This window comes from Ambystoma mexicanum, chromosome 6q (genome assembly GCF_040938575.1).
Source record: "Ambystoma mexicanum isolate Mex_15411 chromosome 6q, UKY_AmexF1_1, whole genome shotgun sequence".
Classification (NCBI taxonomy): Eukaryota; Metazoa; Chordata; class Amphibia; order Caudata; family Ambystomatidae; genus Ambystoma; species Ambystoma mexicanum.
The window spans coordinates 1,556,785,411-1,556,857,238 of record NC_090937.1 but is presented as its reverse complement, the minus strand read 5'-3'; the positions used below and the strand labels follow the sequence as shown (position 1 = coordinate 1,556,857,238).

Sequence of the window (71,828 nt, the reverse complement as noted above, 5' to 3'; positions counted from 1 at the left end):
TGCATCGACAGAGCTGGATTGAATGAATGAATTAATGTTTATATTTGTATAGCCAAAACCAACATGGAACCAAGCAAAGAATTGCATCTGGGCGCAGATGACATTGCAAGGAGAACCAGAAAGTCAGCAGTGTCAAACACATTTATTCAAAGAGATATGTTTACAGCTTTTTCTAAATTTAAGAAGGGAGACAATTTTCCGAAGGTCGTGGACCAGGGCATTCCATGCTTGGGGCCCTGCACAGGAAAAACGTCTATCAACCCAGGTCACTGATCTTCAAGGAGGAACCACCAATAAGCGCTGTCCTGACAATCGAAGCGAGCGATCGGGGTGACACAAGGAGATTTTTGAGAGAAGATATCTCGGGGCAGTCCCATGGAGGCATTTAAAAGTCAAACAAAGGGTCTTAAACAACACACTTTTCTCTATTGGCAACCAATGAAGGTTCCTCCAGAACTGGGAAATTTGTGAACGGCGAGGTAATGAGAAAACCAGCCTAACGGCTGCATTTTGCGCAACCTGCAGACGCCGGATTTGACCTTTTGGAATTTCCATTAAGAGGGCATTGCAATAGTCTAACCTAGAATTTACCAGTGCAACGACAACCAATGGATGGTCTTTGTGTGAATCCAGCAGTAGCAAAGGTTTTAGCAGAGTAAGGTGGTAATATACAGATTTTACCATATTGTTTACCTGCGAATTACAGCATATATTTTCCTGTCAAGTGCATCCAAGATTCTTTACCTTAGTTGCAAATGATGTGGGGACCTCAAAGAGTTCTGGGCAGGGCAGATGTTGTAGGGTTTTAACCAATTTTGTCTTGGATCCAAATAAACTTATATCTGTTTTATTTGGATTGAGTTGGAGTTTATTAGCCATCAGTCAGCTTTTTATTTTGCTCGCACATCCTAACACTCTTTCAATGTCTTCCGTGGGTTCTTTTAACCAAACATAAATCTGTGTATCATCGGCATAGGAATGATAGTACAAGCCACATTTCTGAGACGATACCCAGCAAAGGGTGAATATAAATGTTAAATAACAATGGTGACAGGGAAGAGCCCTGGGACACTCCACATTTAACTGGTAGGAAATTGGATATAAATGCCCCCAATTTGACTTGCTGGTTCCGATTATTGAGAAAAGATGTAAACCATTACAGTGACTCATTGGATACCTGAGTTACTGCAGAATCTCAAAATTATCTGTATCAACGGCTGCCGAGAGGGGGTCCAGTGTTCCGTATCATCCGTCTTGATTTGATTTTGATTTGATATTCAAATGTATAGTGCGCATATCCATAAGGATCCAAGCAGAGACCGCATCTAAGCACATATGTTAAAAGCAGGCACAATAAGAAAGAAAAGAGGAGCAATCAATCGAAAGAAAGTAATTGGAAAAGATAGGTTTTCAACTTCTTCCTGAACAAAGACAAAGAATTTAATTTCCAAAGATCCGTAGGCAACAAATTCCAAGCTCGCGGACCGCCGAGGGAGAAACTTCTATCTCTGCGATCAACAAAGCGAGAGGAGGGAAAAGTCAGAAAGTGTTGGCCAGTGGACTGGGGTGACAGCCATGGGCAATGAAGGGAGATTTTTTTTTTGGAAGTCATAGCTAAATATACATACTCTCATGCATGACAAGCAGATTTCGTGTGGGGAGGAACAAAATGGCAAATAATTGTAATGTATGTAAATATGTCCTATGTAAAGTGCTTTGGATTAGCCATTGTGCTGTAGAGTGTTCCAGAGGAAGGTAGAATGAGCAGCCAAGTGTAAGAGGATTCAATTCAGCACTACAGCCAAGTTAACGCCTAGTCTAGAATACTGAATGAAAACCCTTATTGATATATCTTTAGGTCCAGTTCATGCGTCCTGGATGACTACCCTTGTATAACACCCCTCTCTTGGAATCCCCCTGACCCCACTGAGCCAAGAAGTAGTTCTGTTTTGCAAGTTTAAAAGGTTTATTTGATAAATTAAAATATATATATCACACTTTATAATAAATTAATAATTGAATATCACCCTTAATCTGATATGATAAAGATTAACAATGGAGAATCTGGCACTAGCACACTTCTTTATAATCACTAATGAGTTGACATGAAATGGATAAGATAGCACACTGGTAAATAGGAACAAAAGTATAATGTGGTAGAGGATGCTTTATGTAGCTCAGGTGGATGCAATATTCAATGAATGCAGTACAGAAAATACTCAATATGATTTCAACCAAACAATGTAATCACTCTTCTCTGGCTATTCACTCCCCCCCTCCTTATGCAATGCAAGGAAATGGGAGGAAGCACACAGTCCTCAGAAATGCAATCAACTGTAATTCAGTTCAATCCCAGCAAGCTTAGACAACAGAAAACAGATAGGAGTTTTGAAAACACAGGCAATGCTTGGATATGTGCTGGCAATGAATGAGAAATATGCTAAATTTGCTTTTAATTCCCTTATAGAGGTTCAGGGTGAGTGGTATCTAGTTAATATTAGTCCAGGCTCACACTAGCAATGATGCAGGGATAGTTAGCAGGTTAGACGAATTTCTGGCCAATGGAAAGCAAACAGCAGCAGTTTTTACATGTGAAGAAATTGCAAATCGCGGTAAAATTTGCGGATGCGCCGAGCGCTATTACAAAGGAACCGCAAGGACTATCTCTACCGTTTTGGGGTCCTAGAAAAGCCTGGGATCTCAGCTTCCAAATGAAAGTTATTGCAAGTCTCTAGCCCAAACGGTTGCGGAGATATGAGTAATTTAGTAAAGGTCGTTTTTGGTTTTGTAAATTTTAAACGCACACTTTTTCAAAATGACAAGTGACAAATTTTTGCAGCTAGAATGACAGGTGACAGCTAGGAGGCAGTTCTACTTAGGTTAAATAGATTGAATTAGATGAATTTAAACTAAGAGATGTGTTCTGAGTTTTGCTAAGTACTCACAAGAGATTTTGAACAGGAAAGCGACTTGGTCACGGACTTCAGTCTGGTCAGGTCTTTCCGGGTTCTGCTCACAGCGCCTGGCCTCTGGAACTGCTCACAGGGGTCTGGTCTCTGCTAGGCACCGGTTCTTTGGGTCTCTCTGCTCTGGATAGATTGAAGTCTCTAGTTTGGCTTTCTGGAGTTTGATGGAGGTAAGTATGGATTTTTCCGGCAGGGCTTCCAGCGGCAGATGAAATTCAATGTCCTATCTGTCCTGTCTGTCTGCTTTTATGTGTTTAGAATGTGGGTGTGTTCTAGCATCACTGACCCTACCTCTCTCTCAGCTTCTAATTGGTCAAGCTTCCATTCCTCCGCTTGATTGGCAAACTGAACTGTGAGTCAGATTGATGTCATTTTACAGCCTGCAGAAAGTCCACTCCTCCTGTCAACTTACACACAAATCTAGATTTGAAACCAATACATATTTGCAGAGGTACATATTGTTTTAAAATCATATGCACCCATCATGCATTACAGGAGGTATCCCCTGTTCAAACTCTGCTCTTCCTGGGAGCTTGCATTCAGAACTGGCACATATTTCACTTTTTAACTGATTTTGCAATTTCTGACATGGACCCAACTTTACATACATGTGTGCAGGGGGTAGGGACATTAACTGATGAAGTTTCAGATTTTTAACATGCACACATTTAGAGTAATATCCACTTTTCCGCCACAACCCCCCTGAACATACCACCGGTTCCTACCACGTCTTAAACTGTGGGCAGAAAAATCACAAGAATTATGGTATCATTTATAAAATTTTCACATGTCCGCACTATGAATTATTCATCTTTTTAAAGTTATGTTCTGGCTCCAAAGGGGTGTGGTTTACCCTCAGCACAAGGTTGAATTTCTGGTTCTTTCCAGTTCTGCCAAGCCAGCTTGCTCTCACAGGCAGTGCTCCTCCCAGCTCCTGCCAAGAGGAAGCTACAATTTACGACTGCGGTAATAAAAACCTTTGCCTGAGTGAAGAGGGCTTTGTTCACTCTCTTGCAGAGCACAGATAATTCAATTATCAGATAGATGGCATATCCTTAGCCTGGGCAGCAAAAGGAAGGTTGGCCTGGGAACACAGTGGTGACTCAAGTTTCACTGCTGATGGGTAGTTGCTAGGCAAAATCAAGTTCCTTAAGCCAGACCTTCAGCTAACTTTTTGTTGCTTTTAAAATAACTTGTAATTTTACACATGCAGCTAGAATGCTGATTCTAAGCGCAAAACTATGACATTTCAACAGTTACAAAGGCATGTGACACCAAACATAGGTCACTCATTTAATTTAACATTTTCGATTTTGGTGGTTTTAAATCCAGTTGTAGTTAGGCTTAAGCTGCTGACTCCATAGCATTTTTGTTATAAGCATTGTTTTTGGGCTCTTCATTTCCCAGATTTTGTAGGCACACAAAACTCCATTCTGCCAAATGTCTGCTGGTGTTCAGTGAATATTTTGCACATGTTGCAAGGTTTGAAATAGGCATTTTGCTTGCCTTCAGAAAAACACACAGAGTGGTTTTAAAACGCCGGCTTTTGGATAGTGGTGAGTACTGGTACTGCACCCATTTTTGGGATTTAAGAAATGAATTCCCCACAATTCTAGGTTGCATTTGGCAATCAGCATTGCCATTCCCAATGGTTTCAGACTACTGTGCGGGTAGTCCAATGGTGGTTTTAAAGCGCTTTGAAGCTAACCGGCGCTACTGTTTTTCCTTTGGCAACCCATTTCCCTCATGGCAACCCGGCCTTTCATTCTCGCACTGGTGGGTGGCAAGTGAGGCAACCATTTTGGTGGGCGCACAAACTGCGCAGCTTTCCTGGATTTCAGCGCACATGTGGGTTTTCCGCCATCTTGAATTTTCTAAGCCCACAGCACCAAATGTTGTAGCAGGGTAGCTTAAACGTGGGTCAGGACACCCAACAAGTCCCCCCCACGCGACTGCACTTTGAATTTGAGTCGATGGGGAGTCGCGTGCACAAGGGTTTTGACCCATGCACCGGTCTGTCCGCATAATCTTCTTCCTCTTCTGTAGATGACACAGTTCAGCGTTTTCTTCTCCATCCGGTACTGATCGATCGGTTCTCCTCGCCGGTCCTGATGGGAAGATTGGGCGGTACCCCGGGCCCGTTGCGTCTCTGCTCCCGGTCTCCGGATCGTCCTTCTTGGTCATCCTTCATGGTTTCATCTCTCCTAGGATGATAAAGGAAGAGCGGCAATATCTACTCATAGACGATTTTTTTTCCACCACTGCTGAGATAGTGGGGCAGCATATGCATTTCATCGTAACGAAATATTACATTCTTATTTTGAAAAAAAAAAAAACAGCATCACTAGAGACAGTTTCATGTAAATCACAATATTTTAGAGACTAGATGTGGTAGGTTTTATGATTGGAACTGAATTAGTCTGATACAGTACCCGCTAGGATTCCAGAGGATTCCTCCAGTTGTTGCAGAGTGTGCCTGGGATGGCAACATTTCAACTGGTTTATGTGGACCCACTTGTCTTCCCCCTCTGCCGAAGGACCTTTGGGGATGTGGATTTTGTAGGCCACAGGGGAGATCTTATCGACGATCTCAAAGGGTCCCTTCCATGTAGGCAAAAATTTGCGCTGCTTGGCCTGGTTCCTTTGGAAGTTGTATAGATAGACCCGGTCTCCCACCTGATATTCCTTCCTGGAAGTTTTCAGGTCATAGTGGGTCTTCATGCTATCAGTCGATCTTTCTAGATTCCGCTGAGCATAAGCAAAAGCATGTTGGAGGTGTTTCCTTAAATTCTCTACATACTCATGAGTAGTGGAGGCATTTATCAGTGTCTGCTCTTGGGTCCTATAGAGCAAATGCTGAGGAAGCACCATCTTGCGCCCAGTCATCAACTCAAATGGTGACATTTTGGTTGCAGATGAAGGGGTAGATCTGATAGCCATTAGGACCAGAGGTAATCGGATATCCCAACTTGGCCCAGAATCTGCCACAAACTTCTTTAATATGCTCACAATTGTCCGGTTATATCTCTCTACTGCCCCAGAAGAAGCTGGTCTATAAGCAATATGCAGCTTTCTCTTGACCCCCAGTATCTCCCACATCTTTGTCATTACTTCACTGGTGAAGTGGCTACCTCTGTCTGACTCAATCCTTTGAGGTAGACCAAAACGGGAAAAGATGTGGTTAATCATCAAGGCCGCTGCAGTTTCTGCCTTGCAATTTGGGGCTGGGAGACATTCCACCCACTTGGTAAACAAGCATGTCACGGTCAACAGGTACTTATTCCCCCTAGCCGAGCGAATCACAGGGCCTACAAAGTCGATTTGTAAATCTGACCATGGCAGTGTCATTCCCCTCTTTTGTAAAGGCGCCCGGTGCGTGAGGGATGATGGCTGAAATTGTGCACACACAAGACACCCCTTCAAGTATTGGTCGAGGTCCTGCCCCATGTGTGGCCAGTAGGCAACCTCTCTTAAGATTTCCAATGTTGTGTGAAACCCCCTGTGACCGGCCGTGGCCGCATCATGGGCGTGACTTAACATCAGGCTTCGGAATGAGGTAGGAACCACCCACTGATCGTGGCCAGCTTTGGATTTCCTTACCAGCAAACCGTCTTGGATTCGGAACATTTTTGGACATTTCATCAACACTCTTAGGTCCTCTTTCCCAGTGTAATCGGTATCCGTCAGGGGAAAGTTCTCAGGGTCCTCAAGGTGCTGGTAAAATTTACCAATTATTGGATCCCCCTTCTGAGCGGTAATCAAATCAGCATCAGGGGTCTCCTTACTCCATTGTGCAATTGAAAGGTCGTTGTGAGCATTTGTCTGGGACCTAGTGATAGCAGTGACCTGGATTTCCCCCAACAGGGACTCAATCTCAATTAGATCCCCTTGGATGGCCCCGGTTTTGGCCAGCTGATCAGCTAAGTCATTTCCAGTTTTGTCTGGTCCCTCTACTTTGGAATGACCCTTGATCTTTTTCCAATAGATGGTCATCCCATTCGAGGTGACCCGATCATCAATGTTTTGGATCAACTTCCCATGTTTCAAGGGTTTGTTGTTAGCACATAACATGCCTCTGGTTTTCCAATTAACCAGGTGCTCCACGAACCCGTTCCGTACATAATCCGAATCTGTGATTATGACCAGTTTGTGGAGTTGATGCTGGACAGCAGTGAGGATGGCCTGATGCACAGCCATCAATTCTGCCACCTGACTACTTCGGGGACCAATTTTGTATCCAGCGGAGGGTTCTGGGGACTCATTCACCCATGCATTCCCTACGCCGGCCACCAGTTCTTTCTCCCCGTTGTTGTCGACATGGTAAGAGCATCCATCCACATACACAGTGGGCATTCCCTCACACTTGTCTTCTTCAAAGACTTTGTGGGGGGAATTAAGGTATGCCTCCATGTTGTCCTTTATTTTTAGACTTTCGTCCTCGAGACAGTTTTCTCTGGCACAATCATGCAAGTCAGCCAGACCTTGCGCGAGGGGACTCTTCTTGTTTTGGCCATATCTGACCTCCACAGGAAAGCCTTGCATTGACAGAATCCAGGAAGTAATTCGGGAATTACTCACATTTCCGGCCCGGACTCTGTCACTTTGGAGATATTGCAGAGGCGGGTGTGGAGTCTCCACTATGATGTGTTCCCCCTGGATAAACGGGCGGTAATTCTTCAATGCCCACACCGTTGCCAGGAGTGCCTTCTCACAATCGTTGAATTTTTTTCCTCCACAGAGGATAAAGTTTTGCTCGCATAGGAGATTACTTTATTGACCTTGTCATGCTTTTGGTATAATACTGCCGTCAAGCACGTATTAGAGAACCCCGTCTCCAGGAAGAACTCCTTGTTTCTGACAGGGTAAGCTAGGCAAGGCGCTTGTGAGAGGCTTCTTTTGAGTTGTTTTACTGCCTCGGCTTGTTCTGGACCCCATTCCCACTTGACCCCCCCCTTCAGGAGATGAATCAGGGGTCTGGTGATCTCTGCGTAGCCCTCAATGAACTTTCTGCTGTAATTAGTCAGTCCAAGGAGGCTCCTTAGTTCCCGCAGAGTTGTGGGGTCTTTCAGTTTCTGAAGTGCTTCCACTTTCTTTTCCTGGGGACAGAGACCCTGAGGAGTAATCTCATGCCCCAAGAAATTAACACGGGTTCTACACCACTGTGCTTTCTGAAAGGAAAGTTTTGCTCCGGCAGCCCTCAACTGTGTCAGAACATAACGGATCTCCGCTATGTGTTCCTCCACAGATGAACTTTTGATGAGGACATCATCTACATAAGCCAGGTTACCCCTTGCACCCAAGTCAGGCATGGCCTTGTGTAGAAAAATGTTGAATTCATTGCCGGAGTTGAGGTATCCGAAGGGAGTCCGGGTCCAGGTGTACTGCTGGCCCCCAAAGGTAAAAGCCAGCTTGTATTGGTCCTCCCTACTGACAGGCACAGTCCAGTATCCATTGGTCAGGTCTATTGCTGTGAATACCTGTGACCCCTGGATCTGGGCCAGCCCTTGGTCAATGTAGGGCAGAGGCCATCGGGAAGTATGGACCCGTTTGTTGAGCTCCCTGAGGTCGGCGCAGAGTCTCCACTGGCCGTTTGGCTTCAATATCCCCAGCACCGGATTATTGAAGGTGCTGTGGATGGGACGGATTATTCCCCGGGACTCAAGGTTCTTAATTATTTCGGTAAGGGACTCCATTGATGCGAGAGGCAAGCGATATTGCTTCACAAACACAGGAGTCATGCCAGGGTCCGTGGGGATTGTTGTGGTGTGGATGTCGGTGCGACCACAGTCATATGAGTCTACCGCAAAGAGATCTTGGAAATCCAAGAAAACTTGTTTCAACTTTTGCTTTTGTTCCAGAGTCACACAGGCATCAGCTAGGTTGACTCTCTCTTCCACCATCTGCCTGAAGCCTGGAAAGACTTCTGGTTTGGCTATCTCTGCGGCCTCCTCCAGCTGGGTGGAGAAGTCCCTGGTCAGAGTGCTGATTTGGACCGGAGGCTTCAGGTGGGAAAGGCAGCCCTCATGGACCTGGAAAATCACCTCATCCCTCCTGAAGTCACACGTCACATCTTCCTTACCATACGGGCAGGAAGTGTACACCAGGAAGTTCCCCCCATGCCGGGTAAAAATCCTGTCTGGTGTTGTATTGTCATCACTGTCACTGTCAAAACAGTCCTTGGGGATGGGTCCTAACAGTTCATTTACAAGATCAATGGAGAAATGTCGGTCATCAACCGCCATTCCAATAATGGTGCCTGCGGCTAGAGTAATACTCTTTAAGTCGCTGTTATCCACCTCTATTAGAATGGGGTCATGTTCTATGTTGACTAATGGAGTCGGGTTTACCCCCAACCCTTGCTGTTGGAGAGAAGCATTTAGATGTATGTAAGCATCAGGGTTTTTCAACTCTTGTCCCCTTTTAACTTTCACTTCCAGGGAGAATTGTCGGGTCCTTTCTGGGATGGTGACTTCCTCTTTAACCTGAATTTCAACTGCATAAGGTAGCAATTGAGCTGACCTAAATGCTTTTTCTGGATCATCAAAGCCCATGGGATTATCCGCTAATCGGGACCAAGCTTTGAAGTTTATTAGGTCCAAACTAATGGCAAAGCGATTGAGAATGTCACTGCCTAAGTAAAAGGCGGCAGGGACGTCTCGCACGACCCAACAATTATGGACTATGCTCTTGTTGCCAATGGAGATTTTGAGCATACACCTGCTTGGCAGGAGATGTTTGGAATTAGGTACTTCCAGGTCCATTTCCCATTTGTCTATCAGTTTGAAGGTGGGAATGGCTGGTTCTTTTGGGAGTTGGCGAAACATGGCTTCGCTGATGAAGCTCTTACCGTTGTTCACACACACTCGAGCGAGAACAGAGTCCTTCCCATCATTTAACTGAACAGGGATGAACAACTGCTCTCCAATTTGCTGAATATCAGCCAGACTCTGAGCTGATTTCACATCTTTCTGGACTATAGGAGTGGGAGTTTCAGACTGTGGATTGGTATAGAATTTCAGCGTGTTTCCTTCCAGCGTGGAATACCACTTTAGACTGGAAGGAAGGTTGATTTTCAGAAATAGAGAGGACCCCCCATCACCAGTCTGTTGTCCTACTGCTATTACTGTCACGTCTGGAATTTGGTTGTTCTGGAAGTGAAATTCTACTTGGTCAGATTTTTGTTCAACCATGTGGCATGTGCCGTTTAAACTAACATGGTTGACACTCTGTTTTAATTTTATGGGTCGGCTAGTCTGAGTCCAGAGGACCTTGTTTACGCAATCTATTAGGGGTGACAACCTTCTCAGGAGGTCATTCCCTAGTAAACAAGAGGTGCCCTCTGGGGTCACAACTATGACCGGGTGTTTCAACTTGTGTCGCCCGATCTTAATGTCCAAGTCTGCAGTCCCCTCAACGGGAATTTCCTTCCCGTCAAAGTTCTGCAGTTGTCCAGGAAGAGAGGTGAGAGGAATTTGGTAATTCTCTCCCCTTCCTGCATTCAGTTCGTCAAAGGCCCTTCTGGACAGAAGGGTAGCTTGAGATCCAGTGTCCACCAGTGCCGAGATTGTACCCTGCCCCTGTACTTGTACCGGGGCATAATATCTTCCCTCCTTCTCCTCAAGGGGGCACAGATAATGTACATTTTTGGACAACTGGTGGGCTAATTTTCTGGTTTTGGACATCGCTAGCGAAGAGATTTGGGCAGAATTCTGTGGAGAGTCTTGGGAATCTGAAAGAAAAATTTTGCAACTGGAGATCAGAGCCATTGTGGGTTCCCCTGGTTCCGGTTCTGGGCCGCCCCCCCCTTTTTGGAGGCAGTCCCCAGGATGGGTTTGAACCAGGGGATTTTCTTGCGGTTGGTTCTGGGATGAGATGGTGGGCGGCGGTAGCTCAGTCTCCACATCTCCCCAGTCTGGATTTGCATCCCTAGGGACCCATTTTTCTTTGGGAGGAGTTCCCCCCTCTCTGAAGGAGAAGATCCTTTTCCCAGGATCCTCTGAGGATCCCTCTCCCTCAAATTGGAAGATCTGTACCTCCTCCTCAAACTGAGTCTGTTTGGGTCTTTTGTTTCTCCTACCCCCCCTCTGCTCCTTAGGAGGCAGACTTTCAGGGGCAAGAGATTTTGTTTCCGGTTCCTGGGTTTCTAGGGGCTGTTTACAAGTGAGGAAGGAAGCTTCCTCCAAGGCTTTACACCCCCCTTCCCCTTGTGCCTCCTCCCTGGGAACCGGTGAGTTATCGGGGTGCTGCCCCCGTCATTGTTCTGGAGCACCAGGTCCAGAGTTGGGTGCGTTCTGCGCCGGCATGCTGATCTGAGGGTTCTGCTGTGCCCTCAGTATATGACCCATATCCCGCGCCATGTTTTGAACCTGGCGCTCTAACTGGGAAACCCGCTCAGGCTGATACGGGGCCCTGTTTTCTCCCCTGGGCTGATCCCGGGAAGGGTAGCTGTCCCTCCTCTGGTAGTACCCCTGGTTGGGAAGATTTTGGTACCCCTCCACCCTTGGCCTCCCCTCTCCCGGATTCAGTGGTCTGGGCTCAGGGAATTGAGGAAAGAAGGATGGATGATTTTGGGGTTGGAAGTCGGGTGGATATCTGGGGAAAAAGTTCTGCCCAGGGTTTGGTAAATTTCTGCCCTCCTGTGGGAAGTTTGGAGGGAATTTCCCTGGGTTAGGTGCTTGTCTGGATCCCCCCCCTTGGGCTGGAGGAGTCCACACATAACCCAGGATGGGTCGATTACCTTTGTAGCGAGGACTTACATAGTCAGGAGAGCGAGGGACCCCATTTGTGGGGCTGCCTCCCTGGCTCCCTGTCTGCGACTGGCCCGAGGACCTTCTGGGCCTAGCATTATTAGGTGCAGGTAAGTTTTTAGGCCCCCCCATCTCCAAATCCAAAACGGGGGTGACCTTTACCTCTGCCACCTTGGCAGCAGCAGGGGTGCTGTTGGCTTTGGGGTTTTTCTGGGCATTGCTTTTATTTTCTATGGGCTTCTGCACCTCATAGATCCGGGTAGCCTGTTCAATGACCCAGTCTAAAGATCTTTTCTCATGAAAATCTCTCACGAGCTGGGTCATTATATATTTGGGCAAGGCATGGAAAAATGTATTGACAAACTCTCTACTATCTGTGCGCACCCTTCTGGTGGTTTGCGCAAAAGCACGCTTTAACTCCTGCACAAATTCTCGTGGGGCCTGATCCTCCCCACATTGCAAATTGTAGGCCGCCTTGCGAGCCTCTTGAGGATTTCTGTGAACAGAAAAATGTTTCAGGATGGCCGCCTTATATGTGGACCATCTTAAATGATTTTGGTCCTCCAGCCCCGCAAAGAAACTGGAGTATTCCGGGGAGAATGTCCACTTTACATATTGAATACAGCTTTGGCTGTCCTTCAAATGGAAAGTCTCCATCATTTGTTCAAACAACTCTAAGTGCTCCCAAACAGAATACTTAGCGTTCTTATGGTAAGGCGTGATGACGCTCCTGATCGCCTTAATCTGCTTTAAGGGGTCCTTAAGCAAGGCCCTTTTTGCCTTATTGGCCTTTTTGGTTCGGGTAACCCTTGTCCATTCTTCCTCGGACTCAGAGGCACTGCTCCCAGAGGTTCCCGTCTGTTCTTCCAGGTTTTCCCGGATTCTGCGAGCCTGGGAATGGCTGGCAGAATGTGGGGACCTGGTCTCCTGTGTCCTGCGCAGTTCAGAGGAGTCTTCAGATTCCTCCTTGCTGTCAGGATTTGATGGGTACCCCCTCCACTGACCTAACTGGGCAGAGGTTTTCAGGATGCCCTTAATGGGCCTACTCTCCTGGGGTTCCCCATTGAACTGTACTGTACTTGGGTGCCCATACCCGGATGCCCACCCCTCCATTCCTGAGTGGTACTGGCCTATGAGCCCCATGCTTCTGGTTGGATAGTAATCTGCCATCCCTGCGGCCCTGTGCTCGTGTGCGCCAGGGGACATGGGGGTGGCAGAGTCCAGGGACTGAGAGGTATGAGGGCCTCTGGTACTAGGGCTCCTGAGGTTATGCTCCGGAGTTTCCATTTCCCAGCGAACCTCATCTCTATCCGCCCTTGCTCCCTGTTGCAATGCAAGAGCCTGCATTTGTGCCTTCAGTTCCTCTGTTAAGGCCTTACTCGACTCTATCAGTTTCTCCTGCATCGCTACCTGTTGCTGGAGCCTATCATTGTGTTGACAGAGGGCCTCATTCTCCCTCTGTGCTTCCTGGTTGGTCCTGGAGAACTGGGCCAGTCTTTGCTGCAGGAGGTTTACCTCCTGAGCTGTGTCCCTATTGGCCTGCTCCTTTCTTGCTAGAGCATCCTCCACCCTTCTGGTGTGCTCTACCAAGTTCTGGTTTTCTTTTTGGAGGTCACCCAGCCCCTGGTGGGCCAGGTGATTTTCTTCCATTTTCCTTTTTAAATGACAGACTTCCTGGCCTAAGGCGTCTCTTTCCTGACTAAGAGCCTGCATTTGTGCCGCCAGGTCGTCCCTTTGCCGTTGAAGGGCACCAGCTTTTTGGCGCTCCTCATCAAACTCTGCCTGGGTATCCAGGTCTTTCAAGATCAGCTTGTTGCTCTCTACCTTCACTCTATCTAGATGACTTTGCAGGGTGGCTACCTGCTCCGTGCATGCCCTGTTAAAGTCTAATTGTTGCTCCAGCTTTTTCTGGCTCTGCAGTAAGGAGTCCAAACTGTCTTGGTGCTCCTTCTGCAGGGCCAGAAATCTGGTATCCTGTTCTGACTTTTCCTTTTGCAGCACATCCATATCCTCCTTCATTTTAGTGATGTACAGTCTGCTGTCATTTTCTGACTCCTGGCTCCTCTGCAGCCTCTGCTCAGAAGAGACCAGGTCAGATTGGACCTTCTCTAACACCATCTGTTGCCTATTTGCCAGATTTTGGCTTTCAGCACATCTATCCTGCATGTCTCCCATATATAGGTACAGGTATGCTGCTATCCTGGCAATCTTATTGTGTTCCTCTTTGGCTTTAGGAGCCATATATAGTTCACTCAGGGCCACATGTAAGGGACCCTGATCTCTATATATATCTGACCCTGTTTCAGTGACCTGTTGTGTGATGGCCTGCAACCACACATCCTGGCCCTGTTCGGTCCATTCACCTCTCACAAATAGCTTATGCAAGAGGTGCTCTCTGGCTATTTTCGTGTCTACTAAGGTCGTCATTCTAGAGATTGGTCTCTGTCCTGACTTACAGAAGTTAGTATTTTATTTTTGCAGAACAGAACTTTTCTTGGAGTGTCCCTTTTGAGGAATGCTTCACAGCGTAATGCAGCGTGGTGATCCGACTGGATGTATGTATCCCGTCAGTTAGCACACTGTATTAATCTGCACAAATGGTAAATCTAACCCAACGTCTCGGCTCGAGCCCCCACTTTGTAAGAGGATTCAATTCAGCACTACAGCCAAGTTAACGCCTAGTCTAGAATACTGAATGAAAACCCTTATTGATATATCTTTAGGTCCAGTTCATGCGTCCTGGATGACTACCCTTGTATAACACCCCTCTCTTGGAATCCCCCTGACCCCACTGAGCCAAGAAGTAGTTCTGTTTTGCAAGTTTAAAAGGTTTATTTGATAAATTAAAATATATATATCACACTTTATAATAAATTAATAATTGAATATCACCCTTAATCTGATATGATAAAGATTAACAATGGAGAATCTGGCACTAGCACACTTCTTTATAATCACTAATGAGTTGACATGAAATGGATAAGATAGCACACTGGTAAATAGGAACAAAAGTATAATGTGGTAGAGGATGCTTTATGTAGCTCAGGTGGATGCAATATTCAATGAATGCAGTACAGAAAATACTCAATATGATTTCAACCAAACAATGTAATCACTCTTCTCTGGCTATTCACTCCCCCCCTCCTTATGCAATGCAAGGAAATGGGAGGAAGCACACAGTCCTCAGAAATGCAATCAACTGTAATTCAGTTCAATCCCAGCAAGCTTAGACAACAGAAAACAGATAGGAGTTTTGAAAACACAGGCAATGCTTGGATATGTGCTGGCAATGAATGAGAAATATGCTAAATTTGCTTTTAATTCCCTTATAGAGGTTCAGGGTGAGTGGTATCTAGTTAATATTAGTCCAGGCTCACACTAGCAATGATGCAGGGATAGTTAGCAGGTTAGACGAATTTCTGGCCAATGGAAAGCAAACAGCAGCAGTTTTTACATGTGAAGAAATTGCAAATCGCGGTAAAATTTGCGGATGCGCCGAGCGCTATTACAAAGGAACCGCAAGGACTATCTCTACCGTTTTGGGGTCCTAGAAAAGCCTGGGATCTCAGCTTCCAAATGAAAGTTATTGCAAGTCTCTAGCCCAAACGGTTGCGGAGATATGAGTAATTTAGTAAAGGTCGTTTTTGGTTTTGTAAATTTTAAACGCACACTTTTTCAAAATGACAAGTGACAAATTTTTGCAGCTAGAATGACAGGTGACAGCTAGGAGGCAGTTCTACTTAGGTTAAATAGATTGAATTAGATGAATTTAAACTAAGAGATGTGTTCTGAGTTTTGCTAAGTACTCACAAGAGATTTTGAACAGGAAAGCGACTTGGTCACGGACTTCAGTCTGGTCAGGTCTTTCCGGGTTCTGCTCACAGCGCCTGGCCTCTGGAACTGCTCACAGGGGTCTGGTCTCTGCTAGGCACCGGTTCTTTGGGTCTCTCTGCTCTGGATAGATTGAAGTCTCTAGTTTGGCTTTCTGGAGTTTGATGGAGGTAAGTATGGATTTTTCCGGCAGGGCTTCCAGCGGCAGATGAAATTCAATGTCCTATCTGTCCTGTCTGTCTGCTTTTATGTGTTTAGAATGTGGGTGTGTTCTAGCATCACTGACCCTACCTCTCTCTCAGCTTCTAATTGGTCAAGCTTCCATTCCTCCGCTTGATTGGCAAACTGAACTGTGAGTCAGATTGATGTCATTTTACAGCCTGCAGAAAGTCCACTCCTCCTGTCAACTTACACACAAATCTAGATTTGAAACCAATACATATTTGCCGAGGTACATATTGTTTTAAAATCATATGCACCCATCATGCATTACAGGAGGTATCCCCTGTTCAAACTCTGCTCTTCCTGGGAGCTTGCATTCAGAACTGGCACATATTTCACTTTTTAACTGATTTTGCAATTTCTGACATGGACCCAACTTTACATACATGTGTGCAGGGGGTAGGGACATTAACTGATGAAGTTTCAGATTTTTAACATGCACACATTTAGAGTAATATCCACTTTTCCGCCACAACCCCCCTGAACATACCACCGGTTCCTACCACGTCTTAAACTGTGGGCAGAAAAATCACAAGAATTATGGTATCATTTATAAAATTTTCACATGTCCGCACTATGAATTATTCATCTTTTTAAAGTTATGTTCTGGCTCCAAAGGGGTGTGGTTTACCCTCAGCACAAGGTTGAATTTCTGGTTCTTTCCAGTTCTGCCAAGCCAGCTTGCTCTCACAGGCAGTGCTCCTCCCAGCTCCTGCCAAGAGGAAGCTACAATTTACGACTGCGGTAATAAAAACCTTTGCCTGAGTGAAGAGGGCTTTGTTCACTCTCTTGCAGAGCACAGATAATTCAATTATCAGATAGATGGCATATCCTTAGCCTGGGCAGCAAAAGGAAGGTTGGCCTGGGAACACAGTGGTGACTCAAGTTTCACTGCTGATGGGTAGTTGCTAGGCAAAATCAAGTTCCTTAAGCCAGACCTTCAGCTAACTTTTTGTTGCTTTTAAAATAACTTGTAATTTTACACATGCAGCTAGAATGCTGATTCTAAGCGCAAAACTATGACATTTCAACAGTTACAAAGGCATGTGACACCAAACATAGGTCACTCATTTAATTTAACATTTTCGATTTTGGTGGTTTTAAATCCAGTTGTAGTTAGGCTTAAGCTGCTGACTCCATAGCATTTTTGTTATAAGCATTGTTTTTGGGCTCTTCATTTCCCAGATTTTGTAGGCACACAAAACTCCATTCTGCCAAATGTCTGCTGGTGTTCAGTGAATATTTTGCACATGTTGCAAGGTTTGAAATAGGCATTTTGCTTGCCTTCAGAAAAACACACAGAGTGGTTTTAAAACGCCGGCTTTTGGATAGTGGTGAGTACTGGTACTGCACCCATTTTTGGGATTTAAGAAATGAATTCCCCACAATTCTAGGTTGCATTTGGCAATCAGCATTGCCATTCCCAATGGTTTCAGACTACTGTGCGGGTAGTCCAATGGTGGTTTTAAAGCGCTTTGAAGCTAACCGGCGCTACTGTTTTTCCTTTGGCAACCCATTTCCCTCATGGCAACCCGGCCTTTCATTCTCGCACTGGTGGGTGGCAAGTGAGGCAACCATTTTGGTGGGCGCACAAACTGCGCAGCTTTCCTGGATTTCAGCGCACATGTGGGTTTTCCGCCATCTTGAATTTTCTAAGCCCACAGCACCAAATGTTGTAGCAGGGTAGCTTAAACGTGGGTCAGGACACCCAACACAAGGCCCAGCCACCTTCCTGCATTCCCTGATCACGTGGAACTTACAGGCATGGGGCTTTAGATTGGAAAGATAGAAGGTTCAAAGGTCAACATCCAAAAGTGTGATAACCTAATTTGACACGGCTATAGGTTGACTAACCCAATGTCCGACCTTTCAAAATGTATCCACGTTCAAAAGATAAAAGGAAAGTTTAATATGTTATGCTGTTTCATATATGTATAATGCCCACTGCCATTGTTATGACTTCAAAGCGCTGTGGTGTATAAAGGCCATTTGGAATACTGCAAGCTTTGCAAGGATGAACATAAAAAGTCATTAAATTACATGCGACTAGCAATTAGAATTAGGTGAATAGTCAGTTATTAGCAGAGATGACTAGTTTAAAACATAAAAATCATGCAGCACTGTGTTCAGGTGCAGCGATGACATGTCAGTGACTATGGGACAGCTGCGCTGAATTTTTTTATGGCACTCAGCAGTATTTTATGGAATAAGATAGTGTTATGGTTAGCCGTAAAGCATTAGTGATGGATAACATAGCACACAGAGTGGAACAGAAAGAGTTAATGGGGTAAAGGAGAGAGTGGATGAGTGTAACCAGGCAATGAGTGGGTATCTACCATTCAAAGTAACAGACTTGATTGAATAAAACATAAAAACATTGACATAGTGAATGGTAACTTAAATTGAAAGATTACAGAGTCTGCCCTGGGGCGGTCGAATTTTCGCAGTCTCACACAACATCCACTCACAAATAGAAGCCCTCCTTCGGACATGGCACAATTAGAATTATCGTAACCAAATGTCTGAATAAGACATGGGGCCCTCACTTATGTTATGTTATGTTATTTTGCATTTGTATAGCGCCTTATGTAACATTGGTATGATCTCAAGGCGCTGGTAGGTTGAACACCCTCGGGAACTGCAGATCAAGTCCGTTGAGAGAGAGAGAGTCGTAAAGTGCGTGTGCGCACCAGGTATGTGTGCAGCTGGTGTGGTTGTTCCATGATAGCCGCTTCTTAGCGGTAAGTGTAGTGCTGAGGAGATCAGTTGAATGTGTTCAGTCTGGAGGGTGGACATTCAGACTGAGTTCTGGCAGCGTTAGGCCTGTGGAGATGTCTAAGCTAGCCGGACTGTGCTAGCTAGCTGTGTTTTATTAGGATGATGGGTAGTTTGATGAGTCGTGTTAGTATGGGGACAGCTTTACCGAATGTGTCATAGCACTGCAGTGTTCTAGTTGAATGATGGTGTATAGGAGAGAGTAAGCGTAGTAGTGTGATATTGCGACCAGGCACACTCAATGATGTTGGGAATGCCTTCAAAATTCAACTTTAACACAGTGACGCTATTAGGGCACACATTGTAAGTTCAACTCTAACACAGTGAGGCAATTGGGGCACACTCTATGCGCTTGAAAATAATAATGAGACTTTGTGTTTTGTATAGTGCCCCATAATGGGCACTATAGTATTACCCACATTTGTGGTGCTCAATTTGCAACCTCGCAAGGATGAAGGAATGAGTCGGCCTGCCTGAGTTTCGAACCCATGTCCATGCGGCACCCAGCGCGCATGAGTGAGCCTGGCGGAGATACAGACATTCGTCACTGAGGCTCTGCCCTTCGTCAAAGGTGCCCATTAAACAAGATGGACTCCTCATACTTCTAAACACTGTAGAACCAGGTGTGATTATTACCCAAATCAGTGATACTCGAGGTATTCACATGGATGAAAGGGTGAGTCGGACCTGGGGCGATTATATGTTCAAAACACAATAAAGATATTTCCATGATCAAACTCTATGGTACTCTTTTCATTGAATTTCAATGATAAAAGTCTGATTCGGAATCTGTTATCTAGAAGTTGTAAACAGATCTCAGCAACGAGTAATTAACCCTCTGAACTATCCTAAGGGACGATAGAAAACCTAATGTAGTCGCTGGCAATCAATATCTCGATCTGAAAGCCAGTGTTTTATATTTATCAATATGATATAAAAAGGTATTTTTTGTTATGATGCCTTTTCGATTAAACCCCCGGAGCAAAAATAAAATGATCACATATGCGTATACGGTTTAACTCAGTTATTCACACCAAAAAAAGACAAGGATTGTTCGTTACATTTTAAGACCTTGCAGAAGTTCTGATACGAACAAGTACCCTTTTACAAGAAGCACCGCATTATCTTCGACCTTTCGCAAACATCGATTGATCTTGCGTCTTTTCTTTACAAGATGGTCGTTCACTGTTCCAAAGTTTACCCCCAACATTCTTAAGTTCCAAAGAACTGTCCGTCTTAGCCTGAGGGGGCGGGCAGAGGGTTGCAAGGCGTTCCAATACCGTTCATTGTTGAGAGGGGCACGGCGGGAAACGGCAAACGAAGGCGCCAAGTGTACGTGACATGGGCTCGCGGTTTTTTTGTAAAGGTCACCCCACCAGTCTAATGGCTATGAAAAGGGGTTCCCGCCCGAATCATCGGCAGCGCCATGCTGAAGTGTCAGGGCCTGCATACGAGCGTAGTGCACTTTACTACTCCCACAGCCTGCAGCACACCTGCAACTCTATAAGTAGTGTGCATTCACTGTAGGCCACTATGCTATGAGCAGCCGCACCACAGTCAGTGACATATATCGCTTGCCCTCACTCCTGCTGTGGCAGCCGCGAACCCCAGACCATGTGGCGTTCTGGGCAGTGGTCTCTTCTGCAATGTTAGGGACTAGTAACACCCCCTGTGGAGAGGGCACATCTAATGTCAGCTCTAGTGCACTACCTCTTCCGGAACTTAGACCGCATTGCAGTGTGCACTCCCTCACAATATTCAGCATCATTGCAAGATTGCATGGGGGTGGGGGAACAAGCCCAAATGCACCTTGGAAAATGAATGCTAATCTGACACACAATCGTTCCTACACCCACATATGATGACTTGACTCCGTACCCTCTCCTTGCAACATTCGGGCAAGAGTGGGACATGGAACTGTGTGCACTTGTCTTCATCTACCCCCGACCCTTATTGGGCCTGTAGTGCAGTCAGCGGCCTTGAGTGGGACACAGAGCATGTCCCTGCTATGCCCCCCATTGTGCATGGAGGGTGCTGAGCAGAAGCATACGCCACGCTGCTGCTCCAGGCATCCAGGCCGAGCAGGAGCACACAGCAACACTGCTGTACCTAACGGGATGCCCAGAAAAAAAAGTCATGCCACAGTAAGAAAGGGCTAGAGTGGCTGGCCCAAAATTCCAGTCTAGCCGAGTAATAACGCATACCAGACTTGGTTTAAAAAAAATCTGGTATGCGTTATTACTCGACTGACTAGATAAAGAGTATGCTGAACTGGAAATGAGTGTGCTGATCTGGAACACTGTGCTCCTGCCCGAAACCCTCATGGTCCTGCTAAGTCAATGAGGGTGCCGAACGGGAGAGGTGTCCCGCTGCCAAATGTCCAGGTCAGGCTCTTAAAAGAGCCACGGGGGGGGAGGGAGCAAGCAGCGCCTCATGCCACCTGCTCAGTACGCCACTGACACGAGCACCTTAGTGCCATGTGCTCCTCGGATGGCCCCCTCATTATCCTGGCTGAGGGACACTTCACCTGTTCCGCACCCTCATAGACATGACAATGGGGGTGCAGGACGGGAAAAGAGTCCTGCTGTCAGGACAATGAGTGTGCTGCCCCGCCCCCCGCTTCGTCCGCCATTGCTCCCACAGTGTCAATTCCTACAGCCCCATGGGCGGTGTACATAGGCGATGCATTCCTATATGGGAACCTTCTCGGTAGTGTACTCTCACTGGCTACCACTGCAGCACTCTGTTTAGTGTGCACTCAAAGAGGCTGCCAAAATGGCAGAAGTTGTGCTCTAGATGAGACCACTTCACTTTCAAGCGGCCTGAATCCATCTATGATAGCTGTCTCAAACAGTGGCTCGCGAGTCGTTTGGACTGTGAATCCCTTGATACCTGAGCCTTAAAAGTGTGGCCCAGGGAGAATAAGAGGAAAGCATCATGCTTGCTAGAAAGGCCTGATCAGTTCACAGACTGCGGCTCGACTGAGGCTTTGGACTCTGAGTCCTATGAACCTTTGCTATTAACTATACTGTCTAGGGTTGATGGGAGTTGTAGCCCAAAGCATCTGGAGAACCAAAGGAAGGGTGACCAGACGTCCCGGTGTGGTACAGTCCTGGGAAACAACCCTCCGTCCCAGGGTCCTGAGAGTTTTTTTTATTAATGAGCCTTGTCCCGGGCTCCAATGGGTGGGTGGCTACGGTCCTGGTTTTTACTGTGAACCGATTCAGTGAGCCTTGTCCCGGGCTCCAATGGGAGGGTGGATACGGTCCTGGTTTTTACTGTGAACCGATTCAGAAATCCCCAAATCGGGCCTGGCGCAACTCTTCCTGCGCGTGAATGCTTTTCACGCCCCCCATTTTGTCCCCCTTCCCCTCCCTGCCTGCTTTCCTCCAATGAGAGGAGTGTGCCTGTAAACACCTCTACCCCCCTCCCAGGTAACAGGCCAGCGATATAGATGTAGGACTACCGTTTCATAGGAGTCCTGTTTGTGTGTACTGTAGTCCTACTTCTATGTCTTTGGCCTGTCTCTTTTTTTTTTTTTTATCTTTCACCCTACCAAAGGTTGCACATCCATGAACCCTGTCCTTGGCTAGGCTAATAAATTACGCTGCCCTCATCCAGAGCAATAGAATTGAACCTTCCAAGCTATTTGCTCACATCTACCTGTGAATATGCAAAGGGCAGATGGCCTCGATCACAATTCCAGGAAAAATGTCTGTACTATATGATCCGATTGCCTGACAACGGCGAACCATTTCGTACATGTTTGGCGTACATTAGTTATTCTTTGGGGCCACTGTAGCACTGGACATTGAAGGTACGCAGTGAACTTTGATTTGAACACTTAGGATATGTCTTAGGTATTTACTTGCATTCTATTTGTCGCTTACTTCAAAAAATGCAAGATGTAAGTATTTTGGCTGGCTAAAATATGGAATGGCTCCCACATTGTACGACTTACTCGCCCCACAACATGACCAGCCGCTCTGGCAGCAGTCACTTCTGCGCCGTGACCTTAGCCAGCAGTGTGCACTCCTGGCCGAGGTCCCTGCGGGCACTGGGCCCTGTTGATCCACTTTGCACTAAGAGCCTGCAGCCCCCTCCTGTGGCTCAACTTAAAATGACTGGAGTGGGGGCATGCACGGCGTGGCGAGGGCGCCATTAGGGCTTTGGGGCCTACATTTCTCCCAGGCCCCCCAGTCCTTCGCTCTCACAGGCTGCAGCCTCGCCCGTGTAACTCGCACTGATGTGTAAGTGTCAGACGTTGCAACCACTACAGCCCACGTTTCAAGGTACACGATCAGAGCGTTCAACACATTGTGCATGCTTTCTTCTGCAGCCCCTGGCCAATGCACACTCCTGCAGTGTCATATCTCGCTGCCCCTCGTCCAGTGTGCATTCATGTATGATCACGTCCTGCTATGAAAGGTGCACCGAAGGGTGGTCTCCCATCACAGCTTGCTGGTCATGCACTGCATGTCCCCTGTGCTGTGTGCACGCCTGGGCTGGTGCAGGATGCAACCGTGAGAAGTGTTCACCCCCCAGTGTGCACTATTGCATTGTCAGAACTTGGACACCACTGCACTTCTTCCATGTCAAACTATTTTGCACGCCTGGGGTGTGTGTCAGACCCTGCGCAGTGTGTGCTCTTGCAGTGCCACGTCCCGTTTTCCACCCGGAGGGATGCTCAGCAGTGTAAGGCCCAGCTGACACTTGAGCAGCGTACTTGTGTATTTGAGTGATATCCTGCCCCTGGGCAGGGTACACCACCGCAGTGTTTGACTCTGCCAGTTCTTTGCGCACACTGCTGCAGTGCCAGCCTGGGTTTCCTTCCACTCGCTATTAAAGCGTGCATTGCTGGTTTCCAGTTCCCGCACACTCTCCTTCCTCCCTTTCGCGCCATGTATTCCCACATCCAGCCCGTCTCCTGTGACGCCCCGCCCCCGGCGAGTCTCCACGCCCCGCAGCCCTCTCCCGGGCCAATGTTAAGCCGCCATCTCCTCCCGGCGACCCTGAGCCCCGCCCCCTTCCAGTCTCCTCTCGCAGCCCTGGCTCCGCCCCCAGCCTGTGTTATTTTTCGAATATAAATAACAGGGAAATGTAGAGACAGGAAGAAGGGGCCGAGGCTTGACGACGGGAACCTCTTTGCTGCACGGCCTGCTGTCCAGGCCTCTATTTCCTTTTCTTCTATTTATTCCTTTCTCCTCCCCCCCTAAGCTTATGTAGAAAACCTACGTGGAGCCACTCCGGCTATTTGTTCCCCTCTGCTGCTTTCCTGCCTGCAACGTAACCCGCTTTACGCTATTTATTTCGTGGGCCTTTGCGTGCAATAACCTATATATACACATATACACACCGCCCATATGAGCCCTATAGCTCGTGTCTCTGCTGCTCTGCTTTGCACTTTTAAGCCTCTGCACACGAATACTTTGCATTTTGGAAAGCAACCGGGTTTCAGAATACTGTGCAATTTCTTATTTATTTAAGTTTGACTTTTGCAAAGAGACTTTCCGCGGACTTTTTTTGTTGTTGTGAACTGGGTGGCACGACTTTCGCTCGGGATGGATTTTGAGCGGATCTTCAGCGATTTCAGCCCCTGCCGGCAGCAGACCATGGCCGGGAGTTCCTGCGCCCCTGCCGCCGTTCGGGGCCTCTTCACGGCCCAGCCTGGGAGTGTCGTGTCCCCGGTCACCAACCTGACCCTTAACCTGGACAAGCTTGGCGGTCTGGGAAGGTAAGAATGGCGCATGTTCCCCTCATTTTGCTAACTCCTCCTGTAAGCAGTTCCCACGGTGGCCTTCCGGAGCCTACCCTGTCCCCCCCTAAATCCCCGGTGCCTGTTCTTATAGGTGCCCCGACATTCCCATAAGTACCCCCTGACTCTGATTGTCTCCATTTTTGTTTGGGGCACATGGTATCACCCGACTCGGAGGGTGCCAATGCTATTTTTATGTCTGTTTTCTGAAATGTCTGTCTGAAAAGTTAATTTTCTCAAATGGGCACACAACTAAAATGTACCCTTTTAAAACCGGTAATGTTAGTGGCATGGGTGCTTCCTGTAGCCCCATAGTGTATGTAGCCAGAGGGGTGCAGAAGCTGCTGGCACGACCCAGGAGCCATGTGCCCTGCAGCAAGGCCCAGCTGATAGATAGCTGCAGTGTGCGTTTGCGAAGTAGGCCTTGCACCGAAACATGCTCTCCGACAGGGGGCGCCTCGGCTACTGCAGGACTAATGTAATGCCAGGTCGGTCATTGTTACGTGGGGGCGATAGGGACCCTGTCCCGCTCATTTTATGAATGCTGTGACTGAATGCACAGATGCGAGTATCGCCAAAGCGGTATTGGAAAGTCCAATTTGGACAATACCAAGGACCTGATCTACAAAGCTTTTTTTTCTATTGAATTGAGAAGAAACCGTTAATCAGAGGCCCTGTACGTGATGTTATCATTGGCTGTGTTTGCTCCTTTTGTTTCTGGAGTAATCATTCCAAAACGGATCTATTGATGCGACATGTGCTTCCGGGTGCAAGTTGTGAGTGAATTTTGCTGGGGTCTTTGACATCGCTGGCAATATCCTGAAGTGCGTCTGTGTTTTGTATAACATTTTTTTGCAAAATGCAGGGAAGACCGTGTTTACTTTTCCGGTATTGGTTGTGCGTTTTTACTACACTTTTTTTTATAAATCCCTGTAGTCGAGGGTCAATGATTTGTTGCTAAAACCCGCTACAACATTCAGCGAGTGGCTGTTTTCTCCAAAACAGCATTTACCCTACTAACTAGTGGGCTTTGCATGGGTGACTTGAGTTCTGTTCTGCCATGTCTTAGACTGGTGTTGGGGGGGGGGTGCCTACACCCCCCTCTTATCTCTTTGGGATTAAAGCCCAGGCTTTCAGACAGAGTCCCCACGCCACTTCAGCCGCACTGGGGGCTGGTAATGTATGCGTGAGGCCGGAGGCCGTGACGAACAGCTGTTCTGGTGGCGGGCTTCTGTGCTCATTAGCATAAACGTGATTAGGGGGTTATCCAGGAGGGGGCTGGGCAGCCGGCTGTGCTCTGGTCTTCACAGCTTAGGACACGGCAGCAGTGCAGAGGGGGCAGGTGTCGGGGTATGCTCACACCGCATGTATGAGGCAATTGCTAAACCGATTTATGTCTTGTATGATTCTAGCTCCTCGGCTGAACTGCAGGCATGTTTATTGTATGCTAGGCGCATAAATACATGGCTGGGAGAGGCCCTGATAAGCAGCCTAACCCTCCAAGGCACTCGCATGTTTGTCTTCCCAGGCACGCACGCCCTGTTAAAGATAACTCAGCCGGTTAATGCGCCTGCTGAAGAGTAACCCCCAGATCACATGGTTTTATCTAAACGGCGCTTTCAGCCTTTCAAGAAAGTCAGTGCCTTTTTGGCTGCTTATCGTAACACTTAGTCAACATCCATAAAGTGCCAAAAATACAGTACGCTCCATATTACCAACTTTATCTAGGCCACGGCTACAGCGTGTGGTATAATGATAAATACTAATAATTTAGCATTTATATACCGCTACGAACCCTCAGGCATTATTACCCACTGTGTGTGGTGCTCATTTATCGACCCCTTAAGGATGAAAGGCTGAGTCGATGTCAAAGCGAGCGCTCTACTCTCTGTGCTATCGGACCGGCATGAGTCAGAAAAGGAAACACCGACAACTTTTCTGCTCTCACTTGAGTCTGACTGTCTTGCAAAGAATTCGTGGGCCCGAAAAACTTAAAACGGACTCCCTGCTATCTTCCGGCTCTGCGGGCAATTCGCACTGCTTTCCCCACATAGCCCCCGCCTTGGGAAGGATGCTTTCTGGGAAGCTGTTTACATTGGGTTTACATTGGGTGTGTATCCCCGATCGCTTATCTGCAGGCCCTTGGAGGGATAATCATTCAGCCGACTGTTATCTGCAGGAAGTGCCAGGGTACGCTCCCCACGGCCGTCATGTAGATGCGGGTTGTGCTTCCCTAGGGCCACCCACAGAACACCCTGATAGGTGGCCACGACCTGGCTGAACACAGGGGGGGGGGCGGGTGGGACGTGCATTGTTCATATACCGTATTCTTCCGCTTCTAAGCAACACAATAACAGCTGACATCACCCAAGTGTGGTTAAATGTAACTGGCCTTGGCGATCCGCCATTCCTTGGCATGTGGCCCACTGTGGGGAGCTTGGTAAACGGAGATGCCAGTCCCTGGAGGGTTTGTTTACATGCTTGTGATTACAGGACGACTCATGCATACTGTGGCTGATAATTCCGCTATCCCCTCGCCCCCAGGCGCTCTGAATGCTGCGGTGGCTTTATAATGCACATTAGTAATCGTTTCATGATGAAAGGGGTGGTGAGGTTACATAAAAAAGGGCGGTGCTGTCTGTTTTCAGGATGGTCATATTTTAGTACCAAGACAACAGTGTCGGGTTTCGCTGGGGCAACTGCTGGCCTGTTTACACACCATTACATCACCATAGCATATTATTGTACTACTATAAATAAATACTAGTCTTTCAAGCTGGTAAGATAGCTCAGTGGGTTGAGCGCTCGCTGCTGCGATCTGAGTGTGATCTGCAGGTTTGAATCCCGGCAAGGCCAACGCAGCCTTTCATCCTTCCGAGGTCGATAAATGAGTACCAATTTCGGTTGGGTGATATTGTATGTAAATATGTGCTCTGTAAAGCGCTTTGGATTAAGGCGCTATATAAATAACACATCATTATCATTACACTGATAGTGGTTCTGACCAGCTTGGGAAGGCCATGGCCAAAGTCAGTGATTCTGGAAGCTGGCCAATCGGGCGTGGTTGATCTCGTGGGCCGGAATACTGATGGGTTTTCAGGATATCGCTCATTAATATTCATGAGAAACAATGTGCATATATTAGAATCATTCTATGCAGATTTGCCTCATGAATATTAATGAGGGGTATTCTAAGAATGTAACATGTTTCCGGCCACCATAGCCAGTTGGACATCCCTGGTCTAGTCCGAAACACCTCCACAAAACCCCCAAATGCTTTCACTACTGCCCCCTGTGGAGTGTGGGGGATATGTGCTTGTGCCACACTAGTCCTCCAGCATGGCGTGCCATCTATTTATTTATTTTATGGGGGGGATTTATAAAGCGCACTGCAGCCCTCTAGGCAACGAGTCACCTGTTTGTGGTTTAAGTATTTCACATTGCATATAGGAACATACTTGTGGCAGTGACAATACAGCAATGGTGCACAACATGCAGCCCTGAGGCGCATGGGGCCTCCAGGCCATTATTTATGGCCCTCCAAGTCACATGAGTTTAAAGATGAATGAGGTTGCCTGGTTTAAAGTTAGGCAAGCCATATGTGTGACATGTGTACCATGACTCCTCCCACTTTCCTTCGCGGCTCCCGAGGGCGTTCAACCTACCAGCGCTTTTAAGATCATACCAATGGTACATATGGCGCTATATAAATGCCAAGCAACATAACATAACAAAGTGCCATTAAAAGGAAATGTACCCCCTGTAGAAAAATAATAAAAAGGACACCTTAGACCCCTGCCTTTTTTAAACTTAAATTCTATTTAGCACACTGTATTTATTTATTTGTTTTTACATTTGTAGAGCGCACTAAACCCATAGGCATCAAGGCGCTTATTGCAGTTATATGGTTACATGAGGTGCTTGTACAGTACATGAGCGCTAGCTATGACATCTGTGCAGAGCCTGCTGACACCGGTTCGAATCCATCAAGGCCAAACTCAGCCTTTCATCCTTCCGAGGTCACTAAATGAGCACCTCGCACCGTGGGTAATAATAAGCAGCGCTCAGATATCTGAGGGTTCGTAGCGCTATATAAATGCTAAATTAGTATTATTATTAGTGCGTGTTGCACGGACCGGGCTTAGGTAGGGTGTCAAAGGCGGATCTGCTCTCATCTCCAACGGCAACGGCAGACGTTGAAGGAGCATGGGCCCTTGGTGGTTTTTGGCTTCTGCTCCTGGCCAATCACGAGCATCAGGGCATTTGCTTCATGACATTGGGTGGTTCTCATGGCCAGGCCAACAAATGGCCACCTTTGCATTTCTGCTGCTTAAGTGAGTTAACACAGAGGCTCCACTCATGCAATTAGACCGCCCCCAGCCCCGGCCAGTTGCCCATCACAACAGGATCTTATCTCGCGCCGATAATCCTTACATGATAGCGTTCAGCAATGTGATTGTTTTCTGGCCAAGCCTTTTGCCCTCGTCACTGCCTGCACCTTCTCTTTCCAGACTCAGGCTGGCTCCAATATTTCTGGCGTTTGTCGAGCTGTTGTTTTTTTGACTCTTGTGATGCCCTATCTTGAAAAAGGTTGTGACAGTCTCTTTTCTATATTGTTTTCAGCGACACTCCGAAAAGAAGACCAGCGATGGCCTTCAGGAGAGACAGCTCGTCGTTCACACGGACGGCCTCCTCTGACTCTTCCGATTCAGGTGAGTAGCAGACAATATGGCCGCCCTTTGCACACACTTGCCATGTGCTCATAGTGTTGCTGCAGAGGTTGTTTGGTTGTCCTGTTTCCTTGCAGGGCCACCAACTCAAGGTGCTATTATACTCGTGGGACTATCGCTGAAGCCCTGCAGCGGGGCTGCCCACTGGTGGGGGGGCCCGGCCTGCTTCATGAGGGAAGGAGGTGTTCTCGTTGTCTGATCAGTTAAAGTGCCATGGGCGAGTATGCTTGTCCTTTTTGCATAGACTTGCATAATAGCCTGGCAGTTAATGGGGTTAAGGGAGGATCTGGTTGAGCCACCCTGGGGTTGGTTTGAAAGCCAGGAGTTTCAGACTAGGATATATTTTGCTTTTTACGTGCACTGTGGACCCTCTTATGCTGAGGTTGAGCAAGTCACGCTTTCTTACCCTGCTCCAGAGTTGGTGTCGTTGTTTACAAACAGCCTCTTTGAGAGGTGGGGGGGGCGCTGTTGCCTGGGCTTTCAGTTCGGATCTATTAACTAAGGAGGAGCTTAACATTTTGGCTTACTGCACAAAAACCCAGACTCATTTAAAAGTGGAAAGGGTCGCTTTAATGTGACAGGCCAAAGCTTACCTGGCTCCATGGCCTTACAAACTAAAGACATTTTAAACAACCAATTAAATAATTAAAAATTCTCATTTTTTACCCAAAAATTAAATAATTAAATAAAGCAATTTCCTCCCTAACTATCCCTTGGACCCTACCGTCTCCTTACCCCTTTTCCAGACGTCCCGCTTTCTCCCCGGGGCCATGCCCCTCCAGGCTCAATACCTGTTCCCCCGTGGTGGCCCGCTTGTGCAAACAGCGCCACCCCATCCTTTCCCGTGTCATTCCCCCATTGTGCTTCCCTCCCCCCACATCAAAAGGGGCCATGCCCCCGGAGCCCAGGACCACTTCAATACCCCTCAGGCTCCCCTCTACACCAATCTCCCCCATCCTATGACCTGCAGACAGTCTGACCTGCCACCTCAGCAACAAAATTGCACCTTACAACTTCACTGATGCCCCGACCTGTCACACAAAACTACCCTATAATAGCTCCTTAACAGACCAAAAAACCCCGTAAGACCTTGACATGGGACGTAAAAAACCCCCGCCGAAACCAAGTACAATGGTACCCCATCCCCCTTTCCTAAAACCAGACACCAGACCTAACCCAAAATGAAGGGGGTGGGAGGGGGGGACAATAACCAAGTCAAACTGTCGCCTGCCTCCCGAACCTTCCCTGGCCCCTTAAATACCCTGGGGAGGCGCTCTGCCCCCCACGGCCACTCGCTGGCCGTGTGCTGCGCCAAAAAATTCCCCGGGGGGAAACGCTTTGCGTTCCCCCCGGGGCCCTCCTTCTGTTGTGGGCAGCACACCCGTAGACTACATGTTTTAAATCATTGCAATAAAGCCACTTTCAGGAACTACCGCGCAAATATTATCCTTGCATTCTATGGCCGGCCTTCTAATGTCTTTAAAAAGCCGTTATGCCAATAGCACTGTTTACACTGCTGGCCCTGTTGGGAGGCAGCCTGAAATGTTGGCCGCCCTGTTTTGTGCTGTTGTTGTGCACGCCTTTGGGTGAACCTCTTGTTGCCCATGTGGTGGTGTCTACCATGTGAGCAGCTCTGCTGTTGTCCTCATTGATATTGTCGTGTTTTTGCCTGCACCTACTGTTGCCTTGGGAAGTTTAATCCCAGTGTGCTTGGGTAGCTCTGCTACTGTCCAATGTCATGGCTTATATGTGGCCGGCCCTGCTGCTGCCCTGTGTCTATCCCGACGTTTGCCATTTGAATTTGTCCAGTGTATGTGCCCAACCTATGTTGCCTGTTGTGTAGTAGTGCCCCTCTTGTGAAGACATGCTATCTCTCCTTGTTTGCTGACACAGCCTTTCTTTTGCCAAGTGTGTTGCCCCCCTGGATAAATGCGGCTACTTCAACTTGTGCTTTCTGTGGCAGTGGCCCAATGTGCGTGGCATCTGTGTGCGCGTATAGACTTATTTTGCCAGTCTTTGTGTGTGTTCGAAGGCCTGCTGTGGCTTCCGTATGTGTGTAGTGTGTGTATGGGCAACCCTGTTGGTGCTCCTCTCTGTTTTGTGGAGGTTTTCTCTGACACTGAATGGTGTGTGTTTGTGCACAGCCCTTCTGTTTCCTCTGTGCAGTGAGGCCCCCCGCTGTAGAGATTGTCTGTGAGTGTATGGGTCTGGACTGCGCTCTGCTGTTTTGTGATGCCTGCTGAGGTTGCGTTTGTCTGTCTGCTCAGGTTTCTGCATGGACTCTCCCAGCCCGCTGGACCCACTGGACATTGAGGAAACGTAAGTTATAACCCCCTTTCTTTCTCTGTTTGGCTGATTTATTGTACATTATATCCAGTGAAAACTAGATGATAGGGTGATGTTCGTGTCTCTAGTAGTGTGCATGAAAACCTTATGGCCTGTTCCTAGTCAGTTTTATAACATGAAACGTGTAAGATTGTGACAAATCACACTGGGCCCCAATTGATGGAATATTTGCACGGTTCAAAGTGAATTTGCACTGCTGAAAAGTGACTTTGCACTGCTTCCACAAACCCTGATTCATGGAACTGGGCAAAGCCATTTCTGACTGCAAAAGTGACTGTGCGATGACTTTGTCCGGACTTTTGCACTGCAAAAATACACTTTGCACGGCTCCGTGAATCAGGGTTTGTGTCGGCAGTGCAAAGTCACTTTTCAGCAGCGCAAATTCACTCTGTACCGGGCAAATATTCCATGAATCAGGCCCATTGGATGAATTTTTTTCACTGCGTACATTTTGCACACAAATAAATAAAACTGGGTCACCTCTTTCCATCTACTCCCTCCAGCCCTCCATACATTCTCCTCCCAAAAAAAGGCCACAGTCCAATGGTGATGGCATCTTCTGGCCACTTTGCTGGCATTAGGGTGAATGCAGTCTTGTTATTAACTATGTGAGCAGGTGGGTTAATCTGCCCGCCGTAGAGATGTCTGTGGAATTTCACATGGTTTTTGGGATCCAACCACACCGTCTCAGTCTTTATCCTTCTCATCTTGTTTAAAAGCATTGGTGCAAACGGATCGCATAAGCTTCTTATTAGTGTTTTTGAACGTCAGTGCTACAAGATGGCTGGATGCTGAGAGCCATCCAGTGACACTTCTGTCGTGCCTCTTAATATCAAGCGACTCAGCCTTTCTGCTAAACATTGTATTGGGTATCGGTAACACCTGCTGTTTGAACACCTTGATTTCTCATTAAATTACTCTCTGCAGCTCGGGTGAGGCACGGCCTGGTCAGTGCTGGCTCATGAGTGCTTGCAAGGACACACCGTGAGGCCTTCGGCAGCAAGAATGTTATGCGGCCTGGCAGCTGCCAGCAGTTGCAGGGGCAGCTGCTGGCCTGCGGCTGCTCGGGCCCAACAGTCAGCTGTGCTTCCCGAGAACCTGCCAGGGGCACATGCCCAGCAATAGTGCTCAGGGCTGATCACAAAGCCCTGCCTGTTCCACGGGCGGGCGCTGTCTGGCCGAGAGCGCATGCTCGGGTTACACGCCACTTCCTGGACTGACACCTTGACGTATAGTAGGCGCTTGACATAGAAAAGAGATGCTCTTGCTGGGCTTGTGCCGCTGCTATGGCTTGCATGCAGCTTATTTTCGGGGCGCCGCGGGCCATACATATGGTTCATTGGGCATTTTTCAGGGATAGGCGTGCTCCATGCACTTTTCTCTCCATAAAATTAAAAAAAAATGCAGCCCACTAATAAACTGGATTGTTGTCTTGGCGCTCAAACAATGCACCTGCTATTAGCCAAGGGCACCCGTTCTATCTGCCAGAGAAGGGTGTCTTAGTCCTACCAGGAGTCCAGAATTCTTGACCCTTCAATAGGGTTTCCCATGGGAAAAGTCTTTTGTAAATCAGGCCCATGGCTTCTCATAATCAGGCCCATGGCTTCTCATAACTCAACCATTTGTCTCGCAAAGGCGGGTGAAATCACCCGATTTTGTTTCTGGCGGGTGAGACGCCCATTGGAATGAATGGGCGTGCAGGAGGCTTGCCGGGTGAGTCAGCCCTTTGCAAGGTGGGTGACACCCGCCAAAAGCGGGTGTGTTGAGAGCTATGGCTTCTTGCTGCGGTATCCGACCCCCTGTTTCTTATTGCATCCATATAGCGTTTCCACATTGACCCCCCCCATACCTGTCTCAACAGCTGCCATTAGTATACAGCAACAACCTATAACAAATTCGGTCAAGCTGGCCACACGTCGAGTCTCCTGCACTAGTACTCTTTCTTGACAACCGACAGCATCCACCCACGTACCTGATCTCTGGGGTAGCTTACTGGAACCTAGCAAGCCCCTCTAAGCCGCAGCAGAATGCATACACACAGGGTGTTCCAACCACTAAGCGCATTGAGGCCATACACATGGGAAAATGGCGCTATATAAATGATGACTACAATACAATACGTGTGTGTGTGTCCTACATTGGCAGCTGGCCACTGTCTGCATTATCTGTTGGAATACTTTCTCTGCTGCTGGGAAGATGTGCGCAGGACCTGAACATTTGTTGAGTGGTTTGCTGAACTCTCATGGCGGGAAGTGGCCCACCAGAGCGTGATTTTAACGCAGAAAGAACCTTCAGGAGCCTTGTAAAAATGGCGAGGGGCAGGCCCGTTGACTTTCCCACTTCCAATTTAAAGGCAGGGTTAAAAATTGCTTCGAGGAGCTGTATTTCACTCCTCCAACCAACAGCTGCAATGCAAACATGCCTACTCAACATGAATTGTCACATGGTTATGTGTGCAATTATAATTTTGGGATGTGTATGAAGGAGCGTTTTCACATTTAAAGCATTATTTTCAATAATGGGCATAACATGGGCGTGGGGAGCGAACCCCCAGAGAGCCACAAACCATCGAGCTGGAGACTAGGCAGCCCCAAAGACCATCCATAGGCACTTGTATAGCATATTTCCCCCAAATACCCTTGACAAAAATTGCTGGAAACGGGTGTGCTTTGAAAAACTCGTAGGACCTATTGAAAAATGCTTTGTAAATCAGACCCATAATAACTTAATTATCATACGGCTTCATCCAGGACCCACTTAGCCGGTCACTGGAGACCAGCCTGTCTTTTGGTAAATAGCTCAGTTGGTTGAGAGCACGCCTGCTGACAGTCGTGCACGGAATTCTTTCCTTAGGCGTTTGCCAACACTGAGTTGACTAAAGTGAAGCTCTATTAATTACGCCATGCTGTGGCTCAGCGTGCAGTGCCTGCTACTATCAGTGGATCTAACCTATTCATCTGCAAGGCCAGCACTGGTGCCACCGTGGCTGCTTTACCTGGAAGGTGAGGCCAAGGCCGAGCGTTGGAAGGGTGAGGCCAAGGCCTCCAGCTGTACAAGTTTGAAAACTCCGGGCCTTGCCGCGGCTGTGGTTTGAGATTGCACAAGCGCACTTGAAAGAGGACAACGCCCAAAACCTGCAGGTGTTATTGTCAGTGCTTTGTGAGAGAGGACTAGCCAGGCAGCTGCTAATTTTAACGTGGGTTGTGCAGCCTCTTTGACTGGCAAAATGGGCTTCCCATGAAGCTTGCCAGGCCCTGCCCTTCAATATGCCGCAGACTATTTGATGGCTTGAACTCTGGTTTACAAAGCGCTTTTCAATGGGATTGTGGCATTGTCAAACGCCATTGTAAGACAGGCCCTTGGGTTTCGTCGTATGCATGTGGTGTCTTCCATTTGGGCATGGTTGCTTATGGAAAGGGACGGGCTCTTCCTCTAGTTAAAGCTGGAGACCAGGTAGGGAACTATATAGGCTGGAAAATGACCTAACAAGATTCCCTTGGTTGCCATCAGATCCCTTTTTAGGCTATAGAACTCTATCAAAATATTTTCCTGCAGTCCTCCAATTTCGAATAGTGCAAGGGACAACATCTCGCAGTTCAGGCCATCGGGGTGCAGGTGGCCCAGAAGTTCAGTGTCCTGTGCATTATACTGCCCAGACCTGCTCTGCACATCTTGTGCAGTTACCTGTTGCTCGTGCTATAATAACGTGTTCCCTGTGAAGCGATTTGCTGCTTCTTGGCACTAGGTCCACGTAACATTACCTTTTTAAAAAAAAAGCATCTATGTGGTTAGTAAAGCGCAGAACAGCCCAGAGGCACGGTTGCAGCGCTGCTTGATGGTTATAATGACAGGGTGGGTTTATGAACCAAATGCGTCCCCCCGCCCCACTCACACCCCTTCCTGATACATTTGAATTGCTGTCTTCGGGTGGGGGTGGGGCCTGATGTGTGACGTGGCATTGCAGATTTCCTCGCAATGCAGCTGCACAGGTGGTTGACCCTGTGGTTGCCTTACTTGTTCTTGATCAGGCCATTTTTCTTAAGAAACCTTGAATGCAATGGTATCCGTTTCGTGGACAATTGTGCAAATCCGTTTTGCAGCAGGATTTGATGTTAAAAGGATGCCTGTTTTTTCCCCCCTCAATACTACGCATCGTGCTTTGTTGGCCAACTCCAAAAGCCGTTTTGTAATGGTAAACTATACAGCTGCTACTGTAGCGTTAAGTGGGGTCAGAGCGTGGGGGAACATCTTGTGAATCGTGCTGCAGTGTTTTGGATCAGCTGGAGGTGGCAGTGGCCCCTTTTAGCTGTTAGGTTTGATCTGGCAGCGATGACTTTGAGTTGAGTACCGAGGCTGAACCTCATTGATCCACTTTCTCCGGTTGAATGTCTAGTCATGGTTTAGTTGGGTTCTTGGCCTGTGCTATCTTGCAACGGTATAGTTAGTTTCAAAGGGTCAGCGGTTGTGACGAGCCGCCAGTCATCCATCAAAAGGGTCTGCAGTGTTGGCAGCACGTTTCTTGCTGAGTGGTCTAGTCCTTAAAAACGTCCTGCTCCGCTCTGCTAGACGATCGTCCAGCGTCTGGCGGCCTAGCTCTCGGTCCAGTTCTGCTGTTGCTCCCGGTCCAGGTCTGCTGTTGGTTCAGGCCTGCTGTTGCTCCCAGTTGAGGGCTGCTGTTGCTTGCTCCCGGTTGAGGCCTGCTGTTGCTTGCTCCCGGTTCAGGGCTGCTGTTGCTCCCAGTTCAGGTCTGCTATTGCTCCCGGTTCAGGGCTGCTGTTGGTCATGGTTCAGGTCTACTGTTGCTCCTGGTTCAGGTATGCTGTTGCTCCCAGTTCAGGACTGCTGTTGCTCCCGGTTCAGGACTGCTGTTGCTCCCGGTTCAGGACTGCTGTTGCTTCCGGTTCAGGACTGCAGTTGCTTCCGGTTCAGGGCTGCTGTTGCTCCCGGTTCAGATCTGCTGTTCTTCATGGTTCAGGTCTACTGTTGCTCCTGGTCAGGTCTGCTATTGCTTGCTCCTGGTTCAGGTCTGCTGTTGTTCATGGTTCAGGTCTGCTGTTGCTCCTGGTTCAGGTCCGCTGTTGCTCCTGGTTCAGGTCTGCTGTTGCTCCTGGTTCAGGGCTGCTGGTGCTCCCGGTTCAGGGCTGCTGTTGCTCCTGGTTCAGATCGGCTGTTGTTCATGGTCCAGGTCTACTGTTGCTCCTGATTCAGGTCTGCTGTTGCTTGCTCCTGGTTCAGGTCTGCTGGTGCTCCTGGTTCAGGTCCACTGTTGCTCCTGGTTCAGGTCTGCTGTTTGCCTCCGGTTCAGGTCTGCTGTTTGCCTCCAGTTCAGGTCTGCTGTTTGCTTCCGGTTCAGGTCTGCTGTTGCTCCCGGTTCAGGTCTGCTCTTGCTCCCGGTTCAGGTCTGCTCTTGCTCCCGGTTCAGGTCTGCTGGTTCAGAACTGCTGTTCTTGGTGCTCCGGCTGTTATCTGTAAATCTTTGACTTGTAGTACTTTTTGGAAGAATCATCCAATGCCATTCCAGCCACCTGCGCCTTGCCGGGGAGGCATGCTCTGTGTGGATCTTATAGTCGCTTTGTAGATGTGGATTTAGCCCGGATACGTGTGGACTTTGTCTTCAGGAGTGGGCACAGCGCTGCCAGCTTGAACGATGCTTTCTGCTGAGTGTCTTGGAGATGAGCACTCATGACACCATTTAAAGTGGCCACGGCCCTTTAAAAGAACTCCCAACGGGACGTCACGTCCCTAGCGTCTGTTGCGGTTACACGAACAAAACACAGCAGCGCGCATGCTCCACGTAGCTATATTGACTGTTCGCACAATAAGCAGAGTAAGTTATACACTCCATACACCAAGCAAACACAAGACAAAAAGCATGTTCGGTATCAGTCACTGGGCCTTGCCCTGTCGGCTCCACGGGTCGCCTTCCACCTGCTGGACTGGCTCATGAAACCAGAGTCGCTCTGCGGGTTTGCGGCAGATGGCATTTACCACAGACTGGAGGGGGACCCATTCAAAACTCCCGCCTGAAATTACAAAGCACGTCTGCTCGAGATTCCTCAGCCGTCCTATGGCCTAGAATTACCAAACAGTTTTTAAAAGCCAGGTCAGGGGGGCGGGGCTAGAATTCCACCAGACTAAAGAGGCTTTATGTGCAAAGAATAATCTTTCCAGGCACCCCCCTCCTCTACCCACCCGCCCCCCCTCTCGATGCTGGAGGTAATTGGCGGGTAAGGCACGCTTCCCAGCTGCCTCTGCCTGTATTGTGTAGCTAAGGCGGGTGGGGGCGAGGTTCTGCACGTGCTGCATGGATCTCCCCCCTGAATGTTTGAATAGCTCCTTTCTCCACGGGCCGCCCCTCCCTTTGTGGTGCCACACTTGTCCCTTCCTGAGACCACGAGACAGCTGCGGGGAGTGGGGGAGGGGGGGGGGCATGATGCCTTTATTGGACATATGGGACTCGGAGCCGCAGAGCTTCCCCCACCCACCCCAAACAATGCCCCAGATTTGCATACAGGTGGGGCGCTGCCACCCCAGAAGGCAGCTGCTATAGAAATGAGCTGACCCTCATTATAAAGGACGCCGAGGCCCCATCAAGGGCTTTTCTTCTTTGTTGTTCCAAGGTTTCAGAAAAAATGCAAAGCGCCTTTTTTTTGCGCTTGTGTACATCCGAGTTCATTTGGGAGCATAACTCGAAACAGCCTGGTCAGGCTCCCATTAGTTGTGGCTAGACCCCCGCGTTGTTGGCACAAACATATCGCTTGAATAAGGAGTGAGCACGGCGGGAGCACAAACCCACAAGTAAAGCAAGGCGGGGCAAACTGCTGGACTGGCTCAAATGTAGTGCATGTCAATCACGGATGCTGGCAAAAATAGACGCTACTGGGGGGCTTTTATTAAAATTAGAAACATAGTGCCTAGATACCTCTGGGTTTTGTGCCCTATATAAGTGTCAAATAAATAAATAAATAAAATAGCTGATTTGCAGCCCGCTCATTAGTGAACTTGTAACCAATAAGATCTTGTTATGTCAGCAATATTTATGCTGCGCTTGCGCGCTTGTTCACCCAAGTGCATCTTGGCGCTAGGAAACACACAGCTAAGCTAGACCACCACCATAACCTAGAACACGGTTGTTTTCAATAATCGCCTGAATTCAAGATGATTTTGAGTACCCCCAAGATTCTGGGGCAGGGCATCCCTCAACTTGCCAGCCGCAAATTTAAAACACATGGCTCTCATCGCTAAAGAGGCAGAACTTGGGAACCGACCCCAAACAAACACTGCCCGAGCGGAGAGTCCGTCCGGGGCAATACGGAACAAACTTGTCTCCCAAGCTGAGAGTTAGCCCGGGGCGATAGGGAACAAACTTGTCTCCCGAGTGGAGAGTCCGCCCGGGGCAATAGGGAACAAGCTTGTCTCCCAAGCTGAGAGTTCGCCCGGGGCGATAGGGAACAAACTTGTCTCCCAAGCTGAGAGTCCATCCGGGGCAATAGGGAACAAACTTGTCTCCCGAGTGGAGAGTCCGCCCGGGGCAATAGGGAACAAGCTTGTCTCCCAAGCTGAGAGTTCGCCCGGGGCGATAGGGAACAAACTTGTCTCCCAAGCTGAGAGTCCGTCCGGGGCAATAGGGAACAAACTTGTCTCCTAAACTGAGAGTCCGCCTGGGGCGATAGGGAACAAACTTGTCTCCTAAACTGAGAGTCCGCCTGGGGCGATAGGGAACAAACTTGTCTCCCAAGCTGAGAGTCCGCCCAGGGCGATAGGGAACAAACTTGTCTTGAAGGAAGTCGGCCCCCAGGCCACAAAAAGGCCCAGTGTACCAGGCAAAGAGACTGGGCAGGATTGCGTAACCTGTAACTCTTGGGTTTGAATCATAGGAAATCTGATAAGGGTCTCGCCATTCTGAGCCTTTTAAATTGACATTGTCAACAGTAGGAACTGTTAAGCCTTCACCATGGGTGTAATAAAATAAAACAAAACGGAAAGAAAGTTATTTGCCTGTAACAGTTGTTTGGCAGCTTGATATATGTATAAATACACATGTTTCGTGTAATCTCCACCATGTAGTTTATGGCTGCGGAATTGGCACTGTAGGATCGTGGGCAAATGAGCACTTGGTTCCTGTGGCAACAACCCCAATACACCAATGCCCTACAAATATGCAGCATTTTCGGATTGTTAGATTAATTTGCGATCTGTTAGATCTGCAACCTCTTCCTCAGTGTGTAATTGTTTATTTATAACACGCTACCCCTTAAGTGCCAAGGACGAATATGCTCGTCGTTTTTGCTTAGACTTGCATAATAGCCTGGCACTTGAGGAGTTTTTAATACCCAGAGGTTTCTAAGGGCGGATCCGGGAATCCAACCTACGTTTCTCCGCGTCTTCCAAGGCGAGCGCTTTGCCCCTGAGCCATCTTCCCAAGATGTGGATTTCATAAAACCGCTTGCTTTTGTGCTTGAGGGTGGTTATACGGGGCATTGCTGTGGCGCTCCCAACATTAAGTGCCATCAAATCAGAAAGTGCAGCTTTTGATGCTTCGGGTTTGGTCTGTAAATAGGGACGGTGTGTGTGCATGAATGCAGCGTCACACCCACACGCTTTGTGACCTGGTCGCAGATTCATTACAGACGCATGGCATGATGCACTATGCAGCCACTGGGGGCGGGAGTGGGAGGGGGGTTGCGTGCTTTAAAAAATATTCTAATATTACAATTCAACCCAATATAGCAGATTCGGACGTTTTCTGTGTGTATTCTGAGCTTTTGTGATCACCGCGGGTCATGCCATTTAATGGGTTTAAACACTCCCTGTACTGTTAGAAGAGAGGGTAACAATTAGTATTTTTTGGAAAAGGGAAGGGTCAGATTTCAGGATGAATGTATCTCTCTCTCACACACACACACTGGATATCTCAGACACAGACACACACAGACTTCTTCTATTTTGATTGTGAAGGATCCGGCCTTAACTCTTGTTTTTTTCCCTTGCAGTTTTGGGAAAGCACTTCTTGAAACCGGATTGCTTCCAAAAGAGTAAGTTGCCTTTGCTTGCCCTCCAGCAGTTCGCAAATGATTGCTTTTTCCTTTACGGCATGTCAGCAGGTTCCCCAGGTCCCCCCCCCCCCCCCGCAATTGTCTCGCGGCCTTCGTGGCGACCAGGATAACAGTGGGGCCAGTGATAGCAATGCCTCTGCCAGTCCCGTTTGGTGTCTGATGCTGTCTCGAGCAATGTGGACATGGCGAGAGCTGCACAGGGTCGGCCTGTTTTGTTTTTGAACTGCACTGCTGACTGAAGTGCTCTCAGCGGCAACGTGCTCGCCGTGGAAACAAGACGACACATCCCCGGGTTCGATCCTCGGGCTCGCGCCTCGAAACCTCTGGGTATTAAACTCGTTATAAATATGCAACTAAGACATATTCCTGTAACAGCACCTCGATGCCCCTGGGCTGTGTGAGCGCTTTAAAAATGCAAACAAATAAAAAAATAAAACAATTTGTGAAACACCCTTTGAAAATAGCAAGATTCCTGGGGATTCCAGTAACTGGGTTTAATCGGGTCCAGTGGTGGTTTGTGGGATTGGTACATATCACGCTAAATATGTATGCCATGGGGAAGAGCAAGGACATTTTGACACTGTAAATAGGTGAAAGCAACATACCTCAGGAAGCAATACCAACCCACCCGTTCCAAGCTTCAACTGGAAACAGGCTATATGGAATAAAAAGGGTGATACGCAAACCCTTATGCTAAGAACTGGGTGCAGTAGAATCCATCTGGTCAGCTGAACCAGGGGGGCCACAGTTGAGGGTGCCGAACAGGGCAGGCAGTTATGAGCACATTGCATTTGGGCGGTTTTAGTTCATCTTTCTCTACTAGAAATACCAGACTACAATAACAAGCATGCCATGAGTTGGGTAACAAAAAAGTGGACTGGATTTGGGAAAGCGCTGTGACATGGGACCTGTTGTCAACTAAACACCAACACGCTTTACTTGGGCCTTCCCACTGCTGGTGATGAAGGATTCCATAACTGGTGTTTTATGTTGGGGGTCTGTAAGAGGGGGGGGGCAATATATTTTTCATAGCTCTAAACTTTCCCATGTCGGGCGGTGTAATTCCAATCCATTTCTCTGGATTTTCAAAGATAGTCCAGGGTTTCTAATGTTCCTACAATTGCCCTAATGCAAAGAGGAAAACCCGGTTTGGAATTCCACTGTTACCCTTCGTTGGCATCTGTTGTCTGTGAACTGCTCCCATATTCGTGTGTGTGTTAAAATGTCCTTTTTACCTTTTCTCGTGCAGCAGCATCAGCAAGCTGGGCATCCGGAGGATCAACTCCCTGCCGGTAAGCCAAGTAACATCCTTATGCCGAGCAGAAGGCTTCTATAAACGCAGGGGCCTGTGTGGGGAATGCATTGCGTTTTATATGTATTGTATACGCCATTTATATAGCGCCTTTTCACCTTTCTATGGCCTCAAAGCGCTTTCTTGTAGGAAGTCCAGGTATGGGAAAGAAGAGGCTTAAATGGGTGTGTGCATTTGGCCAGGATTAGAATTTAGGCGGGCTGGCTCGGCTCCAGTGAGCAACCCAAGAGGTCAGGCATGTGTGCAGGTGCTGAGGGAGCGCTAGTGCAGGGCACTGGATGTGTGCCCAGCTGGACTGAAATCTGTAATAGGTTGTCGCTGTATTCTAATGGCAGAGGTGTTGACACAAGTCTAGCGCGTGAAGAAATCCACTGTTCCTCTTCGGGAAATGGAGATTCCTGTTATTAGACACGGAAGTGAGCGGTGGTGCAATCGCTGGTCTGTTTTGCAATATAAGGAGAATATATCTCAGCAGGCTGGTCCCATACAGGAAAAACATGTTTTCCTTCTAATACCACACTCGAGGTACTGTTTATCCCGTGTTTGCTGCCCCAGCGGTGCAGATCTGCACAGCAGAAATGGTAAAAAATGGCAGCACTGTCATTATAGTCCTAAGGGCACTGTATCCCATTTTCTGTCTAAAGCAGTGACGTCATCGTATATTTCCTGTTCCGGTTTTGCATAGCATTCAGCAGATGCATGCTATTGCGGTCTTATGTTCTGTCTTAATGTGACTTCCACATGGGCGATTGTTACCCTTCATTCCCTCCCGTTCATTACTAACCTCTCCAAAGGAAGTATGCATCCATACCCTCCTCTGCATTACTCCTACCTCTCCAAAGGGAGTATGCATCCATACCCTCCTCTGCATTACTCCTATCTCTCCAAAGGGAAGTATGCATCCATACCCTGCTCTGCATTACTCCCATCTCTCCAAATGGAGTAAGCATCCATACCCTCCTCTGCATTACTACCCTCTCTCCAAAGGGAGTAAGCATCTATACCCACCTGTGCATTACTCCCCTCTCTTCAGGGAGTAAACAGAGGGCAAACGTTGAAGTTAGCCAACCATAATAAAGTCACTCGCCACCTCAATGCTTATAGATGCACCCCATTTCCCACTGGTTGCCACTGCCTATGGCAACACGCCCCTTTCTCAGTGTCCCAGCCATGCTATATCCACAGCGCCTTAGACTTCATTGTATTAACTTATTGTATAGTGATTGTTCCTGAATTCTCATATTGATTCTTGCTCCCTCCAGGTGAAGCTCCTGGGCTCCAGCCCCGTCCTCAGAAACATCTCCAACTCGCTGGAGTTCTCCCAGGCCGCAGAGAGGTCTCCTGTGAAGTGCGACAAGGAAAATGTAAGTGGCTTGCTCAAGACAGATGTGCGTGCAGTGCTCGGGTGCAGCTAGGGCTTGGCTGCATCTGCTTGGGTGTTTCACTATAGTGCCCTGGAGCGTCCTAATGGTTCTATTATCTGCTGGAATCACATGCAGTCATGCAGTAGAAACCCTGGCTCCCATACTCTGCACCTCCGTCCTGCACAGTCTCCAGCTTTCCCCTTGCTTGCTCTATATGAATGCTAATTGTTTCTTCTTCATGCCAGGCCGTTTAATTTTGGCCTATACCAGCGTCCAGTATTCACCATCTCTGCATGAGTTTATTTTCAAACATTACACAAGGCATGTCCCCATTCCCAGTCTCCTACTAACCCACAGAGACTGTGCTGCGTGACTGCACGTTACCCTCCCACGTCAAAATACCCCACCCCTCCACCTTCGACTTTTCTGCAAAAATAACTTAAGCTACTGGGGACAGGGCAGACAGTTGCTGCATGTTTGGTGATCATAGAGTCTGATTTAACTTACACAAGTCCTCTGTTTTATCCAAAGGAGGTGTTCATATTTAAGAAGCCGTCTTCACGCCCACTTTCCCGAGTGCGTCTTTGTTCGTTTGACATGGGGGACCAGAAGGACACCTTCGCCCGAAGGCCGAGCTCGGCGCCTGCCCTCATGGTGAGTGTCGGGCTTTGTCAGGAGTGCGCCTGTAGAACAGACATCACTGTAATGCTATAAGGTGGAAAGGCGCATGCGCGCTAAGGACGCGTGCGCGCCTGTGTGTGTCTGCTGCACAGGGGCTAGCCGGAGCGGATTGGCTCTTCAGCTTAAAGGATCTGCTCGTCCGCTTAGATGGAACTTATGTGCTGTCAGAAGTCGATTTACAGATGAGAATAGGCGTTGTCCTGTGACCCACAGTGCATGTATCCTTCTGTGTACGCTCACTGATAGACTTGTTGTACTTCCGTTTTCCCATGACTGCAATAATTCCTTACACTCCCCCCAAATTTGTCTTTCATGTTTGGAAACTTTTGGCCATCAGTGGTAGAAACATCTGTCCCTCCCATTCCATTAAATATGCATTGGCAAGTTACTTTCTGGATAAGTGTGTCCTTTTGGTAGATGTACGTGCCTTCTACATGCGCCCATCAGTGGTAGGTAGAGTTGCCCTTTTTTATTGTCTTTGTTGCAATTGTCATTTGGTGTGAGGTACATTTGTCTCTCAATGGTAGATACATTATAGTTGTCGATATATAGGGGTAGACACATTTTTCTTCAATGGTAGCTGGATTTCTTGTTTAGTGGAAGACGCATTTGTCCTTCAATGGTGGCTGGATTTGAAGTATCTTTTAGAGATTAGGGACCTTTCCAGATTTGCCAAAGGGCAAACGTTAGCAAATAAAAAGGTGCGTCTTGTAGCAGCCAGAGTGCGGATCTCATAAAATGTGCTTGTTTGTTGTTTGAATCTAACTTCATATTTTGAGCTGGCTTTAAATGTATCCACTTTATGTTTTGTGTCTAGTGCCACACGCCAGAGAAGGAAGACCCAGAGTGTGACAGCGATAGCCCTGCGTTTCTCCACCGCTCTTCTTTGATCTTCTCGCCCAACAAAGACGAGGACGATGGGTACATGGACATCATGCATGATGAGGATATGAAGGTGCGAGTCGACTCTAAACCTTTGAGGAACTGTGTTGCCTCTCTGCTGCCAGAAATGACGGCCCTGTACAATGCATGCCAAACGTTCCATAATATGCATAGTTGACGGTTGGCCGTAGGGGTGGGTGAGAGCGGGACACAATTCAGCAACATTTTACTCCTGAAACCAAACAATCAGGGTTTTCAGGCTCTCCCTCATTAATGTTCATGAGTCAAAATGTGCATGCATTTAGAATCATTGCATGCAAATTTATCATGAATATTAATGAGGGGTATCCAGAAAACTCGACATGGATTTGGCCTTCGAGGCCTGGAGTTGAACAACCCTGGCCTAGTGGCACAGTTGCTGACATTGGGACATGGAAACTCCATGCCTACATAATGTAATTCTGGATTCACCCACTCGTCGAATCAGATTCTATATGTGTAACACATATGAACTAGCTGCTTGCTGCACATTCCATCATCTCCTACAGTAAGCGTTTTCTTCTTGGCGCTAAACAACAGTGAGATAGATTAGTGAGTCAAGGAATCACACTTTGCATTTCTGTGGTTACAGGTTCAAATCCTGGCACGCCTAACTAACCCATTCACCCATAAGATTGATAAATTGAGTACTGTTAAATTTGGTAATAATGGCACATGCTTAGAATAGGCGGGGTGGGGGCTATGTGTAAAGCTTTCTACAAATGCATGATAAAATGGACCCATTCTAAATATCGACACTTCCTGTTCTGCGCACAAAGCACCCAGAGGCCTTTGGGGGTGTGGCGATAAATATAAAAATAGATCGATGGAACCCCACCTATGCAGTAGGTGCTTTATCACTATTTGTATTTAGCGATACTTTATGAACGTTTTTGCCTAAGCATTCTCGTACATCGTTTTCAATAGCCAGGCATTGGGTGTACTTAGAAGGAAGCAGCGACCCAGATTCAGATCTGCGCAGCAAGCGCTTACATTCAAGGGTTTCCATGTGCCTGTTCTGCAGGTAGACGTTGATGTAATCACCCTTTTTATACTTTTCTCATCTCATCTTTTATTTCTTTTCAGAATCACACTGACGTCCCATCCGGAATGGAAAATCTGCTAACCGCCCCTCTGGTCAGGAACGAAGAGTCGCAAACGGTGAGTGTCTTGGACAAACGTAGACTAATTGTAATTGGTTATTTATAACGCGCTTAATACCCGGAAGTGCCTAAGCGCGGACCCGGGGATCGAACCTATGCTGCTCTGCGTCGTCTTGCTTCCGAGCGTGTTGCCCCAGAGCTATCCTCTCGAGACTAAGCTTAGAGTAGAGGGCTGAGTGGCGTATGGGTGCAGGGCTGTGAAAACATATAACTGTTCTGGTCTGGGAGTAAATGGGGTTATTGGAAAGGAACTATACCAATTCAGTCAGACTTTGCTACACTTTGCCCTCTTCCCCACACTTATTCCCTTAGAGGTTGCCTGGTGCTTATGGTGGGAAAAACAGAACTACATACCCCAACATGCAAAATGATGTTGGCTAAAATGCCAAGACTGGGAACCTGTTACTAATGCTATGGGGGAGGTTGGCAGCTGTGTAATGTCAGGCTTCCATAGCTACACACAAGTCTTTCAATCCCCTCTCGCCCCCTAATATATCCCTCCACCTCTGTCTGCGCCTATGAAACATTGTTGCATCCAACTGCATGGACAATGAACACAGTATTTTTCATGGACAATGACCAATGCCGCATCCACAATACACGACTAATGAGCGGCCCCTATACAAGAACGCTATTGTCCTACTTAACGTCATGGACATGAACGAGTCCTTTGCAGGGCACGTCATCGCTTTGCATTCAGTGCTCAGGGTTCAACCAGGCAAAGCAAACGGAATGCTTCCTCCGAGGGGCTTCCTCATTAGAATACCCCACTTTGCTGGCAGGCACCCGCCATGTGCCAGCTGGGGTGCAGCGGGATGCCGCCTGTAAGCTAAGGCGACTACTGCTGCGAAAGACTGCAGTCCATTTTGGACAGTGCTAATTGGTGTTTCCAGGTGGCAGCTGGGACGTTTACCTCCATCGAATTTGCAATGTTTTATCTTAAACAAGCTTAGTGGTAATATCCGCCTCCCCACACCTAATGGCCAATAGCCAATAGGCATCACCAGCCTCCTGCAGGATGTGGAACATGGCAACGAATATAGCTTTAGTAAACAAACCACCAAGGAGCTGGTAGATGAAGCCTGGGAACCTGCTCAGATTGACACAATTAAAATGATTGTCACGTGGGACATGGCAAGGCCAGCATTAGCAATGTATTTAGGAGAAGGCTTGATTGGCTGAGATGCTGATGTTATAGTGTGCAATTATCCTCACCCGGGATGTATACATTTAAAGCAGTATCTCTGGATTATGTCTGTTATCCTGCATAACATGACAGCACTAGACAGTGGAAAGAAATGATCAACATCGAAAGCGAGAATGAAGTCATTTCCGCAGCTTGTGTTTAATTTGACATACATCGCCAGCCCATGATTTATGCGGCGGTAACCTGGTTTGCGTAGGGTAGGCACCCCCTAGCGATTTGACATCTCTCTAAACAATGCTAGAGTGTGATGGAATATGAAAGGAGTGAGGGACCAGCTTCTGAAATCCCCATGATAGATGCCACCTTGTGCCAGTTGATTAACCACCTGCTGCGGCAACTCGCGATGGGGATCGCGGGCCGCATGCCACAGATCAAACTGCCACGTGAGATGCAATTGATCACTTTGTCTATTATGATCAATTGCATCACTTTGTCTAATATGTAGGGCAATTGATCACTTTATCTAATATGTAGGGTCCTTTATGATTTAAATGTTTCATAGGCGTGTCCTAGCGTAGTCTCATCCAAAACACACAGGAGGTAGATGGGTATGCGGCATCAGAGGTAGATTGATGATGTTGTTGTCAAGGTAACCTGGCTCTTCTAGGCTGCAAGCAGGAGTTAAATGGTTCTCAGCAGTTTTGATACCTGCTGTGAGTCCGTCCCATATTCGTGCATGTGTGTGACTTTTGGCCCGTCCGACAGCGGTCTGCAAGAGCGGAATGTTGTCTTGACGCAAGTGTTGCCTCTTGTATTTCTGCAGGATCTCATCATCAGGAGCAAGTGCCGCCGGCTCTTCCGTTCGCCCTCCATGCCCTGCCGGGTGATGCGGCCGATCCTAAAGAGACCGGACCGGCCCGAGGACGACAACACCCCTGTTAAGCCCAAGAGGAGGAAGAGTCTGATGGGGGACGCCATCACAGAGATGGTTGAGAAGGAGGAGCCGGTGAGTCCAGGGCGGCAAAGCAATGCAGTTGGGTTTTTTGGTTGTATTATTGTCTCCCATGCTGGTGGGGGTTGTTTTAATTCCTGCATCCCCAAACCAAACGAATACTGAGATAGTCACTTCAGCAGAGCCCACATTGGATTTATTTATTTATTTGTTTGCATTTGTAAAGCGCACAACTGCCCTTGAGCATCGTGGCCTGTTAAGGCTTGCTTGGTTACATAAGTGCTTGTGAGAAATCCTAGTTACAGAAGTGCTAGCAAAGACATACAGTTTGCCTGAACCTCTTTAGAAGGGTGGCATCAGCATACATTGCAGAAGGTCAAAATATATGGCACAGGTATATATACAGATATAGTTATAAAACTATCTTTATAACTAAAATGTTATAAAGAATGAACAAACGTCAAATCTTTTTTGAAGAATGCACTTAGGGGTGGGTTAAAGGGTTAAATCTTGAGGGGAAACGGTTGGGGTGGGTTTTTACGTGTGGGAAACGGGATGGAGGGATCCCCCCAAAAAAACGTTATAGTTTTCGTTATAGCTATTTTGTTGCGTAGGGTAGTGCATTCTTCATAAAAATGTTCCGATATAAAGACATGTAACCTTTAACTGCTGGAAGTTCTTAGAAAGGGTCCAGCCCACAGCACTTTTATTATTAAAGTAAAGACATGTCATGGTGATTGCTGGGGTGGTTTCATTTTTTTGACCTGACACTGATCAATAACATGTGCCTTCAGGGAAGTCAATATTGTAAAAAAAATATCCCAAAATAGCTTGTCATTTGGTCAACAACTGCACTGTCAATTGTGACTTCCTGTACCTCTCATGACTATGGGGAAATGACACGAATTACGTGCATGGCCACATGTGAAATCTATACACTTCCTGTGCTATGTTGGGAGCTTGACAAGCGCCGTTATAGACACAAGTACCAATTTGACACGTCATTTCCTTTGCAGAAACCACGCTTATGTAGATCAAAGTCCTTGTGCGCTGATCACATTGAAAACATTTTAGATGATGACCAGCGAGAGCTGATTGGCGATTTCTCAAAGGTAAGGAAAGAAGAATGTAAGGCTTTAAAAAAAAGTGAATATTTGTAAATGTTTCCTTCCGGTTGTTGACCTGTGTCTGTCTCCTTCCAGGCGTATGTTCTGAAGACCACCGAAGGGAAACACCAAGACCTGAAGTACATCTCTCCAGAAATGGTAAGCGGTAGCGGAGTTTGTACGCGCGGCTGATCATATGTTCATTAGAAAGCCATGCTTGTCTGTGATTTTCACCCATGGGCGGTCATTGTTTGCAAATGATGTAGGCGGTGGGTCCCACCGTTGTCTCCAGCTCTATACCTGTTTTGGCGTTGACACAGTGACGGAGGCAGGAGCAAAGCGAGCAGCAGATCACCCACCAAGGGCAGTGCTCTGCTGAGAACACTGACATTAATGCAGGCAAAGCTTGCTGGGTTCAACACTTTCAGTGCCCTTTAAAAACCTAATATCAAAGGGGGACATGTATATGTGCCAATCTGGGGGTCACAGTGTTCGATATAGGAAAGCTGAGTCGCTAAACAGGGAGATATGCAGTTCACCAAGCATTGCTCTGCACATAAAAAGCGAGAATCACTGACATTTGTAGACTATTATCTCTGTCTTCTCATGGGCAATTATAGAGCATCAGAGCCTGCAGTGACAGGCTCTGAAGAAGACTTGTGGCTTGCAGTAAGTGTCCAAGCCCATGAACAGGGATTCAACGCTGGATCCAGACCAGTGAATAGGGTGATGTTAAATAAAAAAAGACTCCTGGTACAAGAGCTTGCTTTATTCAGCTCTGTATTTAAAATGCCAGTGAACTGGCCTGGAGAGGTACTCCTCGGCGATAGGGCAGGGAATTCGAAAATGAATTAATTTAGGAGGCCTTGTTCTGTGTCTGTCTATGCGTTTGGACTTCAGTGGTGCTCTTTGCGTGGCCTGGCTGTACCTGTGTCCTAGCATGCACCATACAATGCAGCTACGGCTATGCCCTTCCGGTCTAGCAGTGCACGTAGCCGTCCACACTGAAACACCTGACGTACCTGAACACCACTGCCAGTAGCATACAGTGACTACCAACGAAAAGAAATTCGGTATAGCTGGCCACACATCGAATCTTCAACAATAGCACTCTATTGCAAACCACCAAAAGCGACCACCCACGTGCCTGGCCTTTTCGGGCTGCTTGGTCGAGCTTAGCCAGCCGAGTCCTAGACCGGCGAAAATGCACACATGCATCTCTGAATCTAAAACCCTTAGAACGTCCAGCACAGACTACCATCACTGAGGGTGTTCCTACCACAACGTGCATTGAGGCCATACAAATGGGGAAAGAGTGCTATATAAATAACCGAATACCATACAATATGTAATTGTACATGCACAGAATTCCTGCACTGACGAGATTAGGCAAAGTAGAGTTGATAGGAGCCATCAGCGATTGCACTATGATTTGACCATGCACAATGCTTTTTCTCTCCAGATGATGGCCGTGCTGAGTGGGAAATTCAAGAGCATCGTAGAGCGCTGTGTAGTTATCGACTGCCGGTACCCATACGAGTTTGAAGGTGGCCATATTAAGGTAAGCCGGGCTAGAAACATGTTACACCCACTAGCCCCGTGATTGTAAAAACGTTTCCTTGCCATTCGTCGCCTGCCCCCTTTTAGTCACTAGATGCTTCCCTTTCCCTTTTGTGCTAAAATAAGCTTTGATGGCGGTAGCCCATCATTTTCAGGTCTTCTGCAGATCCCCGGAACTTCTCACACCTGTGCCTTTTCCAACACTTGTGTTATTTGGAACTATGGGGTATTTCCCCACTTTTGCCGAATGGCAATTTAATCGAATTCATTTCCGCCAAATTTCCCTCCACTTTGTCTACCACAAACCTGCAGATGGGTAAGTTTGGGTAAGGTATGCACCATGTGGGGGTGGAACCGCTTTTAGGGATGAAAAAACAGCAGCAAATTTGACGAAAGCAAATTTGATGAAAAGGCCAACATCAGCAAATGTTCGTAGAACCAACGACGGCTCCATCCTCAGCCACTTACCTGCCGGCCGCTTGTGTCTCATAGGGAGCCATTAATCTTCCAATGGAGCAGGACGTGGAGGAGTACCTGCTCAAGCAGCCCATCGTCCCCGTCAGCCTGGACAAGCGAGTCATCGTCGTTTTTCACTGTGAATTCTCCTCTGAGCGAGGCCCCAGAATGTAAGTCAGCTTTATACTGGATTGCATAGTGGGATTTTTGCGCGTTTCTAAAATGTTTTTTGGGGGGCAGTAGGCTATGTCATACGAGTGCCAAAATGAGCAGTGAAGGACTAGACCGGAATCCAGAGATACTTTGACAAGTCGCCCAAGAAGGTCCACATGGGGCTTCCTTAGCTGTCAAGTTGCCCCATGTCTTGTGTGACTCATTCAGCCATTCCTTGTTGTATAATCAAAAGTTCTTTGCATTGTTTGACTTATAGTTGCCTTTTTTAATTTAGTGGTCATTTATAACACTCTTAATGCCAGCGCATGGTTTCTAATGACGAGATCGGGATTCTAACCTCACACGCTGTTGTTTTGTTTCCAAGACAAACGCGTTGCCCCTGAGCTATCCTTCCTCTATATGGGCCTCCAACCCTGAGCTTGCCAGATGCTTTTGGCTGAAAAGTTAGGACTGGCTTGAAGGTGCATGAAGTGAGGCCTCCTGGCAGTAGTGCAATTACTCAATCCATGTTTACTGGGCACAAGCTCTGCCACAAGCTGTTGTCAACATGACCCATTCCAATTTGTAGGCGCTTATGCAGTCCTCTGATTTTCTTTTGCATTCTGGGACTTGTAGTCTGTGTTTTAGAACGAGGAAACGTGGAACTACAAGTCCCAGGATGCAACAACAAAAAACAGGACTGGGTAAGCACCTACTGATTGGAATGGGTCATGTTGGCAACTGTGCAGTTGTTTTACATGAGCACCTGTTGAGTGATCTTTCTCTTGTGATACAAAATGTATCCCAAACCACGCCCTGTGTTGAGACACTAATCTTAATGTTTCCTTGTTGTTACAGGTGCCGCTTTGTTCGTGAAAAAGACAGGATGTGCAACGAATACCCAAGCCTCCACTACCCCGAACTCTATGTTTTGAAAGGCGGATATAAAGAATTCTTCCCCAAGTTCCAAGTAAGTCCCTCTCGCTGCACTCCTCCCCTGTGTTTTTAACCGCCGAACTATTTCAGCTGGGTGTGCCGAAGGCTGCAGGCTGGTGAACGCTCATGAGCCCGGGGAAGGCCAGAACTGCCGCAGCAAACCGTGGCGAAAGAGTCTGGGGTGCTCTGGGTAAGAGGATTGTTAAGCTGACTGCATGCTGAAAGGCAGGAATGTTGGCCAAATGGCAGCTTCCCATTTGGGAGGACGAGTTGCGCCAAACCACAGATGAAAATGGTGTCTATAGCGCACACAATTGTCTGTAAGCGCTAGAATCGTGATTGTTAGCCTGAGAGCAAAGGATGAGTCTGCCCCTCTAGGGTTAAAATATGCACTTCCCCAGATGATTGATTGGCTTCCAGCTGATGACTATCACCTGTAATCGTTTTTTTTACTCCGTTTTGTATGGCAAGATAGCTATGGATTTTAACATCTGCTGTAGAAATCCTAGAAGCTAGCTCAATGAGTTAAGAACTTGGTGCAGCCATTCGGCACTGTTTGACACATTTATTGCCATTCCATTGGATAATAATGCCATTGCATCAAGGCAGCAGGAATCCCAGCTGTAGAACACACTCTGTATATCCCAGTGCACTGGTCTGTAATGCAGCCTTACCTCTCCTTTGCTGAGAGAGCGTGAGGAATTTGAGAGGGTGTATGGGAAGGCCTCTAAACAGCAGAAAATAGAGATGGACAAACACCATGCTCCGCTCACTAGAGCCAGTGCTTTACTGTCCTTTGGCCAGAGCTCCAGAAAAATCAAATCAGATTGGAGACCTTCCAGAGTCAGGATCTCAAATCTGTATGTGAAAAGCCCAACAGGCAAGGGAGTGAATTTAAACATAATTAAAGTAAGAAACCATATATGCCTTGTACGAAGATCACGCGACTACCTAGCAGACTGGCTGGGCCCTCATACCTCCTATTTGGGGGCAACCAATCTCAAGTCTACGATTTCAAACTACGCATTCTAGACATTTAGACATTGTGTGTTTTTCTGTCTGCATTTTCTAAATGTTTTTGGCCTCTCTCTCTCTCTCCCAGACGCAGTGCGACCCACAAGCCTACCGTCCCATGTACCACGAGGAGTTCAAGGAGGAACTGAAGACTTTCCGTATGAAGAGCAGAACCTGGGCTGGTGAGAAAAGCAAGAGAGAGTTGTACAACCGGCTGAAGAATTTATGATCAGCGGAGTCTGCCTTCGCCCAAAAAACTGTTATTTCCAAACATTGGCAAAGCCTGGGCTGGCCCCAGGGTAACATACCGCGACGGTGAGAAATGGCAAAAGACGCGGCTGGATTGAACACATCTAGAAGTGGACAGATACTGAAGAAATATGCCGTGGGCTGGCACCTATAGCAAGACTCGAGTTCAGGGTCTGTTGCCATTTGCATTTCCCTACAGACTGCTCTTCGTGGGATATCCGACTGGTTTTTACATGCAAAATGTGGGAACCCAGAAGACACGCGACTGCGTGTGCCTGTGAAGTCCATGCGTGATAACGTGTGTCTTGGAATGTCTTCCTCCTCAAATGGTCACAATACAACATGGAAGTAAAAATCCATTTGACATTGTCCCTGTTTGGATTTGGCCTCCAGCTGAAATACAACCGGGATTCCTTTGTGCTTTCTGTCCAACAGATGGGTGATCTTAGATAGAATATTTATTCCTCCGCATAGTTTTTGACTTCGGGAATTCACTGATCACATGATCCAGAAAATGTCCTCCACTTGGGAGGGAATTGAAGTAACAGAACAATATCATGAGAGTAAATCAGGTGTCTGCAACCAGTGGTTCTCCATATGATTCATTGCCATTGGTTTTGATCTCTTGGATTGATGGGAGTTGTAGAACAAAACTTATATGGAGAGCCAAAGGTGACAGACCTTTGATTTATGGCATAAAATTGGAATAGTAAAACTGAGTATTAACTTTCTGAGCTATCTAAATTGAAATGCTCCGTGAAGGAAGAGAGGTTAGCTCGTCACCAACCCAACGAGTAATGCAGATTTCTAGAATGATCAAAAAATTGCCCTATATCCAAATGGCCTCTTCTGAGTTTCAATCGTTGGGGATATTCACGAAACATGATTAGGTTTGCGGTTGATGGTTGGCTTGATGAGCTCAGCCGCAGGCAAATTTTCTATTTTGTGTACGGAAATTCTCTCCTGGCGAATTGGCGAATTACCCATTTCTTTCGGCTCCCATGATATATTTGTGCGTCTCGAAAACAGCAATACTTTCTACAGGAAACCAATCAAATGAAGGCCTCTGCTTATTTATTTGAATTATTTATTCCGTTGGTGGATTGCTACTTTCCTGGGTCCAGGTAGCAAGAGTCCTAGTTCCGCGAGACAAGGATAGAGGATACGCACGCATTGTTTTCTTTCATGGTGGGGAATTTCTAGTTTCCTTGGACAGCGCTAGAGGATTCTGATTGCTTCATTCGAGCAGGAAAGTGGATTGCAAGTTTGGGGATTCCTGAAAATCCCACTGGCTGAAAGCGGATGGTGAGTTTCTTGGAGCCTTATCTTTTCAGAGGATTTGAAGGCAATGGGCGCGAAAGTCAGGACTCTTTATAAATAAAAATCTTTACCCCAGAAGACTGCTATGCATCCATTATTCCCAACAGGAGCAAGATGCTCTAGGTTGCTCCGACTGCTCCGGATTGAAGTTCATTCGGTCACACCCATCAAAGATGTATAAGAAACGGGTACTAATGAAACTGACGTTCTCACGGTACCTAGATCCAAGGAGCAACCGCGCGTGTCCCCAAAATGGCTGCCTCGGCGGGCATTCATTTAGCAAAAAAGCACTTGATATACTTTGCCTCTTCTTAACGGGGCACCCCTTTTTCCTGTTTACGACACAGACAATTCGAAAATGCTTTGGAGTTTTTCTTTTCTGTTTTTAAAAAATGATTACTTCAAAGGGGATGCAGGGAACGTTTTCTTTTTCTGTTTAAATGTATAATAAAAAAAATGTCGTCCAGTACTATTTCAGTAATATGTGAAACATATTATAGTATTTGGGCGTTATTAAAAAAAATGAAAAATGACAAAAACTTTAATTTGAAAAAAATATATCTAGCAATAACGTTTTATTGGTTAAGTCAGGATGTTAAAGTCTATGCTAAATAATCAAGGTTTAAAGGATTTTGTAATCAAATGAATGATATTTGGGTGCTTTTCCCCCCTATTTATTTATGGAGCTTTACGCAGCACCCATGAATCGCTTTAAGTTTCACAAAATCGCCTCTTGAACTATTTTTCACTAGCCAGGGTTGGAAAACACTCCTAATTTTATATGGGACTCAAGTTGTTTTGTGCCTTTAATTTGAAGGTAGAGCAGTTTGGGTGTTGTGTTCTAACACCAGAGTGGCGTACGATTGCATTGTGATGTTGTGCATTTTGTTTGTGTTGCATGATGTGTGCGCAGTTTTTATTTTTTGTACATGATTTAGAGGATGGCACTCTACGAAGAGCCTCTTGTCCTCCGTTATGCTGCAGGGTTAAAATAAACTGCCCAGTGAAAAACATCTTTGTCGTCCTGTGATGTCTGGAGGATGTGACGCATTTCCTGCCAATCTGCAAATTACGAAATATATATGTGTGGAAGTCAAAAAAATCCTACTTATTCGGGAAACATACAATAAACTGCAGATTATAGTTTTAAACCCATTTTTCTTACGAATACTACATATATGACACTGAACCTTACCTATAAGCCATCCACCCGCAGTTTGCAAATTCATTCTGAAATTTTCCATCATTAAATCTTGTCAAACTCGACCAAGCTTCTTCCATGCAGACAAATAGTCTCTCAGAATTTGTGGCAGCTTTGTGTAATACGAACTGCTTTCCAACATCTTTTGCACATTTATATGCACTATAATATGCATTTTGAAAAACCAATGTTTTTTCCCTTTGAATAGCAGTTGAATAGCAGTTGGTTAGAAAAGTGATATTATAAAGGTGCACCACAACGAAGGTTTAGCCGGGTCACTTATTTACTTGATTATTTGCACATATACAAAGAAGTGTGCAAAACCCATGGGCATCTAGGCGCTGGTTACAGAGAAGAGGAAGACAGTTGTAGTAGGGCTAAAGGGAAAAGGGGATAGGATGGAGGGAGGAAGTGTCACTTGAAAAGGTGGGTTTTAATAAGAGTCTTCTTGATGTAATTGTAGGATGGTTCGCCTCAGGATAAGGAGGTAGCTCATTCCAGAGGGTGGAGGAGCGGACTGGGAATCTGGAGCCACGCAATCGTTTCCGGTTAAATTTTGGCGTGGTGAGGCAATATTTATAGGCTGAACTTACTGGTCTGGCTGAAGAGTGCTTCTTGATTTTTTTGTGACAGTTATGGAGGAGCGTCATTGGCTAAGCATCGTTGGGTGATGGACACAATCTTAAACTTGATTCAGTCCTCGACCGGGAGTCAGTGGTCAGATTTTCTAACCTGTTTGCTGTCATCCTGCTTGCCAATGTGTAGTGCTGCCAGCAGGGCATTGTTTTGTATGTTTTTTTACTTTGTTCATTTTTTTTCATACGTGCTGTAAAAGAGAATAACAATCGAGTTTAGAGCTTATGAGGGTACGTGCCACTGGAAGCCGGTTCTTAGTGGACAGGAAGGGTTTGTTGGCATTAATTAATGAGCTTAGTCGCTTACCCCGATGATGATGCAATGTGGTTGGCATGCCATGCTTAATGAGGAGTCAAGGTACACGTCCAGAGTCTTGACAAAAGCGGCAACAGGAATTATGTGGCCCTTGATGGTGAAGGCCTAGTAGGTGGGCTGATGATGGGGAGCTCAGTTTTTTCATCGTTAAGACAGGCTATCTGTGGCCATCCAGGATTGGTTTGCTTCGTAGATTGAGGTCATTCTGGTAGTGTCCATGGTGTGGTTACCAGTAAGAGGGATATGAATTTGTGTATCGTCAGCGTAATTAGTATAAGAGATGCTGAGGGAATCCAGATAATCCAAAAGTGGTCTTGTATACACATTGTAGAGTGTGAGGGAGACACAGGAGCCTTGGGGTATGCCACAGGAGATAGGCGTTGGGTGAGCGGCCGGGGTGAGCGGCCACGGCTCCAGTATCTGTCAGCCAAGTAAGAGGCAATCCACTGGCAACCCACTGTGTCTAGTCCTGTTCTTTCAGTTTTCTGTCATTTGCTTCTGGGATTTGTTTTGCTGGGTCATTTCAAGTGAATAAAATGTACTATAGTAAACCGACAATAAGCCGATCCTATGACTGGGGTAGGATGTGCTTGGGCACATGGACTCATCTGGTAACACTACCCCCTGTGCAAACTGAGATGGAGGACGTATTAGCAATTGCCCGTGACAACAAGAGGGAACTAGACGCGGCACTAAACCCGCCCTACTAGAAACTCCTCAAAGGAACCCTGTCAAAGAGCCCTCAGCCCACCGCGGACCTCCCTTGGGGCAGAGAACCAGCACCCAGTCAAAAAAAGAGCAGAGTTCAGAGTGCCAACTGACTAGCAGTGCAGCATTGGAACCCATCACCTCAGAGGCGAACTCACTGATACAACTAGAAAGGGCAACAGCGGATGGGTAGGCACTACTAATCAACCGGAAAAAGCTTAAGACCTGCACATTACCAAAAACTACCACTACCACTGAACCCTCTGCATACACCGTCACACAATACACTACAGACAACCTGAACTCCTTAGCACAGCAAACCACATATACTTCACAACACTACAACAAAACACAGCCCACTCTTTTTCCCGCTCCTCCCACTAACCCCTCCCCTCCTTTTCACAGAGCCGCCAGGGCACCAAGTGACCACGTAAATGGCACCTTTTGCGCTATAAAAACCTTGACATTTACAGTAGTGGCAGCCTATTTTCACTATATATCACATGATATACAATAGACCAACCAAGGGTCACAGAGCCCATAAGGGCATCAGCATCTGGATTTCTTTCAATGAATGGAACTTGAATTCTGCCTGTAGAAGCCCGACATTCCTGTATTTTTGCAGTGATTCAGAGTAATTGCTGGATGGAGCTTTGTATTGTTTTTCAGATTTGGCTTCTCTTCCATAGCTGCATAGCTGAGGCCCAAGGAGGGAAACGAGGCTCTTCTTGGGCGCTCTCTCTTGAAGGAAATGTACTCATTCTTTTACAGCTCAGTGACCCACCATCCATATAAAATTATTTAGGTTGAGACTGATTTCAACATCCACGACTCTAAACTATTGGTGTCTAAGCTACAGAGTCCACATGGGTATGCGTTTAATGAAGCTAGATACCGTTCTCTTTGCTAATAGAATCCTTTGCATAAAGGAAGTTCATCAGAGACCTTTCAACTTTACCTCTGTCTTACTTGTTGTGTTCCTGTGTCTAGGCATCTTACTGGTGAGACTGGAAACTGGCATTCTTGTGCAAAGCATGCATTGCATTGACGTGTATTGCTTGCAGGCTGTCTTTTGCAACTTTAACCCCAGCCTATGCATCAAAGATCCAGACTTGATTTGGGAAACAACATTTACTAGGCCAGGTACAATAGTATTTTGGTTGTCGCTGCTTTGTCGAGGATGCACACTTTCTAGATGATGTGTGCTTGCCTGAAGGGGAGCCAGTGCAGCATCTAGACAATGGTGTGATGCCAAATTTACTTAGTCCTGTGATGAGGTTTGCTCGGCGTGGTGCACAGATTTCACAGGGGACAAGGTGGCTTCTTTGGCTGTTATGAGTGGCAACTCTGCACCGTACAGATGACCATGGAGTAGGACAGCACTTTTGAAACTTGGCAGGGACGAACGGCCTGACTTTGTAGAGGAGCGCAAGCTGGTACCATGTTGCCGGGGTCTTTTAAATGAGTGGTCACAGTTGATGGTACAGCCAGGATTCTGCACTTAATGAGAGTTGAAGCATGAATCCATCAAGCTTTAAGTCAGAGAGAAACTTCTGTAGTTGGGGTGCTTGGGGTTTCCTAGGATAATTTATTCAGTCTTTGAACACTTATGCTTCAGATAGGATCTTGCGATCCAGGCTTAGATGAGCGACAGACCGTGCTTGAGCCGATGGTTGTCATTGATGCAAAGGATCTTTATGTAATGCCGTGTGTCATCTGCATTGTGATGTATCGTGTTGGTGAGCTCCCATAGTCAGAGGTTCCATGTAGATGTTGAAAGATGACATGATGGAGTGGAGCCTCGTGGAACAATGCTGGGTTACTAGGCATGCTGGGATCCTTTGGGCCCATCCGGATGAGTTATTCACTGTTGGAGAGGTAGGAGGGAACCTCCGCAGGATTGTTCCATTGAAGCCCATGCACTGGTGAGGACGTCGAAGAAGGCTTTGACAGAGGATGAGTAGGATGAGAAAGCAGAATGGGTTGAATTTCATCAGTAACTTTGATGGTGAAGTTCTTTGCTGCATCATGGTCGCAAACTAGATTGGTAACCCAGCAGGAGATTGTGTTTAGTGATACATTCATGCAAGTGGATGGTGACGGTCTTCTCAGTCACTTTATTGGGGAAGGGTAGATGCATGACAAGGTCAGGTCATATGAGTCGATGTGAGGTTTTTCAGAAGGGACGGGATCGGTCTCCTTTTTAGTGCCTCTGCATGGTGCCCTGGGTGAGCGATGCATTGGTAACGTTGAAGGGGCACGAGTGCTTCACCTGTGATGACCGTCACAATGGAGGAAGCAAGGATGTCTTCTTTGGGTTGTGGGACTGAGTTTGGTTAGCTGTTGTGCACAACCTTAATGCCTCTCAGTCCCTTTCAATGTGTCCCCAGTGTTAATCGCTAATTAGAATCATTCAAGTAGTGGGTGTTTTTCTTTGAAACTCTGCAAAATCACATGACCTCCTTGTAAGTCCTGGGTACATCCCCGAAGAAAGGGCTACGATAGCAATCCATGGTTTGAGAATGGTTTCTACTGGCCACTTATGGATGAGGAAGAAAGTCAGATAACTTCAGCTGCTATTTTCCCTTGATGTTGCAGTTATAGTCATGCATTACCTGGACAACATGGAACATATCATATGCTTATTCCTGAAATGCTCAAACATGCTTAGCGGGCTCAGACCCACCCCAGCTGACTACCCTTTTAAAACCCTTTCAGCCTTACAATTCAAGGATAAACTTGCAAAGAAACATAAACCTTTGGACAAATAGCCTCCTATTACCAGCCGGCAGACCCTAACAAGAATTGGCAATGACAACAGTTTGGGCTTTTGTGTAAGCATGGGAAAGGCACTTGCCAGGCACTGAGGTAGTAGTATTAACTACCCATTGTCCTGGAGCAAAATGGTGCGAGTATCTGTGCATTAAAAATGTTGGCTTTGCCAAATCTTGTTTTAAACAGGACTTCAGTGGCTTTGCCAATGCTTGTTTGTAATAGGACTATAGTTAAGGACACGCAGGCCTCATAAGACATTCTTATTTCACTAGTAGGGTGTTTACATTAAATCTCAGAAGACTGCTTTGAACAAACGCTGGAAGACACTTTGAATGCAAAGTCTGATGGTAAGGCTTGATTAAAGTGGGCTCAAAGAGTACCAATGAGTGGCTGCTTTGGCCAGGCAGAGGCAGGAATGGGTTCGAATGGCCATACGGATTAGCATGGGATGGGCGTGCATATAGCCGAACAACACATGCAAACTTCTGTGTTCCTCCTCATTTACTATTTCTCCCTATCTGTACTCTAATGCAATAGTTTCGACCATGATAAACTATGCTTTGCCTTGTCTGATGCCACCCTATGGGTCAAGTCATTCTTATCTGAACGGACTTGTAGAGTTTGTATTGGTGATGAGGGAGCAGACCCTATCACAGAACCCCTAGGCTCTTGTCTTTCTCCTACCTTGTATTTTGTAGCTCTTGATGCCATGGGAGTTATTTACACTAACTTTTCACAGATTCTTATCCCTATCATGGGAAACCACAAACAAGACTCCATCTCCATCAATAAAATTTAGCCATCATACAGCCTTTGTCTCAATGACGAAAACAGATCCTCATTGCGGGTTCGCCCGCCCAACTTAAAACCCTTCATGCTGACTACATGGCCATCACCATCGACGGAACTCTGTACTCAAACAGGTGGAAACGTTGGGTGTCTATTTAGACACCAACTTTACTATGGCTAAACGCGTCAGCCCTATCCTCTTCCATTGCCTACACTGCTAAACTCATCTCTCTTAGCTGCAGGTTTCTCACACCACAGAACTGCCTCACCTTAGCTCGAGCACTTATACTCTCAAAATTAGACTGTTGCAATATCCTCCTAGGAACCACAAGTACCTACCTGGCCAAATTACAACTGCTACAAAAAAAGCCCTACAGGCAGGCAGCCTTTGGACTAAAAATAAATGACCCCATCTCCCACTTTAGGGGGGAAGTACACTGGCTCCTTATACAAGCTAGAATACTATTTAAGACCCTGATCACCGCACATAAATGCATCACCAAGGATTTCCTCTCCTACCCGAACAACTGTGTCACCCAAAAAAGATCTACTAGATCCATTCGATCTGGCTCTAGCTCACACCTGTTTGTCCCTAGGTTCAAGAGCTCTAGGGCAGGGGGTTCCAGCTTCCCAGTAGCGGCACCCAAGATTTGGAACACCTTGCCCATGCACATTAGAAACGAGCACTCGCTCCAGCTTTTTAAGAAACACATCAAAACATGGTTATTTAATAAGCTGAACTAGTATGATCTCCACCATTTCCTCACTGCTATATCCAGCTTGACGCTGTCTGCTCGGTGCATATATTTCACTACTGTATCCTGTATGATTTCCTTCTATTTTTGTAACATAACTTGTAACCAGGTAAGTGTGTATTTTTTGTTTAGCCTTCTATGTCTCTGGGATTGGGCGTGTAACAAATGCAGTAAAATAAATAAAAAAATTATAGGTGTTCCGTAGCTGAGAGTCATCAGGGCTCACCAACGCAAAGGTGTACCTTTTGATGAAAATGTATTTCACTTGCTTGTGCTTATAGTACATAGCCCCTGTATTGGTATAAATGGGGGGTGGGGTAAGGGTATTAGTTAAGTTAGGGGGTGAGGAGAGCGCAGGGTGAGGGGTGGGCTCCCCTTGCATTATTCGAAAAAAAAACTTCTGTAATTTCTCCTTTCGATTTTGTAAATTTGATCATTCGCTGTATTGACCGTGAACCACAAAATACTACATCGGTGTAGTATTAGAGCCATATAAGGTGGTGGCAGCCCATATGGCTGCCCAGTTGTCCACTTCCATGCATGGGATCTATTGCTACAGAGGGGGATCTATTCTGTCCTCCCCTTTTAACTGCTTCTTGTCTTGACGCGCCTTGAAACACTTGTGTACAGGTGCGTTATAAATACCATATCATATATCATACCGTGGATTCTCGCATTGAAGCTTCAGCATCAGTCTGAGGACTCATGAAGTCTTTGTTGTTCACAGCAATTGTTGACCAATCTCTAGGTTTTTGTCACACCTTCGAGGCTGTCACAAGGCAGCATCTGCTGCTCTGCATATGCTTATGTCTACTTGGGCGGTGGAAAAGGCCTCCACATCTCAATTGGCGCAAATACATTTTACTGTATGTGGGCCTGGTATTCTCCAGCAACCTATTTAAAATAAACATGCATTCCACCCAGATGGTCCCATCTGCAGGTCCACTTTCAGATATTGATATCATACCAGCTGTTCTGCTAGCACGGTTTTCACGGTCCACAGGTGGAATATGGCCATGGGTAGTAACTAACAAATGATCCCTTGTCACAGAATTCCATCAGTAATGACTCGGTTGAATACGATACAAAGACTACGGCGAATAATAATAATAATAACAATATTTTAGCATTTATATAATGCTACGAACCCTCAGGTATGTGAGCGCTGCTTATCATTACCCGCGGTGTGTGGTGCTCATTTATCGACCTCGGAAGGATGAAAGGCTGAGTATGGCCCTATAAAGACGATATACTCCGGTCCTAGGAATTAACCTGCTTTGACTGAAGTACATCGTCATAGGTTTGAAGATCACCCCCTGACTTCTTCAAGGTGAACGTGATCAGTGGTGCAGCATCAATATCACTGATATGGACTTACTAAAGAAAATTAGACGAATCTTACCTGCTGGTGGCGGACTATAAAGATGGAGGCATTATACCATGCAACCATATTCGCCTTCCTTAATATCATTCAAATCACTCTCAGTGGGTTCAACAATTCCCCCAGTGGATCTTGAGAATGTGTGTTTTTGTCAAGTTGTCCACTTTGCATTTTCACACAATTCCAATAGCTCAGCAGTGTCTTGAGATTGGCAGTTTCTAGCCCAGACTCTTTCTGAATATCACCTGCATTCACACTGAATGCCAAGGCTAGAGGTTTACCAAATCTTTGGAAACTATAGTTTTTGTTAAAGGCATGGATTGGTTCTTCATCTCTTATGGTATGTACTATGTCCACATCACAGAAATTGAAGCCTTAGCATCCAAGCTTTTAGAACATGCTTACATGCAAGAAGTTTGCAGTACAGACTCTGCCACTGGGCTAGCTCTTGTTTTTTACCATTACCACCATAGTCATAATGAGACCATTAGTGTCTTGTTGCTATGACCTGTGGCTTTACTGTTTCTGCCATGTACCATTGCTCTGTCCTGCCACTTTCCTTTTTAATTTATCATCATTCCTCACCAAAATGTAGATGTACTACGTGCAACTGGATACAGCTCATTAGACATCTCTGTAGCTATCTGACCTGGTAACATGCAATCTTTCTAGGTGGACATAAGTTTCTGGTAATACAAGGTTTCTCCTTTTCACTTGTACCTATCACCAGATGGTGTGCTCTCCTGGGACAAAGCACTAGCAAAAAGGACACTAGGCTGATGTCAAAGGACAGGATGCCTTGTCATAAGATATTATGAATGGTCTCTAGAATGTAGAGGTTACGTAACAAATAGTATTGGAGAACAGACAAAGGGAAGGCAAAGTGTTCCACAGTCTTCTTCCTCTTATGATCACCTAGAGCACTCCAGTTTCGAACAGTGAGCCGGGGATCACATCCCTGAATTAGCGTATCACCGCTGCGCGTCCAGAGAAGCGTACAGAGCATGACTACAATATTGAGAGATACAGTCTCCGGCTAAAGCAGAAGGATAGCATGTTAAAAAAAAAATTGTGTTTGAGCTAAATCGTGCATAGCCTCACGAGACATTTACGACAGACAATGCAAATTCCGCAACTCTGCACAATTTCATTAGTCGTACAAGATCATGTGTCTCAAAAGGAATTGGATCTTTTCCCCCCCAACTTTAACTTTACATGTATTTTCACAGTGAGAGGCACAAATCAAACCCAATCCACAGTGGCCAAAAATCTCCCGTGATCTAACCTTTTTTTAATCATAGTTCATGATGTCAAATTCCAGAGTCTGGCTTGTTTTTGCTCTGACTCATATAGGTCCTATCACAGAATTTACTGAAGTCGATAATACTTCTGCTCCTGTCATGGAAAACCTCTACTGACCAACATGGATTATCGACATTTCTTTTTTGTTTGGCAATAACTAAGTTAGGGAATTATTGAAAATGTTTAGCTTGAAGCATCAAAAGTTTGAAAAAACTTTGTTTCACAGTTGCTCCTCTACACCGCCTCCAGTTAGTTCCATAATCTTGTTATCATGTCTGCATTTTCTGTCATATTATTTTGACTCAAGCTCCTCTCTATCTTCATCTCTATTCTCTCTTTAGCCTTTCACATCCTCTCTATCTTTCTGACCATGTCTAACCAGGGCATGTAGGACACAGCAGTTGCCTGTATTCCCATCTCTTGGAACATGGATACATCCAATCCTTCCTGTCTTTTGGTGCAAATAACCAAATTCTCTGTCCTCATCCCACTACACTCTACACCTCCTCTCTCAGCAAGCTTGTCTCCTTCCATGGGTTTTCACATCTTTGCTGATGACACTCCTAACTTTCTCTTCCTCCAGCCATTCACCCCAGACCTCTTCTCACGGCTCTCCAAATGTCTCTCAGACATTATCTCTCAATGACACAGTGCTCTTTATGCTCAACCCCTTGGAACAAAGCCATCTTCCTCCTAGACAGAAATGCTCCACCCTCCCCCCGACCAACTTATTTCTCCCCTGACCTCCAAATTCCTCTAACATGGCTCGCATTCTTGGGGTGAATCCCCAACATTGTATCACCTCTCCTGCTACCTCTCTCAAAATTAACCTGTTAAACACCAGGATGAACCGCCCTCTCTTCACCTGCCACACCATTAAAACTCTCATCCCCACTCTGGTACTCAGTTGTCTTGACTACTGCTCCATCATTCTCTTGGGCCTCTCTCTATGCTTCTATGCGCCACTCAACAAATTACACCACTTTACCACTCAAAGTTTTTTAAAATCTCCCCCATTCACTACCTACCACTCCCTTCCATCTGCATGCTGGTTATCACTTTATGCACACTGGACCCATTTCAGATTCTTCATACTGGTCTTTAAATCTAATCATGGTGTAGATCCCTACCTGGCTTATTCTATCTCCCACCAGTCTCTTTCTTTCACGCTGTGTTCTCATTCTCGCCGCCTCTTGCCCACACTGTGAATCCCTGTTTGCACTCCATCTCATACATCTTGAAGGGATGTACCATTTTGCTGCCCACTTCCCTCCCCGATCATGATATGATATGATATATGATATGATATGGCATTTATAACGCGCCTATACACAAGTGTTACAAGGCGCGATGAGGCAAGGGAGGGGGAACAGAGGGAAGACAAACAACGATCTTACTAGGCCAGGTGTCATTCAGATCACGCCAAGTGCAAGGGTAGGGGGGAAAGGAAAAGTGCAGGGGGGCAGGAGGAGGGGAAAGTGCAGTACATGGGATAATAAATAACAAGATAAATAAGAGTGGCCAGCTGGTGGCAAGTGCAGGGTGAGTGCAGGCATAAGTGCTGGTGGGGGACTGTAGGGATACAGAAAACAGTCCCCAGGTGAGGGGTTGGCAATGAGGCAGTGCAGGGGTGCAACTGGCAGGGATTGGGCCAGAGATCAGATGGGTGGCCAGGTAACCAGGGCAGTCTCAGTATCAGCCAGGATTCAGCAGGAGAGATGGGGAGAGAAAACAGAAGCAAAGAGGAAGGTTTTCCGGTGCTTCCGGAACCGAAGATGGTTCTCCTCAAGTTTTAGGGAGATTGTTCCAGAGGGAGGCCCCAGCCGAAGAGAGAGATCTACCACCAACTCGTTGCTTGGAGAAGCGACTGACCCTGAGGGAGTTGGAGGCGGATGAGCGAAGAGCTCACCTCCTCAGAAGTATTCTTCCTTTCCTCTCCTTCCCTCAGAATCTCACTGTCTCCAGAGCTCTGGTTCTCTCTTGGCTGGAGTATTGCAACCGCCTCTTTCTAAATCTGCCTGCTTCTACTCTATGCCCTCTGCAACTCATCCAGAAAAGGACGGCGAGACTTTTCCTTGGCCTCAAGCCCAGGGATCGTATCTCTCCAGAACTGAATGTAACCATGCCTGGACAGCTGCATTCAATTATGTGGGAAGTCTGCATGATACTGGGTTGGAATTATTGAAGATTGCTGAAAGATTAACTTTGCCTAGGAGACAGCAATTGGGAAAGTCTAAAAGCTGACTGGGCCCTATGACCAAGGAGAGCCAAATAGGGAGGGTGCTGGTGGCTATCTTTGACTGAAGTACCTGACCATATCCCTGTGCGTCCACAAGAGAGGGTCCTGAAACGCTGAAGCCTTACCTGAGCACCAAAAACAGAGATTTTCAATGCAAGGAGCTTGTCCAACAGAACCAACCGTGGGGATTTGTTGATTAATACCTTCCCCTTAGTTATGAAAGTAGATATTGAGGATATTTGATAAATAATAATGTAATTAATTCCCCTATAGCCAAGTACCATGAGGTGATTTTGTGAACCTTCAAAATTAACAAATTAAATTCCCAGTGTATTTTAGAGACTATAGGCTGTTAATGTCATTGGGCACATCTATTTTTTGTTAACCTTTAGACTTCCCTAATGGAAAGGGGTGTCCTTGTCCAAAACAGGAAATTCCTACTCCCCAGACCTGGCTTTTAAGCAGAGGGGTGCGGAATGTAACTGAAGCCAGGATTTTTGGTGCTGGGTAGAGAAGTGCTTTGCTAAATGAAACAAAGTGTAATTCCTAATTGATATATGCACACTCTTTCCTGAGAGTGAGAAAGTGACCCTGATAGAAGAAAGATTTTGCATTGATTTGGGGTGAAGAAGGAAGAAGGGTTCTATCAATCCAAAGTAGTATCAAAAGTCTGTTGTGATTTCAAAACTGCTAGTATTTTCGAGTGTGCAGGGAAATTATACATACAAAGCATTGCGTTTCTGAAATTTCTTTTGAAACTAGAAACATTTTGTAGTTGTTTTAAATCCAAAATCTTATCAAGGAATGCTAATACTTATGAACTTGTAATTTACTTTGGGCATAAAGGGGTTTGTGGGTCAGGAGCTTTGAACTGTTTATTTGGTCTGCGTTCTATATACATGAGACCCAAAAGCAAAATTCAACTGTAACATCCCAGAAATTGAGTTTTTGGTATTGAAGCTTTGTTTTGCGCCACAGTGAAGGCAGTGTGTGTAATCATTTGGTGCAAATATTAATTGAACCTATTACGTAATAAATATATATTCTTTCTGTGCCCCAACCTGGTTCCTGGCTCATTGGGGGCATAGAGGGTGGGATTTACGTGGCTCTGTATGAGTCATTGACAGGGCTATCCAGATTAAAAACTGATGTGTTGTGTGCCACCTTACTTGGGCAAGAACCCCCCATGTCAAGGGTGGTCTTCCAATATATTGTTACAAGTTGGGGCTCGTATGCAGGGATCTAGCTGGCTGTTTTTGACTCATGACAAGTGCATAGTTGACAGACTATTCATTTTGTTTTAACCACATTGAGGTGGATAGAAGGTTGTTCACCACTGTAACTTGACCCCTGGTAATCAGGGAAGTGTATAAAGAAATATGATTGTGCAGAGTAATTCAAAAGTAATCTGATTTGAGTTGACACTTGATGTGGTATTGATTGTGGAAGCCTAGCAGAATTTGGGTGAGATTTTTGCCCCTGTGCAGAGAAAGTTTGCGAAGTTGCAAAACAATGTTTTTAAAAAATGACCACTGTTGAAATTCTTTAGTCCAGGAAACATCTCATAGATACCTTATTTATTCGAGGAAAATGGGAAGGTGGGAGTTGGCAAACTAGAATGATGCAGGAGGTTATAAGCAATGACATTTGACTTGAAGGTGGGATGTTAAACAAAGCTTTGGAGGCATTTTACATGACCCAAACTATTTGTGAAGAACAGATTCAAATGGCTCAGCTCATGGGTTATTTGTATTTCTATTTGCAATTAGTCAAAGAGCGACTTCAAAATAAAGAGGACATTGTTAAGAATCAGACTGAGGTCCTGAAATAGGCCCAGAAAGCACTCACACAACTAGGAGACAAAGCATAATAGAGACAGGTTGTTAAATTAAATCAAGAACATGTCATTGAGAAACTTCAAAATGAGCTGAAAACACAGCAGCAAGAGAGTGTTGAGGGAGAAATGCAGTTCTCTGCACTACAAGATACATGCAAAGAGAGTGCAAAGAGAGTGCAGAAACTGTGAGCCACCTTCGTTCAAAACAAATTGAAGGCTCAGACCATTCACAATAGAGAGTTGTTGGATGACATTATGGCCTTTAAACAGACCATAAATGAATTGAAACGTGAAAACAGTCACAACAGGAGTTTGATGAAATGCGTCAGGAATTAAATATTCTTTTTTAATTCTTTTTTAAATATGGAAGGCTTCACGAATTTGCATGTCATCCTTGCGCAGGGGCCATGCTAATCTTCTCTGTAGCATTCCAATTTTAGTATATGTGATGCCGAAGCGAGCACAGGATTTAAATATTCCGAAGCAACAGAAATTACAGCTGATCAAAGACCAAGATGCATTCAAGTTGAACATGGATGCAGAAAAGGCCCAGTCAGATTCTCAGGAACTGACCAGAATTAGGGAAGAGAATATAGATCTTACGGAGCACCTGAAGAAAGCAGAAGCTGAACTATCACATGTAGTGCATTATAGAGAGGCTCACGAGAAAGAACTTGGTATCTTGAAAGAAGAGAGCCTTGAATATGCACACATAATACAAGACTCTCAGAGGGAATATGAAGCACTTCAAGATGAAGTCCAGAAAATAAAGGATCAATTGGTGGCTCAGAGCAGGGTGCTTGGGGCCAGCTAGACCTTGGTGTCAGAGTTAAAAATACAGCTGAATACAAACAGGAAAGAAGGACAGAGAGAAGCAAGTGTGAGAGTTTAACACATGAAACAGAGAAATATACAGAGGCATTGAGGCACCCTGAACCATACAGGTATGGTATAGGGCCCTCCGATCAAGGAGCAATGCACCACCATCGGGGACCTCATGGCAAGTATCCACAACATCCCATGTACAAACTGTAACTGACCTCATGCATACCACCTATTGAGAACAGGGAAACACAGGACAGCAGAACTTACCCAGGCCTAGCCAAATTGATCCATAACGCCAGTCCTTATTTGACATTGATGAGTATTGCCCTCTACCAAACGGATGGGAAGGGTGCTGTAGCAGTGTGTCATGGGAGACCAACAACAATCCTGGGAGTATTTCTGACCCTGAGAATTGCTATGATGATACAATCAGGGAGTTAGGTTTACAGAAAATTAGATTTAAAAGAGACCACCTACCCAGCTTCTCTGGAAGAGAAAAGCCAGAGCTTCAGCCTAGGAAGGGCATATTAAAAACCTCCATACATTTAGGGGAATGGGGTTTTTCACCAGACTGCCTAGAAGGAGGGATGAAGCGATATATGATATGATATGATATTTTATTTATATCGCGCTCGTACACAATTGTTTCATGAAGACAGAGAGACAGTGTGTTATCTTGTGCCTAAAAGTGACAACAGGGAAAGTGAACCTGGTGACACAGGTGAGAGGAGTCCAGATCCTATAATTCTGTGAGGTATTGCCAATCTCATACTGATAGGTAACACCTAGAAGACATGGAATGGAGTCCAAATAGCAGATCTGAGTCAGAATGTCAATGGACTCAAAGGTGGAAACAGAGACAGAGTTTTGTTAAAGACCCGATCAGATACATCAAGGCTGCAAAGAGCTTCCTGACCCCATATCATAAGAATGCTAAGCATTAGGTATGCGAGCACTTAGAAATTTACAAGCAAATGATGTCATCATTTGAGATTAAAAATGATATAAATTGCATAGAGTTTGCAAAATGGACATTCTCCCCTGAGTACTCCAGTTTATTTGCCGGACTCGAGGATCTGGATCATTATGAAAGGTCCACCTATAAGGAGGCCATTTTGAAACATTTCTACACTCATAGGAACCCAGAAGAGGATTGCAAGCAGCATATAACTTGCAATGTGGGGAAGATCAGCCACCAAGGGAGATTGTACAGGAAATAAAACATGCCTTTGTGCAGACTTCCAGGCGGGTGAACACAAATAGTAGAGAGTTTGTGACCACATATTTCCATGCACTCCCCAAATACATAAATACTCTGTGTGTGATTTCCATGAGCGCAGAACACTGGATTGGGTAATAGAGCACGTCATCAGGATATATGAGTTCCAGAAGCCCAATGAAAATAAAAATAACTCCAAACCCACAAAACCATCGACCACCAGCCACTGCAAAACGGACAGAGGGGAAAACTACCCCTCTTTTGGATCTGGAGATGGGGTGGCCTAAAATACTCCTCCTTTCAAAAAGCAGGTTGAAAGGCAGAGGGAACCCCCACTCCAGCCCAATCGAACGGTAGTCAGGCAGGATTCCAGAATAATGACACCTCTGACCCTGCCACCTACGTAAGCCCTAGATATAAGGGTACAAAATCGATCCTGGGGTATGTGTACACTCCCCCGGGACAAAGGGGGAAGCCAACCAGGTAGGTACTTCCCTGTGAAACTTCCCTCCAAACTTCCCTCAAGAGAGATGTACCACTCTACCTCCTAGCCTGAATTTCTTCAACAGTTACCATCAGTATCAGAACTTCCAGAGAAATCCTCCTCTTCCTCCCCTGTTCCAGGACAATAGATCATTGAACCAGTGAGAAGGGAGGATCAGGACTGAAAATGATGGGGGACATTTCCATACCCGAGCTTCTGCACAAGAAGGGATAGCTACCCTTTTAGAGAGCAGCAAAGGTATGAACAGAGATCGCCTCAGAAGTCAGAAAATGTTTCACAACTGGAGCGACAGGTCCAGCTACTGACCGACAACATGGGGTGCATGCTGAGGGCACAATCAAGCCCTCAACCTAACCTTGCTTCTCAGCATCCTCCAACATCTGGGTCTGATGCCCCATCAGGGTAATAACTGAAGGAAAGTTACGACAAGCGCCAGGTTCCTGAGGATGGGGCCCGGGAGGAAGGGAGCTGCCAAGCCATAGAGAAGCTTCCTTTCTCACCAGAACAGAAACCCTGGAAACCTTTCAGCCTGAAAGTGAATCTTCTACCCCGAGGAAGTTAGAACCCAAAGAGAAAAGA

General features: G+C 46.5%; 1 protein-coding gene and 1 non-coding gene across 3 annotated transcripts; one reads left to right on the top strand and one right to left on the bottom strand.

Annotated features, from left to right (window-relative positions):
- Positions 1–23,653: 23,653 nt before the first annotated feature.
- Positions 23,654–55,775, top strand: CDC25B (cell division cycle 25B). 2 transcript variants are annotated; one of them, XM_069632257.1, is made up of 16 exons: positions 23,654–24,275; positions 28,920–29,008; positions 31,294–31,345; positions 40,366–40,407; positions 41,681–41,720; positions 43,003–43,104; positions 43,636–43,758; positions 44,603–44,740; positions 45,793–45,867; positions 47,840–48,022; positions 48,985–49,080; positions 49,171–49,233; positions 50,537–50,635; positions 51,127–51,260; positions 52,102–52,213; positions 53,282–55,775. In XM_069632257.1, the coding sequence occupies exons 1-16, from the start codon at positions 24,103–24,105 to the stop codon at positions 53,420–53,422; spliced, it is 1,662 nt and encodes a 553-aa protein (XP_069488358.1). In that variant the 5' UTR covers positions 23,654–24,102; the 3' UTR covers positions 53,423–55,775. The 2 variants fall into 2 exon arrangements, with proteins under 2 accessions (XP_069488358.1, XP_069488357.1); XM_069632256.1 differs by having other exon boundaries at positions 41,678–41,720.
- A 13,282-nt stretch (positions 55,776–69,057) lies between these two features.
- On the bottom strand, positions 69,058–69,164 carry LOC138517092 (U6 spliceosomal RNA). Its single transcript, XR_011282368.1, has one exon. It is a non-coding gene; the product is annotated as a U6 spliceosomal RNA (small nuclear RNA).
- Positions 69,165–71,828: the final 2,664 nt, after the last annotated feature.

Coding starts and splice junctions, on each gene's coding strand:
- CDC25B (XM_069632256.1), top strand. CDS start 24,103: ATGGATTTTGAGCGGATCTTCAGCGATTTCAGCCCCTGCCGGCAGCAG. Junction 48,023..48,984: donor TGGTTGAGAAGGAGGAGCCG/GTGAGTCCAGGG, acceptor TTTCCTTTGCAG/AAACCACGCTTATGTAGATC. Junction 50,636..51,126: donor TTGAAGGTGGCCATATTAAG/GTAAGCCGGGCT, acceptor TGTGTCTCATAG/GGAGCCATTAATCTTCCAAT.